The sequence below is a fragment of the Pecten maximus genome, chromosome 9 (assembly GCF_902652985.1).
Source record: "Pecten maximus chromosome 9, xPecMax1.1, whole genome shotgun sequence".
Taxonomy (NCBI): Eukaryota; Metazoa; Mollusca; class Bivalvia; order Pectinida; family Pectinidae; genus Pecten; species Pecten maximus.
The window spans coordinates 800,926-869,853 of NC_047023.1; the positions used below are offsets into that span (position 1 = coordinate 800,926).

At 38.2% G+C, this 68,928-nt stretch overlaps 2 protein-coding genes across 3 annotated transcripts; both read right to left on the reverse strand.

Moving 5' to 3' along the window:
* Positions 1 to 15,608: 15,608 nt before the first annotated feature.
* On the reverse strand, positions 15,609 to 30,896 carry LOC117334600 (coatomer subunit epsilon-like). Its single transcript, XM_033894296.1, has 11 exons — positions 30,726 to 30,896; positions 29,546 to 29,709; positions 29,214 to 29,316; positions 29,033 to 29,082; positions 28,463 to 28,516; positions 28,226 to 28,307; positions 25,751 to 25,906; positions 19,150 to 19,218; positions 18,165 to 18,239; positions 17,845 to 17,929; positions 15,609 to 16,037 (listed from the first exon to the last, which is right to left on the reverse strand). Exons 1-10 carry the CDS (start codon positions 30,819 to 30,821, stop codon positions 17,876 to 17,878), a joined length of 903 nt encoding a protein of 300 aa, XP_033750187.1. The 5' UTR covers positions 30,822 to 30,896; the 3' UTR covers positions 15,609 to 16,037; positions 17,845 to 17,875.
* An 8,680-nt stretch (positions 30,897 to 39,576) lies between these two features.
* On the reverse strand, positions 39,577 to 59,919 carry LOC117333840 (basigin-like). 2 transcript variants are annotated; one of them, XM_033893254.1, is made up of 8 exons: positions 59,759 to 59,919; positions 58,533 to 58,892; positions 57,612 to 57,809; positions 55,058 to 55,063; positions 45,895 to 45,978; positions 45,198 to 45,497; positions 44,891 to 45,020; positions 39,577 to 42,848 (listed from the first exon to the last, which is right to left on the reverse strand). In XM_033893254.1, exons 1-8 carry the CDS (start codon positions 59,817 to 59,819, stop codon positions 42,791 to 42,793), a joined length of 1,197 nt encoding a protein of 398 aa, XP_033749145.1. In that variant the 5' UTR covers positions 59,820 to 59,919; the 3' UTR covers positions 39,577 to 42,790. The 2 variants fall into 2 exon arrangements, with proteins under 2 accessions (XP_033749145.1, XP_033749146.1); XM_033893255.1 differs by lacking the exon at positions 55,058 to 55,063.
* Between the last annotated feature and the right edge of the window lie 9,009 nt (positions 59,920 to 68,928).

Consider the following 68,928-nt stretch of genomic DNA (forward strand, 5'->3'; position numbering starts at 1 on the left):
CAGAACATCTGGTCCTGGCCACATTTAATGATGCTAAGTTTCAATGAACTAAGAATAATTATTTTAATAAATTATTTTACATAGATAATATATAGTTCCAAACTCGGTGAAAGGTGAGTGTACTAGCCAATCTGACTTTCATATGTCAGTGAAATATAATATAAAGATCAAGGGATGTGTTAAATTAACAAGGAAGTTATTTTTGGTAATTAGTTGAAGCAAATAAAACTCAAATCCAGTAATTAGAAAATAACAGTCATATACCGAGACACATAATATCTAGTTAAAATTGCCAGCTTTATTTATTTAATATTTACCAGACGATTCTGTTAGTTTTTTTTTTATCTTGGATAAATAATCTTTACCCTAACTCTAACCTTAGCCCTGAAACAGGTTTCTACCATTTCACGTTGTAAGGGAGGTAACTCGTACAACTATAGTATTGCACTGAACATGGATTCCATCAACTTATGTTTGTTTTAGTTATATAACTGTATCTGCAATACCCATGGGGTTAATACAAATATACCTACACCTCTTTAATGTGTCTCGTTTGCGTTGATTCCATCTGTAGTAATTTATCCATCATATCACAAATTAGTAATTGTAATGAACTGTCACGAGATAGTGTTAGTCTGACGGGCCTGTGGACGCCACTACCAATGACCCCCTAAAAGTGGGTTTAGTGTGAGAACGGTTGTTGATGTATTCCAGCTATATCTATTGACATTATGAGATGTATTCCAGCTATATCTATTGACATTATGAGATGTATTCCAGCTATATATATTGACATTATGAGATGTATTCCAGCTATATCTATTGACATTATGAGATGTATTCCAGCTATATCTATTGACATTATGAGATGTATTCCAGCTATATCTATTGACATTATGAGATGTATTCCAGCTATATCTATTGACATTATGAGATGTATTCCAGCTATATCTATTGACATTATGAGATGTATTCCAGCTATATCTATTGACATTATGAGAGCCATTGCCGCAATAGAATGAGATTGAAGTGTATTGTCCGTACATCGTTAATTTACAGTCACGTGCGGACATTAAAAACTAGTCCAATAACATCGACCTTAGAATTACTGAAAAATATGGCTTCCTGTCGTCCTAGTTACGTAACCTTCCAATAAAACACAATTAATGGTCATGAAACAAACATTAATTGGCAGCTCAGAATATTAGCTAGCTAATACGGACAGGTCTATATATAGAGAGCGTCCGCTACCTCATGTTCACGTGTGGAACAGACAGCTCGGGATCGGTACCTTGTCAATCGAGAATTCTAAGTCATTGACTTTCAACACACCGTCCTTGACCGTCCTAGATATACAGCTGTGTCACCAACGTATCTTATATATAGTTACTTCTCCGTGTAGTCTAATGCTTTTTCATGGTAAACGTTTATGTTAAATTTTAACATTGGTGTGATCAAATATTTCATAGAAGATGATACTTCCAAACCATGTTGATATTGCACGTTTTAACATAGCAAGAAAGACTAAAGCAATATATCGACCCAATACAGCTTTGTCAATGTATCGGGTCAATACAGCTCTGTCAATGTATCGACCCAATACAGCTTTGTCAATGTATCGGGTCAATACAGCCCTGTCAATGTATCGGGTCAATACAGCTCTGTCAATGTATCGGGTCAATACAGCTCTGACAATGTATCGGGTCAATACAGCTCTGTCAATGTATCGGGTCAATACAGCTCTGACAATGTATCGGGTCAATACAGCCCTGTCAATATATCAGGTCAATACAGCTCTGTCAATGTATCGGGTCAATACAGCTCTGACAATGTATCGGGTCAATACAGCTCTGACAATGTATCGGGTCAATACATATCTGACAATGTATCGGGTCAATACAGCTCTGTCAATGTATCGGGTCAATACAGCTCTGTCAATGTATCGGGTCAATACAGCTCTGACAATGTATCGGGTCAATACAGCTCTGACAATGTATCGGGTCAATACAGCTCTGTCAATATATCGGGTCAATACAGCTCTGACAATGTATCGGGTCAATACAGCTCTGTCAATGTATCATGTCAATACAGCTCTGACAATGTATCGGGTCAATACAACTCTGACAATGTATCGGGTCAATACAGCTCTGACAATATATCATGTCAATACAGCTCTGACAATATATCATGTCAATACAGCTCTGTCAATATATCATGTCAATACAGCTCTGACAATGTATCGGGTCAATACAGCTCTGTCAATATATCATGTCAATACAGCTCTGACAATGTATCATGTCAATACAGCTCTGTCAATATATCATGTCAATACAGCTCTGACAATGTATCATGTCAATACAGCTCTGTCAATATATCATGTCAATACAGCTTTGTCAATATATCGGGTCAATACAGCTCTGACAATGTATCGGGTCAATACAGCTCTGACAATGTATCGGGTCAATACAGATCTGACAATGTATCGGGTCAATACAGCTCTGTCAATGTATCATGTCAATACAGCTCTGTCAATGTATCGGGTCAATACAGCTCTGTCAATGTATCGGGTCAATACAGCTCTGTCAATATATCGGGTCAATACAGCTCTGTCAATGTATTGGGTCAATACAGCTCTGTCAATACATCGGGTCAATACAGCTCTGACAATGTATCATGTCAATACAGCTCTGTCAATGTATCATGTCAATACAGATCTGACAATGTATCGGGTCAATACAACCCTGTCAATACATCGGGTCAATACAGCTCTGACAATGTATCGACCCAATACAGCTCTGTCAATGTATCGGGTCAATACAGCTCTGTCAATACATCGGGTCAATACAGCTCTGACAATGTATCGACCCAATACAGCTCTGTCAATGTATCGGGTCAATACAGCTCTGTCAATGTATCATGTCAATACAGCTCTGACAATGTATCATGTCAATACAGCTCTGTCAATGTATCATGTCAATACAGATCTGACAATGTATCGGGTCAATACAACCCTGTCAATACATCGGGTCAATACAGCTCCGACAATGTATCGACCCAATACAGCTCTGTCAATGTATCGGGTCAATACAGCTCTGTCAATGTATCATGTCAATACAGCTCTGACAATGTATCGGGTCAATACAGCTCTGACAATGTATCGGGTCAATACAGCTCTGACAATGTATCGGGTCAATACAGATCTGACAATGTATCGGGTCAATACAGCTCTGACAATGTATCGGGTCAATACAGCTCTGACAATGTATCGGGTCAATACAGATCTGACAATGTATCGGGTCAATACAGCTCTGTCAATGTATCGGGTCAATACAGATCTGACAATGTATCGGGTCAATACAGCTCTGTCAATGTATCGGGTCAATACAGCTCTGACAATGTATCGGGTCAATACAGCTTTGACAATGTATCGGGTCAATACAGCTCTGACAATGTATCGGGTCAATACAGCTTTGACAATGTATCGGGTCAATACAGCTCTGACAATGTATCGGGTCAATACAGATCTGACAATGTATCATGTCAATACAGCTCTGTCAATGTATCGGGTCAATACAGCTCTGTCAATGTATCATGTCAATACAGCTTTGACAATGTATCGGGTCAATACAGCTCTGTCAATGTATCGGGTCAATACAGCTCTGACAATGTATCATGTCAATACAGCTCTGTCAATGTATCATGTCAATACAGCTCTGTCAATGTATCATGTCAATACAGCTCTGTCAATGTATCATGTCAATACAGCTTTGACAATGTATCATGTCAATACAGCTCTGTCAATGTATCATGTCAATACAGCTCTGTCAATATATCGGGTCAATACAGCTCTGTCAATGTATCGGGTCAATACAGCTCTGTCAATGTATCATGTCAATACAGCTCTGTCAATGTATCGGGTCAATACAGCTCTGTCAATGTATCGGGTCAATACAGCTCTGTCAATGTATCATGTCAATACAGCTCTGTCAATGTATCGGGTCAATACAGATCTGACAATGTATCGGGTCAATACAGATCTGTCAATGTATCGGGGTCAATACAGCTCTGTCAATGTATCGGGTCAATACAGCTCTGTCAATATATCGGGTCAATACAGCCCTGTCAATGTATCATGTCAATACAGCTCTGACAATGTATCATGTCAATACAGCTCTGTCAATGTATCATGTCAATACAGCTCTGTCAATGTATCGGGTCAATACAGATCTGACAATGTATCGGGTCAATACAGCTCTGACAATGTATCGGGTCAATACAGCTATGACAATGTATCGGGTCAATACAGATCTGACAATGTATCGGGTCAATACAGCTCTGTCAATGTATCATGTCAATACAGCCCTGTCAATGTATCGGGTCAATACAGCTCTGTCAATGTATCGGGTCAATACAGCTCTGTCAATGTATCGGGTCAATACAGCTCTGTCAATGTATCGGGTCAATACAGCTCTGTCAATGTATCATGTCAATACAGCTCTGTCAATGTATCGGGTCAATACAGCTCTGTCAATGTATCATGTCAATACAGCTCTGTCAATATATCATGTCAATACAGCTCTGTCAATACATCGGGTCAATACAGCTCTGACAATGTATCGGGTCAATACAGCTCTGTCAATGTATCATGTCAATACAGCTCTGACAATGTATCATGTCAATACAGCCCTGTCAATGTATCATGTCAATACAGCTCTGTCAATATATCGGGTCAATACAGATCTGACAATATATCGGGTCAATACAGCTTTGTCAATATATCGGGTCAATACAGATCTGACAATGTATCGGGTCAATACAGCTTTGTCAATATATCGGGTCAATACAGATCTGACAATGTATCGGGTCAATACAGCTCTGTCAATATATCGGGTCAATACAGCCCTGTCAATGTATCATGTCAATACAGATCTGACAATGTATCGGGTCAATACAGATCTGACAATGTATCGGGTCAATACAGCTCTGACAATGTATCGGGTCAATACAGCTCTGTCAATGTATCGGGTCAATACAGCTCTGTCAATATATCGGGTCAATACAGCTCTGTCAATATATCGAGTCAATACAGCCCTGTCAATGTATCGACCCAATACAGCTTTGTCAATGTATCGGGTCAATACAGATCTGACAATGTATCGGGTCAATACAGCTTTGTCAATGTATCGGGTCAATACAGCTCTGTCAATGTATCGGGTCAATACAGCTCTGTCAATATATCGGGTCAATACAGCTCTGTCAATGTATTGGGTCAATACAACTCTGTCAATACATCGGGTCAATACAGCTCTGACAATGTATCATGTCAATACAGCTCTGTCAATGTATCATGTCAATACAGATCTGACAATGTATCGGGTCAATACAACCCTGTCAATACATCGGGTCAATACAGCTCTGACAATGCATCGACCCAATACAGCTCTGTCAATGTATCGGGTCAATACAGCTCTGTCAATACATCGGGTCAATACAGCTCTGACAATGTATCGACCCAATACAGCTCTGTCAATGTATCGGGTCAATACAGCTCTGTCAATGTATCATGTCAATACAGCTCTGACAATGTATCATGTCAATACAGCTCTGTCAATGTATCATGTCAATACAGATCTGACAATGTATCGGGTCAATACAACCCTGTCAATACATCGGGTCAATACAGCTCTGACAATGTATCGACCCAATACAGCTCTGTCAATGTATCGGGTCAATACAGCTCTGTCAATGAATCATGTCAATACAGCTCTGACAATGTATCGGGTCAATACAGCTCTGACAATGTATCGGGTCAATACAGCTCTGACAATGTATCGGGTCAATACAGATCTGACAATGTATCGGGTCAATACAACTCTGTCAATGTATCGGGTCAATACAGATCTGACAATGTATCGGGTCAATACAGCTCTGTCAATGTATCGGGTCAATACAGCTCTGACAATGTATCGGGTCAATACAGCTTTCACAATGTATCGGGTCAATACAGCTCTGACAATGTATCGGGTCAATACAGCTCTGACAATGTATCGGGTCAATACAGCTCTGACAATGTATCGGGTCAATACAGCTCTGACAATGTATCGGGTCAATACAGATCTGACAATGTATCGGGTCAATACAACTCTGTCAATGTATCGGGTCAATACAGATCTGACAATGTATCGGGTCAATACAGCTCTGTCAATGTATCGGGTCAATACAGCTCTGACAATGTATCGGGTCAATACAGCTTTCACAATGTATCGGGTCAATACAGCTCTGACAATGTATCGGGTCAATACAGCTCTGACAATGTATCGGGTCAATACAGCTTTCACAATGTATCGGGTCAATACAGCTCTGACAATGTATCGGGTCAATACAGCTTTGACAATGTATCGGGTCAATACAGCTCTGACAATGTATCGGGTCAATACAGCTCTGACAATGTATCATGTCAATACAGCTCTGTCAATGTATCGGGTCAATACAGCTCTGTCAATGTATCATGTCAATACAGCTTTGACAATGTATCGGGTCAATACAGCTCTGTCAATGTATCGGGTCAATACAGCTCTGACAATGTATCATGTCAATACAGCTCTGTCAATGTATCATGTCAATACAGCTCTGTCAATGTATCATGTCAATACAGCTCTGTCAATGTATCATGTCAATACAGCTTTGACAATGTATCATGTCAATACAGCTCTGTCAATGTATCATGTCAATACAGCTCTGTCAATATATCGGGTCAATACAGCTCTGTCAATGTATCGGGTCAATACAGCTCTGACAATGTATCGGGTCAATACAGATCTGACAATGTATCGGGTCAATACAGCTCTGACAATGTATCGGGTCAATACAGCTCTGACAATGTATCGGGTCAATACAGCTCTGACAATGTATCATGTCAATACAGCTCTGTCAATGTATCATGTCAATACAGCTCTGTCAATGTATCGGGTCAATACAGATCTGACAATGTATCGGGTCAATACAGATCTGTCAATGTATCGGGGTCAATACAGCTCTGTCAATGTATCGGGTCAATACAGCTCTGTCAATATATCGGGTCAATACAGCCCTGTCAATGTATCGGGTCAATACAGATCTGTCAATGTATCATGTCAATACAGCTCTGTCAATGTATCATGTCAATACAGCTCTGTCAATGTATCATGTCAATACAGCTCTGTCAATGTATCGGGTCAATACAGATCTGACAATGTATCGGGTCAATACAGATCTGTCAATGTATCGGGGTCAATACAGCTCTGTCAATGTATCGGGTCAATACAGCTCTGTCAATATATCGGGTCAATACAGCCCTGTCAATGTATCGGGTCAATACAGATCTGTCAATGTATCATGTCAATACAGCTCTGTCAATGTATCATGTCAATACAGCTCTGTCAATGTATCATGTCAATACAGCTCTGTCAATGTATCGGGTCAATACAGATCTGTCAATGTATCGGGGTCAATACAGCTCTGTCAATGTATCGGGTCAATACAGCTCTGTCAATATATCGGGTCAATACAGCCCTGTCAATGTATCATGTCAATACAGCTCTGACAATGTATCATGTCAATACAGCTCTGTCAATGTATCATGTCAATACAGCTCTGTCAATGTATCGGGTCAATACAGCTCTGTCAATGTATCATGTCAATACAGCTCTGTCAATGTATCGGGTCAATACAGCTCTGTCAATGTATCGGGTCAATACAGCTCTGACAATGTATCGGGTCAATACAGCTCTGACAATGTATCGGGTCAATACAGCTCTGACAATGTATCGGGTCAATACAGCTCTGACAATGTATCGGGTCAATACAGATCTGACAATGTATCGGGTCAATACAGCTCTGTCAATGTATCGGGTCAATACAGCTCTGTCAATGTATCGGGTCAATACAGCTCTGTCAATGTATCGGGTCAATACAGCTCTGTCAATGTATCATGTCAATACAGCTCTGTCAATGTATCGGGTCAATACAGCTCTGTCAATGTATCATGTCAATACAGCTCTGTCAATATATCATGTCAATACAGCTCTGTCAATACATCGGGTCAATACAGCTCTGTCAATGTATCATGTCAATACAGCTCTGACAATGTATCATGTCAATACAGCCCTGTCAATGTATCATGTCAATACAGCTCTGTCAATATATCGGGTCAATACAGATCTGACAATATATCGGGTCAATACAGCTTTGTCAATATATCGGGTCAATACAGATCTGACAATGTATCGGGTCAATACAGCTTTGTCAATATATCGGGTCAATACAGATCTGACAATGTATCGGGTCAATACAGCTCTGTCAATATATCGGGTCAATACAGCCCTGTCAATGTATCATGTCAATACAGATCTGACAATGTATCGGGTCAATACAGATCTGACAATGTATCGGGTTAATACAGCTCTGACAATGTATCGGGTCAATACAGCTCTGTCAATGTATCGGGTCAATACAGCTCTGTCAATATATCGGGTCAATACAGCTCTGTCAATATATCGAGTCAATACAGCCCTGTCAATGTATCGACCCAATACAGCTTTGTCAATGTATCGGGTCAATACAGATCTGACAATGTATCGGGTCAATACAGCTCTGTCAATGTATCGAGTCAATACAGCTCTGTCAATATATCGAGTCAATACAGCCCTGTCAATGTATCGACCCAATACAGCTTTGTCAATGTATCGGGTCAATACAGATCTGACAATACATCGGGTCAATACAGCTCTGACAATACATCGGGTCAATACAGCTCTGTCAATGTATCGGGTCAATACAGCTCTGTCAATATATCGAGTCAATACAGCCCTGTCAATGTATCGACCCAATACAGCTTTGTCAATGTATCGGGTCAATACAGATCTGACAATGTATCGGGTCAATACAGCTCTGTCAATGTATCGGGTCAATACAGCTCTGTCAATGTATCGGGTCAATACAGCCCTGTCAATGTATCGGGTCAATACAGCTCTGACAATGTATAGACCCAATACAGCTCTGTCAATACATCGGGTCAATACAGCTCTGACAATGTATCGGGTCAATACAGCTCTGTCAATACATCGGGTCAATACAGCTCTGTCAATGTATCGGGTCAATACAGCTCTGTCAATATATCGAGTCAATACAGCCCTGTCAATGTATCGACCCAATACAGCTTTGTCAATGTATCGGGTCAATACAGATCTGACAATGTATCGGGTCAATACAGCTCTGTCAATGTATCGGGTCAATACAGCTCTGTCAATATATCGGGTCAATACAGCTCTGTCAATATATCGAGTCAATACAGCCCTGTCAATGTATCGACCCAATACAGCTTTGTCAATGTATCGGGTCAATACAGATCTGACAATGTATCGGGTCAATACAGCTCTGTCAATGTATCGAGTCAATACAGCTCTGTCAATATATCGAGTCAATACAGCCCTGTCAATGTATCGACCCAATACAGCTTTGTCAATGTATCGGGTCAATACAGCTCTGTCAATGTATCGGGTCAATACAGCTCTGACAATGTATCGGGTCAATACAGCCCTGTCAATGTATCGGGTCAATACAGCTCTGTCAATGTATCGGGTCAATACAGCTCTGACAATGTATCGGGTCAATACAGCTCTGACAATGTATCGGGTCAATACAGCTCTGTCAATGTATCGGGTCAATACAGCTCTGACAATGTATCGGGTCAATACAGCTCTGTCAATGTATCGGGTCAATACAGCTCTGACAATGTATCGGGTCAATACAGATCTGACAATGTATCGGGTCAATACAGCCCTGTCAATGTATCATGTCAATACAGCTCTGTCAATGTATCATGTCAATACAGCTCTGACAATGTATCATGTCAATACAGCTCTGTCAATGTATCATGTTAATACAGCTCTGTCAATGTATCGGGTCAATACAGCTCTGTCAATGTATCATGTCAATACAGATCTGACAATGTATCGGGTCAATACAGCTCTGTCAATGTATCGGGTCAATACAGCTCTGTCAATATATCGGGTCAATACAGCCCTGTCAATGTATCGGGTCAATACAGATCTGTCAATGTATCATGTCAATACAGCTCTGTCAATGTATCATGTCAATACAGCTCTGTCAATGTATCATGTCAATACAGCTCTGTCAATGTATCGGGTCAATACAGATCTGTCAATGTATCGGGGTCAATACAGCTCTGTCAATGTATCGGGTCAATACAGCTCTGTCAATATATCGGGTCAATACAGCCCTGTCAATGTATCATGTCAATACAGCTCTGACAATGTATCATGTCAATACAGCTCTGTCAATGTATCATGTCAATACAGCTCTGTCAATGTATCGGGTCAATACAGCTCTGTCAATGTATCATGTCAATACAGCTCTGTCAATATATCGGGTCAATACAGCTCTGTCAATGTATCGGGTCAATACAGCTCTGACAATGTATCGGGTCAATACAGATCTGACAATGTATCGGGTCAATACAGCTCTGACAATGTATCGGGTCAATACAGCTCTGACAATGTATCGGGTCAATACAGATCTGACAATGTATCGGGTCAATACAGCTCTGTCAATGTATCGGGTCAATACAGCTCTGTCAATGTATCGGGTCAATACAGCTCTGTCAATGTATCGGGTCAATACAGCTCTGTCAATGTATCATGTCAATACAGCTCTGTCAATGTATCGGGTCAATACAGCTCTGTCAATGTATCATGTCAATACAGCTCTGTCAATATATCATGTCAATACAGCTCTGTCAATACATCGGGTCAATACAGCTCTGTCAATGTATCATGTCAATACAGCTCTGACAATGTATCATGTCAATACAGCCCTGTCAATGTATCATGTCAATACAGCTCTGTCAATATATCGGGTCAATACTGATCTGACAATATATCGGGTCAATACAGCTTTGTCAATATATCGGGTCAATACAGATCTGACAATGTATCGGGTCAATACAGCTTTGTCAATATATCGGGTCAATACAGATCTGACAATGTATCGGGTCAATACAGCTCTGTCAATATATCGGGTCAATACAGCTCTGTCAATATATCGGGTCAATACAGCCCTGTCAATGTATCATGTCAATACAGCTCTGACAATGTATCATGTCAATACAGCTCTGTCAATGTATCATGTCAATACAGCTCTGTCAATGTATCGGGTCAATACAGCTCTGTCAATGTATCATGTCAATACAGCTCTGTCAATATATCGGGTCAATACAGCTCTGTCAATGTATCGGGTCAATACAGCTCTGACAATGTATCGGGTCAATACAGATCTGACAATGTATCGGGTCAATACAGCTCTGACAATGTATCGGGTCAATACAGCTCTGACAATGTATCGGGTCAATACAGATCTGACAATGTATCGGGTCAATACAGCTCTGTCAATGTATCGGGTCAATACAGCTCTGTCAATGTATCGGGTCAATACAGCTCTGTCAATGTATCGGGTCAATACAGCTCTGTCAATGTATCATGTCAATACAGCTCTGTCAATGTATCGGGTCAATACAGCTCTGTCAATGTATCATGTCAATACAGCTCTGTCAATATATCATGTCAATACAGCTCTGTCAATACATCGGGTCAATACAGCTCTGTCAATGTATCATGTCAATACAGCTCTGACAATGTATCATGTCAATACAGCCCTGTCAATGTATCATGTCAATACAGCTCTGTCAATATATCGGGTCAATACAGATCTGACAATATATCGGGTCAATACAGCTTTGTCAATATATCGGGTCAATACAGATCTGACAATGTATCGGGTCAATGCAGCTTTGTCAATATATCGGGTCAATACAGATCTGACAATGTATCGGGTCAATACAGCTCTGTCAATATATCGGGTCAATACAGCCCTGTCAATGTATCATGTCAATACAGATCTGACAATGTATCGGGTCAATACAGATCTGACAATGTATCGGGTTAATACAGCTCTGACAATGTATCGGGTCAATACAGCTCTGTCAATGTATCGGGTCAATACAGCTCTGTCAATATATCGGGTCAATACAGCTCTGTCAATATATCGAGTCAATACAGCCCTGTCAATGTATCGACCCAATACAGCTTTGTCAATGTATCGGGTCAATACAGATCTGACAATGTATCGGGTCAATACAGCTCTGTCAATGTATCGGGTCAATACAGCTCTGTCAATATATCGAGTCAATACAGCCCTGTCAATGTATCGACCCAATACAGCTTTGTCAATGTATCGGGTCAATACAGATCTGACAATACATCGGGTCAATACAGCTCTGACAATACATCGGGTCAATACAGCTCTGTCAATGTATCGGGTCAATACAGCTCTGTCAATATATCGAGTCAATACAGCCCTGTCAATGTATCGACCCAATACAGCTTTGTCAATGTATCGGGTCAATACAGATCTGACAATGTATCGGGTCAATACAGCTCTGTCAATGTATCGGGTCAATACAGCTCTGTCAATGTATCGGGTCAATACAGCCCTGTCAATGTATCGGGTCAATACAGCTCTGACAATGTATAGACCCAATACAGCTCTGTCAATACATCGGGTCAATACAGCTCTGACAATGTATCGGGTCAATACAGCTCTGTCAATGTATCGGGTCAATACAGCTCTGACAATGTATCGGGTCAATACAGCCCTGTCAATGTATCGGGTCAATACAGCTCTGTCAATGTATCGGGTCAATACAGCTCTGACAATGTATCGGGTCAATACAGCTCTGACAATGTATCGGGTCAATACAGCTCTGTCAATGTATCGGGTCAATACAGCTCTGACAATGTATCGGGTCAATACAGCTCTGTCAATGTATCGGGTCAATACAGCTCTGACAATGTATCGGGTCAATACAGATCTGACAATGTATCGGGTCAATACAGCCCTGTCAATGTATCATGTCAATACAGCTCTGTCAATGTATCATGTCAATACAGCTCTGACAATGTATCATGTCAATACAGCTCTGTCAATGTATCATGTCAATACAGCTCTGTCAATGTATCGGGTCAATACAGCTCTGTCAATATATCGGGTCAATACAGCTCTGACAATGTATCATGTCAATACAGATCTGTCAATGTATCGGGTCAATACAGCTCTGTCAATGTATCATGTCAATACAGCTGTCAATGTATCATGTCAATACAGCTCTGTCAATGTATCGGGTCAATACAGATCTGTCAATGTATCATGTCAATACAGCTCTGACAATGTATCGGGTCAATACAGACCTGACAATGTATCATGTCAATACAGCTCTGACAATGTATCATGTCAATACAGATCTGACAATGTATCGGGTCAATACAGATCTGACAATGTATCATGTCAATACAGCTCTGACAATGTATCATGTCAATACAGCTCTGTCAATGTATCATGTCAATACAGCTCTGACAATGTATCATGTCAATACAGATCTGACAATGTATCATGTCAATACAGATCTGACAATGTATCATGTCAATACAGCTCTGTCAATGTATCATGTCAATACAGATCTGACAATGTATCATGTCAATACAGCTCTGTCAATGTATCGGGTCAATACAGCTCTGACAATGTATCATGTCAATACAGCTCTGACAATGTATCGGGTCAATACAGCTTTGTCAATGTATCGGGTCAATATAGCTCTGTCAATGTATCGGGTCAATACAGCTCTGTCAATGTATCGGGTCAATACAGCTCTGTCAATGTATCATGTCAATACAGCTCTGACAATGTATCGGGTCAATACAGCTCTGACAATGTATCGGGTCAATACAGATCTGTCAATGTATCGGGTCAATACAGATCTGACAATGTATCGGGTCAATACAGATCTGACAATGTATCGGGTCAATACAGCTCTGTCAATATATCGGGTCAATACAGCTCTGACAATGTATCATGTCAATACAGCTCTGTCAATGTATCGGGTCAATACAGCTCTGACAATGTATCGACCCAATACAGCTCTGACAATGTATCGGGTCAATACAACCCTGTCAATACATCGGGTCAATACAGCTCTGACAGTGTATCGGGTCAATACAGCTCTGTCAATGTATCGGGTTAATACAGCTCTGACAATGTATCGACCCAATACAGCTCTGACAATGTATCATGTCAATACAGCTCTGTCAATGTATCGGGTCAATACAGCTCTGACAATGTATCGACCCAATACAGCTCTGACAATGTATCGGGTCAATACAACCCTGTCAATACATCGGGTCAATACAGCTCTGACAGTGTATCGGGTCAATACAGCTCTGACAATGTATCGGGTCAATACAGCTCTGACAATGTATCGGGTCAATACAGCTCTGACAATGTATCGACCCAATACAGCTCTGACAATGTATCGGGTCAATACAACCCTGTCAATACATCGGGTCAATACAGCTCTGACAGTGTATCGGGTCAATACAGCTCTGTCAATGTATCGGGTTAATACAGCTCTGACAATGTATCGACCCAATACAGCTCTGACAATGTATCATGTCAATACAGCTCTGTCAATGTATCGGGTCAATACAGCTCTGACAATGTATCGACCCAATACAGCTCTGACAATGTATCGGGTCAATACAACCCTGTCAATACATCGGGTCAATACAGCTCTGACAGTGTATCGGGTCAATACAGCTCTGACAATGTATCGGGTCAATACAGCTCTGACAATGTATCGGGTCAATACAGCTCTGACAATGTATCGACCCAATACAGCTCTGACAATGTATCGGGTCAATACAACCCTGTCAATACATCGGGTCAATACAGCTCTGACAATGTATCATGTCAATACAGCTTTGACAATGTATCGGGTCAATACAGCTCTGTCAATGTATCGGGTCAATACAGCTCTGACAATATATCGGGGTCAATACAGCTCTGACAATGTATCATGTCAATACAGCTCTGACAATGTATCATGTCAATACAGCTCTGACAATGTATCATGTCAATACAGCTTTGACAATGTATCATGTCAATACAGCTCTGTCAATGTATCATGTCAATACAGCTCTGTCAATATATCGGGTCAATACAGCTCTGTCAATGTATCGGGTCAATACAGCTCTGTCAATATATCGGGTCAATACAGCTCTGACAATATATCGGGGTCAATACAGCTCTGACAATGTATCATGTCAATACAGCTTTGACAATGTATCGGGTCAATACAGATCTGACAATGTATCATGTCAATACAGATCTGACAATATATCGGCCCAATACAGCTCTGTCAATATATCGGGGTCAATACAGCTCTGACAATATATCATGTCAATACAGCTCTGACAATGTATCGGGTCAATACAGATCTGACAATATATCATGTCAATACAGCTCTGTCAATGTATCGGGTCAATACAGATCTGACAATGTATCGGGTCAATACAACTCTGTCAATGTATCATGTCAATACAGCTTTGACAATGTATCGGGTCAATACAGCTCTGTCAATGTATCGGGTCAATACAGCCCTGTCAAGGTATCTAAATCAATATTACACTTCGTGCTTCAAACAAACAACACACCCATTATAATTATGGTCATCACATATTTAATGAATACAACATTATAATATTATACACAATGACAGTGTTCTAATGAAATATCTGTTGTCCAACAACATGACTATTATAATCCGTCCTCATTATCCACCACTTCACAAACCCATTCTCCTCAGTCTAAATGATACAGGGAAGTCGTTTATTTTGCCTGTTTAGAACTTTATGCCAAAGTCTGACATTACTGAGAGAATTTAACAGTCGACCAACATGCTTTAAAATTGATATAAAAGGCCCAGTTCATCAACTCCTCATCTCACAGAAACAGACATATCTAAACTGGAAACTAAGTATCTCCAAATAGATCAATTTCTTTTTAGTCGTTCATTTGAGAATCTTCAATGTGCTGCACTTTGGATTTGGATATTTGCTCCTCAATATTTGTTAAGTTGCTCCCATGTATTCCTAAAATATAGGAAGAAAAACAAGTCTTTACTTACAAAAGTAGCCTTTGGACATTTATTGAGAAAATTTGGATAATTCCATATTTAAGAACTGTAAATTCTATTTTCAGTTAAATTAAAGAATCGAAGTTGTTATGATAAGTGAAGATGGTTCACATGTGTACTGTATTTGAAGGTGGTCCACATGTGTATTGAAGGTGGTCCACAAGTGTACTGTATTTGAAGGTGGTCCACACGTGTACTGTATTTGAAGTATTTGAAGGTGGTCCACACGTGTACTGTATTTGAAGTATTTGAAGGTGGTCCACACGTGTACTGTATTTGAAGGTGGTCCACATGTGTACTGTATTTGAAGTATTTGAAGGTGGTCCACACGTGTACTGTATTTGAAGGTGGTCCACATATGTACTGTATTTGAAGGTGGTCCACATGTGTACTGTATTTGAAGGTGGTCCACACGTTTACTGTATTTGAAGGTGGTCCACACGTGTACTGTATTTGAAGGTGGTCCACACGTTTACTGTATTTGAAGGTGGTCCACACGTGTAATGTATTTGAAGGTGGTCCACATGTGTACTGTATTTAAAGATGGTCCACATGTGTACTGTATTTGAAGGTGGTCCACAAGTGTACTGTATTTGAAGGTGGTCCACATGTGTACTGTATTTGAAGGTGGTCCACACGTGTACTGTATTTGAAGGTGGTCCACATGTGTACTGTATTTGAAGGTGGTCCACATGTGTACTGTATTTGAAGGTGGTCCACACGTGTAATGTATTTGAAGGTGGTCCACACGTGTACTGTATTTGAAGGTGATCCACATGTGTACTGTATTTGAAGGTGATCCACATGTGTACTGTATTTGAAGGTGATCCACATGTGTACTGTATTTGAAGGTGGTCCACAGGTGTACTGTATTTGAAGGTGGTCCACATGTGTACTGTATTTGAAGGTGATCCACATGTGTACTGTATTTGAAGGTGATCCACACGTGTAATGTATTTGAAGGTGGTCCACATGTGTACTGTATTTGAAGGTGATCCACATGTGTACTGTATTTGAAGGTGGTCCACACGTTTACTGTATTTGAAGGCGGTCCACACGTGTACTGTATTTGAAGGTGGTCCACATGTGTACTGTATTTGAAGGTGGTCCACATGTGTACTGTATTTGAAGGTGATCCACATGTGTACTGTATTTGAAGGTGGTCCACAAGTGTACTGTATTTGAAGGTGGTCCACACGTGTACTGTATTTGAAGGTGATCCACATGTGTACTGTATTTGAAGGTGGTCCACACGTGTACTGTATTTGAAGGTGGTCCACATGTGTACTGTATTTGAAGGTGGTCCACATGTGTACTGTATTTGAAGGTGGTCCACACGTTTACTGCATTTGAAGGTGGTCCACATGTGTAATGTATTTGAAGATGGTCCACAAGTGTACTGTATTTGAAGGTGATCCACAAGTGTAATGTATTTGAAGGTGATCCACATGTGTACTGTATTTGAAAGTGGTCCACATGTGTAATGTATTTGAAGTATTTGAAGGTGGTCCACACGTGTAATGTATTTGAAGTATTTGAAGGTGGTCCACATGTGTAATGTATTTGAAGTATTTGAAGGTGGTCCACATGTGTAATGTATTTGAAGTATTTGAAGGTGGTCCACATGTGTAATGTATTTGAAGGTGGTCCACATGTGTAATGTATTTGAAGGTGGTCCACATGTGTAATGTATTTGAAGGTGGTCCACACGTTTACTGTATTTTACTATCTCGGAATGTGTCGGTATGTTATAAGGCTCTTACCTTTCTCTAATTAACAAGTCACCAAAAGTGGCTAGGACGCAACAGTTGCTGAGTAATTCCTTGATATTCTTTCAAATTCACTTTCCTGCATAACAAGAAATAAAATGTCTAAACTATCTTTCAGCCAATTATAATGTACACAGCAAGATTATGGTACAGATATTCAAATTCTCTATTTTACTGGAATAAATTACTCAATGATAAAAAATGTACTGCTGCAATATCTGTAAAGGAGAAAAAAGTTGGTAAAATCTGTTCCAAATTTTCATTTGAAGACACTCATTTTAACCTTTACACCTCAACTTAGAAAACATTCTCACCTTGTGTAGATAATCTTTAACAAAGGGATGACTTCGATTGGAATCCTTCAGCTGGGAAATGTATCTGTTGCTTACCTGAAAAATCATTTAAAAATTTGTAAAATAGCAAAATATTGTTTAGGACAGCAATAATACACCATTAAAATACATCAGTAATAGAAACGATCGACTTGTCTTCTATATAAACATATAGATATACATCTACCTGTGTGTGTTAATTAAACATATAGATATATCTACCTGTATGTGTTAATTAAACATATAGATATATATCTACCTATATGTGTTAATTAAACATAGATTTATCTACCTGTATGTGTTAATTAAACACATAGATTTATCTACCTGTATGTGTTAATTATGTAGATATATATACCTGTGTGTGTTAATTAAACATATACAATGTAGATATATCTACCTGTATGTGTCAATTAAACATAGATATATCTACCTGTGTGTGTTAATTATGTAGATATATCTACCTGTGTGTGTTAATTATGTAGATATATCTACCTGTGTGTGTTATTAATTAAACATATAGATATATCTACCTGTGTGTTAATTAAACATATAGATATATCTACCTGTATGTGTTAATAATGTAGATATATCTACCTGTGTGTGTTAATTATGTAGATATATCTACCTGTGTGTGTTTATTATGTAGATATATCTACCTGTGTGTGTTTATTATGTAGATATATCTACCTGTATAAAGTCTTTGTTAGATTATCGACAAACAAACACTGTAGTAGTTTTGCTATACCTGTAACACTTCTGTAACAGACGTCACTACTTCCAATTGACAACAGATAGAAAGTGGAAAGTAATTTGAAGTGTGATTTAAACATTTTCTGGAAGATGTTGCAGCTGGTTCTTTGATAACACAAAAATCTGGTTATAAGATAGACTGACAGAGGGATAGACAGACAGATTGACAGATGAGAACTTTCACTCGTATTTTATATTTCAGCCAAAAACTTACCTCCGGAGCTTTGCCCAGGTGTTGTGACAATATAATCATGTTCACAAGCGTCTCAGCATTATTGGAATCCTGAAATAAAATCTTTCTTTTATCAAAACATTCGAACTAACAAAAATATACCGTTCTTTCATGAGTTGAACATCAATAGTCAGAGTACTGTGAGTTAAAGGTAATGTTTGTACAATCTTTTGAAAACTGAAGATTGTATTCATTCTAATCTAGATAAATGGTTTATGCTTATTTAACAAAACAGGAAATTAAAGTGTTTAAAACATTTGAACAAATGATGAAGTGATAGGAACTGTAAGTTTTGTTCACAATCAAGTATTCAAGCCTCCTGGAGTACTGACTCTGTACCATCAAACTTACCCTATCTATAGCCTCCTGGAGTACTGACTCTGTACCATCAAACTTACCCTATCTATAGCCTCCTGGAGTACTGACTCTGTACCATCAAACTTACCCTATCTATAGCCTCCTGGAGTACTGACTCTGTACCATCAAACTTACCCTATCTATAGCCTCCTGGAGTACTGACTCTGTACCATCAAACTTACCCTATCTATAGCCTCCTGGAGTACTGACTCTGTACCATCAAACTTACCCTATCTATAACCTCCTGGAGTACTGACTCTGTACCATCAAACTTACCCTATCTATAGCCTCCTGGAGTACTGACTCTGTACCATCAAACTTACCCTATCTATAGCCTCCTGGAGTACTGACTCTATCATCAAACTTACCCTATCTATAGCCTCCTGGAGTACTGACTCTGTACCATCAAACTTACTCTATCTATAACCTCCTGGAGTACTGACTCTGTACCATCAAACTTACCCTATCTATAGCCTCCTGGAGTACTGACTCTGTACCATCAAACTTACCCTATCTATAGCCTCCTGGAGTACTGACTCTGTACCATCAAACTTACCCTATCTATAGCCTCCTGGAGTACTGACTCTGTACCATCAAACTTACCCTATATATAGCCTCCTGGAGTACTGACTCTGTACCATCAAACTTACCCTATCTATAGCCTCCTGGAGTACTGACTCTGTACCATCAAACTTACCCTATCTATAGCCTCCTGGAGTACTGACTCTACCATCAAACTTACCCTATCTATAGCCTCCTGGAGTACTGACTCTGTACCATCAAACTTACCCTATCTATAGCCTCCTGGAGTACCGACTCTGTACCATCAAACTTACCCTATCTATAGCCTCCTGGAGTACTGACTCTGTACCATCAAACTTACCCTATCTATAGCCTCCTGGAGTACCGACTCTGTACCATCAAACTTACCCTATCTATAGCCTCCTGGAGTACTGACTCTGTACCATCAAACTTACCCTATCTATAGCCTCCTGGAGTACTGACTCTGTACCATCAAACTTACCCTATCTATAGCCTCCTGGAGTACTGACTCTGTACCATCAAACTTACCCTATCTATAGCCTCCTGGAGTACTGACTCTGTACCATCAAACTTACCCTATCTATAGCCTCCTGGAGTACTGACTCTGTACCATCAAACTTACTCTATCTATAACCTCCTGGAGTACTGACTCTGTACCATCAAACTTACCCTATCTATAGCCTCCTGGAGTACTGACTCTGTACCATCAAACTTACTCTATCTATAACCTCCTGGAGTACTGACTCTGTACCATCAAACTTACCCTATCTATAGCCTCCTGGAGTACCGACTCTGTACCATCAAACTTACCCTATCTATAGCCTCCTGGAGTACTGACTCTATCATCAAACTTACCCTATCTATAGCCTCCTGGAGTACTGACTCTGTACCATCAAACTTACCCTATATATAGCCTCCTGGAGTACTGACTCTGTACCATCAAACTTACCCTATCTATAACCTCCTGGAGTACTGACTCTGTACCATCAAACTTACCCTATCTATAGCCTCCTGGAGTACTGACTCTGTACCATCAAACTTACCCTATCTATAGCCTCCTGGAGTACTGACTCTGTACCATCAAACTTACCCTATCTATAGCCTCCTGGAGTACTGACTCTGTACCATCAAACTTACCCTATCTATAGCCTCCTGGAGTACTGACTCTGTACCATCAAACTTACCCTATCTATAGCCTCCTGGAGTACTGACTCTGTACCATCAAACTTACCCTATCTATAGCCTCCTGGAGTACTGACTCTGTACCATCAAACTTACCCTATCTATAGCCTCCTGGAGTACTGACTCTGTACCATCAAACTTACTCTATCTATAACCTCCTGGAGTACTGACTCTGTACCATCAAACTTACCCTATCTATAGCCTCCTGGAGTACTGACTCTGTACATCAAACTTACTCTATCTATAACCTCCTGGAGTACTGACTCTGTACCATCAAACTTACTCTATCTATAACCTCCTGGAGTACTGACTCTGTACCATCAAACTGACCCTATCTATAGCCTCCTGGAGTACTGACTCTGTACCATCAAACTTACCCTATCTATAGCCTCCTGGAGTACTGACTCTGTACCATCAAACTTACCCTATCTATAGCCTCCTGGAGTACTGACTCTGTACCATCAAACTTACCCTATCTATAGCCTCCTGGAGTACTGACTCTGTACCATCAAACTTACCCTATCTATAGCCTCCTGGAGTACTGACTCTGTACCATCAAACTTACCCTATCTATAGCCTCCTGGAGTACCGACTCTGTACCATCAAACTTACCCTATCTATAGCCTCCTGGAGTACCGACTCTGTACCATCAAACTTACCCTATCTATAGCCTCCTGGAGTACTGACTCTGTACCATCAAACTTACCCTATCTATAGCCTCCTGGAGTACTGACTCTGTACCATCAAACTTACCCTATCTATAGCCTCCTGGAGTACTGACTCTGTACCATCAAACTTACCCTATCTATAGCCTCCTGGAGTACTGACTCTGTACCATCAAACTTACCCTATCTATAGCCTCCTGGAGTACTGACTCTGTACCATCAAACTTACTCTATCTATAACCTCCTGGAGTACTGACTCTGTACCATCAAACTTACCCTATCTATAGCCTCCTGGAGTACTGACTCTGTACCATCAAACTTACCCTATCTATAGCCTCCTGGAGTACCGACTCTGTACCATCAAACTTACCCTATCTATAGCCTCCTGGAGTACTGACTCTATCATCAAACTTACCCTATCTATAGCCTCCTGGAGTACTGACTCTGTACCATCAAACTTACCCTATCTATAGCCTCCTGGAGTACTGACTCTGTACCATCAAACTTACCCTATCTATAACCTCCTGGAGTACTGACTCTGTACCATCAAACTTACCCTATCTATAGCCTCCTGGAGTACTGACTCTGTACCATCAAACTTACCCTATCTATAGCCTCCTGGAGTACTGACTCTATCATCAAACTTACCCTATCTATAGCCTCCTGGAGTACTGACTCTGTACCATCAAACTTACCCTATATATAGCCTCCTGGAGTACTGACTCTATCATCAAACTTACCCTATCTATAGCCTCCTGGAGTACTGACTCTGTACCATCAAACTTACCCTATCTATAGCCTCCTGGAGTACCGACTCTGTACCATCAAACTTACCCTATCTATAGCCTCCTGGAGTACTGACTCTGTACCATCAAACTTACCCTATCTATAGCCTCCTGGAGTACTGACTCTGTACCATCAAACTTACCCTATCTATAGCCTCCTGGAGTACTGACTCTGTACCATCAAACTTACCCTATCTATAGCCTCCTGGAGTACTGACTCTGTACCATCAAACTTACCCTATCTATAGCCTCCTGGAGTACTGACTCTGTACCATCAAACTTACTCTATCTATAACCTCCTGGAGTACTGACTCTGTACCATCAAACTTACCCTATCTATAGCCTCCTGGAGTACTGACTCTGTACCATCAAACTTACTCTATCTATAACCTCCTGGAGTACTGACTCTGTACCATCAAACTTACCCTATCTATAGCCTCCTGGAGTACCGACTCTGTACCATCAAACTTACCCTATCTATAGCCTCCTGGAGTACTGACTCTATCATCAAACTTACCCTATCTATAGCCTCCTGGAGTACTGACTCTGTACCATCAAACTTACCCTATCTATAGCCTCCTGGAGTACTGACTCTGTACCATCAAACTTACCCTATCTATAACCTCCTGGAGTACTGACTCTGTACCATCAAACTTACCCTATCTATAGCCTCCTGGAGTACTGACTCTGTACCATCAAACTTACCCTATCTATAGCCTCCTGGAGTACTGACTCTGTACCATCAAACTTACCCTATCTATAGCCTCCTGGAGTACTGACTCTGTACCATCAAACTTACCCTATCTATAGCCTCCTGGAGTACTGACTCTGTACCATCAAACTTACCCTATCTATAGCCTCCTGGAGTACTGACTCTGTACCATCAAACTTACCCTATCTATAGCCTCCTGGAGTACTGACTCTGTACCATCAAACTTACCCTATCTATAGCCTCCTGGAGTACTGACTCTGTACCATCAAACTTACTCTATCTATAACCTCCTGGAGTACTGACTCTGTACCATCAAACTTACCCTATCTATAGCCTCCTGGAGTACTGACTCTGTACATCAAACTTACTCTATCTATAACCTCCTGGAGTACTGACTCTGTACCATCAAACTTACTCTATCTATAACCTCCTGGAGTACTGACTCTGTACCATCAAACTGACCCTATCTATAGCCTCCTGGAGTACTGACTCTGTACCATCAAACTTACCCTATCTATAGCCTCCTGGAGTACTGACTCTGTACCATCAAACTTACCCTATCTATAGCCTCCTGGAGTACTGACTCTGTACCATCAAACTTACCCTATCTATAGCCTCCTGGAGTACTGACTCTGTACCATCAAACTTACCCTATCTATAGCCTCCTGGAGTACTGACTCTGTACCATCAAACTTACCCTATCTATAGCCTCCTGGAGTACCGACTCTGTACCATCAAACTTACCCTATCTATAGCCTCCTGGAGTACCGACTCTGTACCATCAAACTTACCCTATCTATAGCCTCCTGGAGTACTGACTCTGTACCATCAAACTTACCCTATCTATAGCCTCCTGGAGTACTGACTCTGTACCATCAAACTTACCCTATCTATAGCCTCCTGGAGTACTGACTCTGTACCATCAAACTTACCCTATCTATAGCCTCCTGGAGTACTGACTCTGTACCATCAAACTTACCCTATCTATAGCCTCCTGGAGTACTGACTCTGTACCATCAAACTTACTCTATCTATAACCTCCTGGAGTACTGACTCTGTACCATCAAACTTACCCTATCTATAGCCTCCTGGAGTACTGACTCTGTACCATCAAACTTACCCTATCTATAGCCTCCTGGAGTACCGACTCTGTACCATCAAACTTACCCTATCTATAGCCTCCTGGAGTACTGACTCTATCATCAAACTTACCCTATCTATAGCCTCCTGGAGTACTGACTCTGTACCATCAAACTTACCCTATCTATAGCCTCCTGGAGTACTGACTCTGTACCATCAAACTTACCCTATCTATAACCTCCTGGAGTACTGACTCTGTACCATCAAACTTACCCTATCTATAGCCTCCTGGAGTACTGACTCTGTACCATCAAACTTACCCTATCTATAGCCTCCTGGAGTACTGACTCTGTACCATCAAACTTACCCTATCTATAGCCTCCTGGAGTACTGACTCTGTACCATCAAACTTACCCTATCTATAGCCTCCTGGAGTACTGACTCTGTACCATCAAACTTACCCTATCTATAGCCTCCTGGAGTACTGACTCTGTACCATCAAACTTACCCTATCTATAGCCTCCTGGAGTACTGACTCTGTACCATCAAACTTACCCTATCTATAGCCTCCTGGAGTACTGACTCTGTACCATCAAACTTACTCTATCTATAACCTCCTGGAGTACTGACTCTGTACCATCAAACTTACCCTATCTATAGCCTCCTGGAGTACTGACTCTGTACATCAAACTTACTCTATCTATAACCTCCTGGAGTACTGACTCTGTACCATCAAACTTACTCTATCTATAACCTCCTGGAGTACTGACTCTGTACCATCAAACTGACCCTATCTATAGCCTCCTGGAGTACTGACTCTGTACCATCAAACTTACCCTATCTATAGCCTCCTGGAGTACTGACTCTGTACCATCAAACTTACCCTATCTATAGCCTCCTGGAGTACTGACTCTGTACCATCAAACTTACCCTATCTATAGCCTCCTGGAGTACTGACTCTGTACCATCAAACTTACCCTATCTATAGCCTCCTGGAGTACCGACTCTGTACCATCAAACTTACCCTATCTATAGCCTCCTGGAGTACTGACTCTGTACCATCAAACTTACCCTATCTATAGCCTCCTGGAGTACTGACTCTGTACCATCAAACTTACCCTATCTATAGCCTCCTGGAGTACTGACTCTGTACCATCAAACTTACCCTATCTATAGCCTCCTGGAGTACTGACTCTGTACCATCAAACTTACCCTATCTATAGCCTCCTGGAGTACTGACTCTGTACCATCAAACTTACCCTATCTATAGCCTCCTGGAGTACTGACTCTGCATCATCAAACTTGCTCTGCCCCATGTAGGACGCTGCCTGACCGTTGAGTAAGAGTGGGGTAGGAGAGTGCTTGTCAGCTAGCTCTTGGAATATGTAGTATGCGTCCTGGAATTTCTCACCTCCCTGCATCAGAAATATAGATTGGTTTGTGTAAATATGAAATCTTCATTAGCCGTTTTACTGACAATAAGAGGTATCTCCCTTTATCATCAGATGGGATCTCTATATGTAACGAAAGCATTCCTGAAATTGTTTTCATAACAAAGAAAGGACATTTGAACATAAACTAAAATTCAGCCTCATTAATAATCAACATGAGATATATTCCCATAAATCAACTTCTAGATTAAATGATTTAAAGATAATTTTCAAAAGCCTATCACAAAAAGCCTTTCAAAATATTTAACATCTTTGATACCTGTAGAATGGGTCAATGTTACTCATTTGAGCATTAATGGATCAAGGTTACTGATTTGAGCATTAAAGGGTCAAGGTTACTGATTTGAGCATTAATGGGTCAAGGTTACTCATTTGACGATTAATGGGTCAAGGTTACTCATTTGACCATTAATGGGTCAAAGTTACTCATTTAAGTATGCTCAATAACCATCATGGGAACTTCATGTTAATTGAGTAAAATAACAGCTTTATTAACTTTGGTTTTTTGATAGAAAACGAGTTCAGCTTAGCCCAGGACAAAATTTAAAATTACGACTGTAAAAACATCAATAATGTTCAATACTTACAACAGCTAACATCAATAATGTTCAGTACTTACAACAGCTAACATCGATAATATTCAGTACTTACAACAGCTAACATCGATAATATTCAGTACTTACAACAGCTAACATCGATAATATTCAGTACTTACAACAGCTAACATCGATAATATTCAATACTTACAACAGCTAACATCAAAAATGTTCAGTACTTACAACAGCTAACATCGATAATATTCAGTACTTACAACAGCTAACATCGATAATATTCAGTACTTACAACAGCTAACATCAATAATATTCAGTACTTACAACAGCTAACATCGATAATATTCAGTACTTACAACAGCTAACATCGATAATATTCAGTACTTACAACAGCTAACATCGATAATATTCAGTACTTACAACAGCTAACATCGATAATATTCAGTACTTACAACAGCTAACATCGATAATATTCAGTACTTACAACAGCTAACATCAATAATATTCAGTACTTACAACAGCTAACATCGATAATATTCAGTACTTACAACAGCTAACATCAATAATATTCAGTACTTACAACAGCTAACATCGATAATATTCAGTACTTACAACAGCTAACATCGATAATATTCAGTACTTACAACAGCTAACATCGATAATATTCAGTACTTACAACAGCTAACATCGATAATATTCAGTACTTACAACAGCTAACATCGATAATATTCAGTACTTACAACAGCTAACATCAATAATATTCAGTACTTACAACAGCTAACATCAATAATATTCAGTACTTACAACAGCTAACATCGATAATATTCAGTACTTACAACAGCTAACATCAATAATATTCAGTACTTACAACAGCTAACATCAATAATATTCAGTACTTACAACAGCTAACATCGATAATATTCAGTACTTACAACAGCTAACATCGATAATATTCAGTACTTACAACAGCTAACATCAATAATATTCAGTACTTACAACAGCTAACATCGATAATATTCAGTACTTACAACAGCTAACATCGATAATATTCAGTACTTACAACAGCTAACATCGATAATATTCAGTACTTACAACAGCTAACATCAATAATATTCAGTACTTACAACAGCTAACATCGATAATATTCAGTACTTACAACAGCTAACATCGATAATATTCAGTACTTACAACAGCTAACATCGATAATATTCAGTACTTACAACAGCTAACATCGATAATATTCAGTACTTACAACAGCTAACATCGATAATATTCAGTACTTACAACAGCTAACATCAATAATATTCAGTACTTACAACAGCTAACATCGATAATATTCAGTACTTACAACAGCTAACATCAATAATATTCAGTACTTACAACAGCTAACATCAATAATATTCAGTACTTACAACAGCTAACATCAATAATATTCAGTACTTACAACAGCTAACATCAATAATATTCAGTACTTACAACAGCTAACATCAATAATATTCAGTACTTACAACAGCTAACATCGATAATATTCAGTACTTACAACAGCTAACATCGATAATATTCAGTACTTACAACAGCTAACATCGATAATATTCAGTACTTACAACAGCTAACATCGATAATATTCAGTACTTACAACAGCTAACATCAATAATATTCAGTACTTACAACAGCTAACATCAATAATATTCAGTACTTACAACAGCTAACATCAATAATATTCAGTACTTACAACAGCTAAATTGAACCAAGCTTGTGCTAGCTGGAACAACACACTATCTTCATCAACTTCCTGCATTCTTTTGAGTTCTTTTCTAAAAGTAAATGAAATCACAAATAAAATCAAAATCACTGGTATCCAAAGTAAAATCAATTATCAACATTACCAAGTGTAATGGAGAGTTAGTAATTATAAGACTACTGTAAAATGTATGTAGAAAGTATTCAAACAAACTAATATAAGACTTACCTTGCTAGATCTACCCGGTCCAGCTTCAGAAGAATTTGTATTGTTAGTGCCAGGCTGTACAACAGACAAAAGGAAGGCATCAGAAAGATACAAAATCAAGTATCAGAATTTTTTATTACAGTTAAACTCGTCTCTGTTGGATTAGAATGGGATACCCAGGGGTCTTGTTAGTCAGGATTCCAAGTAAATAATTTTTTTTTTTAATTTTATTTTTTTCACAGCAATGAAATATTATCTACATATTTAGTATGTACTTTGATGTTTTCACTAATTTCCAAAAGTCAAATTCATTATAAGGTTAAAAATTCTTTTCATCTTATGGTAAATGATCAATTGATATGAAAACTGTTCTCTAGTACAAAACATACAGCAAATTTCCCCCCCAAAAATACACTTTTTATTGAATCCAAGATGATGGTGCTAGATGGAGTTCATTGCAGGAAGATTTAGTTTTTTATTCATTAATAAGCATATCTTCCTCATTTTTGGCACTAGCCCACTGTCTTATTGAGAATATAAACATCAGCAGAAAAAATAACATCAAAATTTCTAAATTATCAGATTCCTTACCATTCCAAGTTGTCTGACTGGTGAAGTGTACGAAGGGCAGAATCATAATTCTGTCAACAGAAAAAGAAACATTTTAACACCTATCTGTATATATGTACATCAGTAATAACTTAATATTTCAAATGATATCCAATATTGATAAGCTACAAGATGTGTTGTGGGATAGTAATCATTGTCTGACCTGTTCATGGTAGTATATAGAGGCAGCCATCACCAGAAAGGTACTGTTGCTGACATCAAAGCTTCCGCTCATCTTTGAATCAAGATCACGCACCAGTGAATCTCTAAAAATAGAAACAGTCGTAGTTCAGTTAATTGATGGTGGACATGTGTCGTTAATGTACCTGTTTTAGCTGTTAACCTAAACGTCCTAGCTCTAAAAGACATGCTGCACAAGTTGTATTTTGATTAGATATAAATATGTCTCCAATTCACACAAAAGAGATATATATATAAATCACAGAAACATCTTTAATGGTAATTTGTACAACAACGTGAAAATAACAAGTTTACCGTTTTGATTCATTTGAAAGGTAGTCAGCATACATCCTGACTGCCTGAAGCTCATCTGGACTAGCAGAGCTGATTTCATCCAAACATACTCCATATTTCTTCTGCGACAAGTAGGCACGGTACATCAGCACATCTCGCTGGATCTTTGTCTCCTGGTTTGAAGACTGAAATTATATCAAGAATGAAGTACATACGCAAATGTATACTACAAACTGTATTACCCGGTATTAACATCCAAAGCTTTCTATGAATGTTTTATCCCTTACATATATATAAATCAGCCTTTTAAATATTTGATTTGGGCCGACTATAACTTCAGAACTCCTGAGTGAAAAGTAGGAAAAGCCTGCCCTCGAGTCTACACTTTAACGTATGCTTTCAACTATTCAATACTGGCCTGTCAATGTGTAAGAAAACATACATATAATCAAAATATGGATCATTTTTCGACACATCTGACCTTACACGCATACATGTTAACGTACATAAACAGCTCAATCCACTCATTTTATAATTCAATTCCAAGTTTTTAAACATTTCTATGTTTTTAATGTGAATTATGTAATTAAAGTCTCATGAAAAACTATTTTCAGCATTACCCGTGACCCGTGACCTGTGTCATGTGAGATCTTGTCAGGTCACTTCATTACAATGGCTGCTAAATGATCAGAAACGCACTGTTTTAGGGACAAATTTGATACCTTTTACCCACATTGTCGCAGATGTCAATGATTTTTTTTAAAATTACTGCATAAGGAATCATGTCCGTCTTCGAAAACCATGAATCTTTCAGATAATAATATAAACATTCATGAACATTTCCCCCTTTCTTTCTCCTTATGTATAGCATACCCCTCACCAGTGAGTACATGGAGTGAGAAAATAGAAAGCTCAAGGAAATTTCAGAGTACAGCTGTAGCCTCATCTGGGAAAACGGGGTAATTTCTAATTACGTTTCTTTTGATAGTATATCTTATAGAGAGTACATTACTTTCCCACATTACTGATAATGGACAGTCGTTTGGTTCAACCTTCCAAAATAGAGGCCGTTGGTTTTATTATCTGGTGTTATCGTGCCGATTGTTACACGCAAAGTTTCTGGAGTAGAATGGGGAGAACATGGGACCAGTACTTGGATCCCGTACGTCGTTTCATAACTAGTATTCCAAAAGGATTTTACCTTTAATTTGTGTGACTCATTGATACAGTGCTGATAATCTCCAGTAAAGAAAGCTGTCCTGATCTCAAAAAGTTCGTCTACGTTGTCGTGAGCCATTTTCGGTCTTCCAAACTGTCAGCGACGTGTAAAGGCGGTCGAGGTCTTCAAAATGCTTGAGCCGCAAGAAAGAATAATCAAGCACTTGCAAGATACTGATCAAGGTTTTATCCGATGCGTTCGATTAGGCAAATCATAGGATGTATTAAGGAAACATGTAATGCGATATCGCTGCACCATATATCAGGTATCAGTTGGTGTTTCGATAATTAAACGAAGGGATTTGTGATGCATAGTATATGGCCATTCATTTTCCTATCTCATGAAAAATTCCTTAAGATATTACAAACGGGATCAGTTTCATCAATATTCGTTAACCTAATACGATTTAATACGATTTAATACGATAAATAATGGACGCAGGCTGTAAGCCTCTATGTCCATATCAATTGATATTACAATGTTTACAATGTGATATACATCTGGTGTGCAATGAGTTAATTTGTCCTTTTTCATATATATACACAAGTTATTTGTTGGTATTATCCCAGTGATTGTCCAGTGCAATTTCAAACTGTTTAACCTCCTCGGCATCTATAACATGTTGTGGCAAATTGTTCCAAACATCTACTACCCTGAAGCTGAAAAAGTTTTTTCTTATGTCTACGTTACATCGTTTTTTGAATATTTTGTGCGAGTGTCCCCTTGTCCTGCTGGTGGTGTCCATTTGGAACATATTTGTTGTGACTCGCTCGTCATAAATATTCTTCACGATTTTAAAGACGTTGATTAGGTCACCTCTATTCCTTCGGTGTTCTAAGGTTGGCAGTTTCAGTCTCTGCAAGCGTTCCGGGTACGACAAGTTTTTAAAACCAGGTATGAGTTTTGTGGCCCTCCTCTGGACGTTCTCTATCAAATCGATGTCCCTCGTCTTATAGGGACTCCATACGCTTGAGGCGTATTCAAGATGGGGTCTTACTAGTGCCTTAAATAATAGTTTGAACATCTTTTCGTCTAAATATGTGAACGTTCTTCTAATTAGTCCTAGAATACTATTTGCTTTATTCACTCCCAACTGGATATGGGTTCTAAAATTTAAATTTTCATCTACTGTCACTCCAATGTCCTTTTCAGATGTTATACTTCCTAGTTCTAATTTTTCACCCGTTGTTCCTGACATGTAATATAATCTTTTCTCTTTGGAGTTAATTGAGAGCACTTTGCATTTGTTTGGGTGGAATTTTAGTAGCCATTTTGCAGACCATTGTTCAAGTTTGCTGAGATCATTTTGCAGAATGTCTTTATCGTTATTATTTCTGATTTCTCGGTATAGTTTTGTATCATCCGCAAAAAGTGGGGAATTTGATTTGGGAATTTCAGGTAAATCATTAATATATATTACAAACAAGATTGGTCCAAGCACGCTTCCTTGGGGTATACCGCTTACTACGGGGTACGTTTTTGAGGATTCTCCATTTACTAGTACTCTTTGACATCTGTTGCTGAGGAAGTCTTTTATCCAGTTAGTGACCTGATCACTAATTCCGTATCCTTTAATTTTCTCGAGTAATCGACGATGTGGGACTTTGTCGAAGGCTTTCATGAAGTCCATGTATACAACATCCAGCTGACCGCCATTATCAATTATTTCTGTCCATTCTTCCAAAACCATTAGTAGTTGAAGTTGTGTAGATCTCCCGGAGACAAAGCCAAATTGTTTATTGCTGAGTAGATTATTTATGTTCATATGATTGACTATGCTATCCCTTACTAATTTTTCCAATGTTTTTCCTACTATACTGGTTAAACTGACTGGTCTGTAGTTCCCTGCCTCTGATTTTGAGCCCTTTTTGAAAATAGCAGTAATGTTTGCCTCTTTCCAAGCTTCTGGTAATTTACCGTCCTGTAGTGATTTGTTAAATATTTCTGACAGAGGTTTACTGATATGTTTTCGTAGTTCTTTCAGTATTTTAGGGTGCATCATGTCTGGTCCTTGAGATTTATTTTCATTTAGATCCGACAGCAGTTTTTCAACCTTTTGCTGAGTGCATATGATATCCTCAAACGGGTGAACTATGTTGCTTTTGTTGAATTCTGGTAGGTCTCCTAGGGGTTCTTGGGTAAAAACACTGCTGAAGAACTTGGCGAGAACTTCGGCTTTGTCCTTATCTCTCACTGCAATTTTTGTATCATCTCCGTTCAGACCCTTAAGGTCCGAAATTCCAGTTTTGACCTTTCTTTTGGAGTTGACATATTTCCAAAATTTCTTAGGTTGTTCCTTAATATCCTCGGCAATTTTTTTCTCAAGTTCTCTTTTGGATTTTCTGACTTCCCATTTCAGCTGGTTTCTGATTTTCGCATATTCCTTATATTTTTCTTCAGATTTGGTTTCCATGTAGCGCTGCCATGCTCTGTGTTTTTTGTTAATCTTTTTCAGAATAGACTCTTTTAGTGGCATGTGATCCTTTTTGTTTCCCTGGTGGCTGTTAAATTTGTGTTTTGGGATATATTGATTTGAAAGTTTTGTTATAAAATCGGTAAATTTACTGTACAATTCTGCTATATTTCCGTGCATGATTCCTGTCCAGTCATCTGGCATTTCTCCTCTCATACCATTGTAATCCCCCTTACTGTACTTCAAGCGTGGTGTTTCATTTACTGATTGTAGTGTTTTGCAGAAAAAATCGAATATAAGTACCAGATGATCGCTACTTCCAATAGGACTTTCATAAGAGATATCTTTTATCATTTCATCCTCATTTGTTATAATAAGATCCAGGATGCTGGGTTCGTTTCCTTTTCTGTCCCTTGTGTGTTCTCTTACATGTTGGTACAAGTAGTTGTCTCTTAGGCATTCAATAAAGTTTTCTCCTTCCCTATCATTGTTGGATGACCAAGTATTCCAGTTAATTTTTGGCATGTTAATATCTCCTATTAGTAACAAATGACTATATGCTGGGTTAGATGACACTGTTGCGATTATATTGTTTAGCTCCTCCACGTTTTCTGCACTTGAATTAGGGCTTTTATATAGGCATCCTATAAGTAAGCAATTCTTATCTGACAAATTGATTTTTACCCATACGCTTTCCTTGAATACATTTCCTATATTTACTTCTACACCTTTAAATCCTTCCTTTACGTATATACCAACTCCCCTATGACAATTTTTGTTGTTATCATTCATAAATAGATCGTAACCATTGATGAGAAATTCAGACTTCTGAGGTAGATATCTGGCATTTTTCGGGTATATTTCTGTAATTCCAATTATATCAGCTTCTTTGCCTGTTAATCTAAATTTTAATTCATGTAATTTGTTTGGTAAACTGTCGGCATTTGTGTAAAAACATTGCAGACGATCCTGAGAGTTTCGGTGGTTTTTTGTCCTGTCTGGATCTAATTTTCTTTCTTTGTTTGCCGTACGATTTTTCTGTTCCAGGGTGGGCCCCTTACACGGAAGACATATTTCCCCGACTGCGATTGTTCCTGACTCATTCGCTTTGCCTCCTCTCTAAGTGATGCCTCTTTTTCCCTTTCATTTTTCGTGAGGTCGTTGCTTATCTTAGTTGATTTATACTTGTCATGCTTTTGCAGTTCACTTATGTTTCTGAAGAAACATTTTTTGTGATCTGTTGTTCCGAATGAGACTAGTATCGGCCTTATACCTGCTGGTTCTGTTGACTCTGTAGACTCCTCCTTTGGCTTCTTAAATTTTCCCAATCGTGCCACTTTTGTAATACCATCAAGTAATTCCTTGGTTAGCTTGCATGCGGACAACATGTCCTGTATAATTTTCTCATCTTCTTTTTTCCTCTCACTTCCATCATTGTTAGTTTGTTCTTTTACTCCAAAGACTAGAATGTTATTTTCCCTCTTCTTTCTGTCCTCTAGTTCCGTGAGAACTTCCTGCGTGTTGGATGTTGCCTTTTGCTGTGTTGTTGTTGATTCCTGTGGTGTATCTCCTTTTGTTCCTGAAGCCAGCTCCTCTTTTATAATGTCCCTGACTTTTCGCTCGTCACATTTATTTTTCAGAGCTTCCTCGATTGTTGTGATCCTCTCTTCAAACTCGTTCATTATTTCCTTGCATTTCTGCTCTATCATCTTATCGTTGTTGATATTTTTCTCAATGTGTACGCGGCATGGAGCGCAGAACCACATTGCATTCGACTTTGACAACACGGTGTACTCATTATCTCCCTTATCCAGGCATTTAGTACAGAAGCGGCCTTCGCAGCGCTGGCATTCCAGCAGTTTTGAGTCCTGATCCTCATATAGGTTATTGCAAATGTTGCATGTCCATGGCTCATCTGTCCATGGAGTGGTAAATGATCCTCCCGTTGATTTAGACTTGTCTTTGGCTCCCTTGGATGTTGACACCCGGTTACTCTTTCGCACGCCGTTGTCAGCGTCTGGTTTGTTTACTACCTGTCCTGTGGGCATAATTGCAAATTTAGAGGTTGGCCTCGGATCGCGAATATATTTCGTATGGAGGTGAAAAAGGTTTATATTAACCTAATCCACCACAATTATATATTCACTGGTGCCCTCGGATAACTTTAAACATGAAAAAATATCCATGTGTGTCCATAACCTATAAGGAAATTCAACATAAATTGTTCGATAGGAAAGTATAACAGTATTCCTTAGCTATGGTTCACTCCTTAAATTCTGTAAATGTTTCATGTGGGAAAAATAAGTTAGGGAATTTTCATACGAATATCTGATGAAACCGGGGCCAGGGAATTTGTATACAACTACATGTATTTGAAGTATTTCTGTCTAAACAGACTACATCATGGGATGTTAGCATTTTCATATGTAATATTGAAAAAAACATTAAGCTCCCAAAAAAATCATTCAATCAAATATCACTTTCCAGGCACATGCATGCAGCGTTTGTTTCTTCTTCACCAAACGGTTGACCATATTCGCCCTAAAGTAAATGTTGACATGAAATGATTTTAACAAGTATCGATCTGCTTCCATCCCTTTTTTATGATTATCTTGATAATGAGTATGCACGTGCACGCAGCAACTAGTTACTATGCTAAAATATATGTCTTTAGCTGAATTACCTTCCCGTAATGGTTAATACGATGTAAATATATTTGGTTTGGTTTATTTTGTTTAACGTCCTATTAACAGCCATATATTTATATATATATCTGTCTACTCAGTAATGAAATGCTAGTCTGTACCGTTTCCTTGTAATCAGAGCATACCATTTTGCTGTGCATTAGTCCAGTGTAAACTTTTCTACAAAATATGTGTCCAGCCTTGAGGCAAACAAGTGAAAGGAAGGAAATATTTATACAAATGAATCACGGAAAGTTGATAAATGAGTTTCCCTCCTTTCTATTGATGATCATATGATTGTGTGAATTAAAGGATTTGTGCATACACACGTTCTGGAGTGGAATAAATCCAGGAAACAAGTAAACTCGTACCTATTTAAAGTTTCTATCAAAAATATGCAGGTGTTTCACTCCATAATTTCTGTATGGTTTGAGGAACATATATTTAAGGATCTATACATGAATGTGTGTATGTTAGGATTATATATATATATGTAGATTAACATAAAATGTCTACAAATTTTGTGCTTTCAGTTATATGTCACAACAACACACATTGTGTAGGTCGATTTGAACAGATCACAGGCGTTTGAAGTTCTGACTGTAAATTGAGATATAATACCATATAAAAAATAAGGGTAATATACTTTAAACAAGAGATCCCAGAGGGATCTTGGCGCCCACCATTGAATGATCTTCATAGGTTCCATGTCAGATTGATCTTTTCTCTACTTTTCCCTTCCTCTAACTCTTACTAATCTGTGTAAATCCAGAAACAGCCCTCTATAGCTAGTACTTTTCAAACAAGGGGAACCTATATATAAAATTTAAGATTTACCGATAATGGCTGTCTGTCGACCATGTTGTTTTTGGATTGGTCCCAATATGCAAAATAAGGCACTGCGGGGAACCTACATATGAAATTTGAGAAAGATCCCTTCAGTACTTTCTGAGAAAAAGCGATAACAAACTTCAATTGTCAAAATCCAAGATGGCTGCCTGTCGGCCATGTTGTTTTCTGATTGGTCTCAAAATGCAATATGCATAACTAGGCACCAAGGGGAACCTACAGATGAAATTTGAGAAAGATCCATTCAGTACTTTCTGACAAATAGGGATAACAAACTTCAATTGTCAAAATCCAAGATGGCTGCCTGTCGGCCATGTTGTTTTCCGATTGGTCTCAAAATGCAATATGCATAACTAGGCACCAAGGGGAGCCTACATATGAAATTTGAGAAAGATCTCTTTAGTACTTTCTGAGAAATAGCGATAACAAACTTCAATTGTCAAAATCCAAGATGGCTGCCTGTCGGCCATGTTGTTTTCCGATTGGTCTCAAAATGCAATATGCATAACTATGCACCAAGAGGAACCTGTGTATGAAATTTGAGAAAGATCCCTTCAGTACTTTCTGAGAAAAAGCGATAACAAACTTCAATTGTCAAAATCCAAGATGGCTGCCTGTCGGCCATGTTGTTTTCTGATTGGTCTCAAAATGCAATATGCATAACTAGGCACCAAGGGAAACCTACATATGAAATTTGAGAAAGATCCCTTAAGCACTTTCTGAGAAATAGCGATAACAAACTTCAATTGTCAAAATCCAAGATGGCTGCCTGTCGGCCATGTTGTTTTCCAATTGGTCTCAAAATGCAATATGCATAACTAGGCACCAAGGGGAATCTACAGATGAAATTTGAGAAAGATCCATTCAGTACTTTCTTAGAAATAGCGATAACAAACTTCAATTGTCAAAATCCTAGATGGCTGCCTGTCGGCCATGTTGTTTTCCGATTGGTCTCAAAATGCAATATGCATAACTAGGCACCAAGAGGAACCTACATATGAAATTTGAGTAAGATCCCTTCAGTGCTTTCTGAGAAATAGCGATAACAAACTTCAATTGTCAAAATCCAAGATGGCTGCCTGTCGGCCATGTTGTTTTCCGATTGGTCTCAAAATGCAATATGCATAACTAGGCACCAAGGGGAACCTACATATGAAATTTGAGAAAGATCCATTCAGTACTTTCTGAGAAATAGCGATAACAAACTTCAATTGTCAAAATCCAAGATGGCTGCCTGTCGGCCATGTTGTTTTCCAATTGGTCTCAAAATGCAATATGCATAACTACAGACCAAGAGGAACCTACATATGAAATTTGAGTAAGATCCCTTCAGTGCTTTCTGAGAAATAGCGATAACAAACTTCAATTGTCAAAATCCAAGATGGCTGCCTGTCGGCCATGTTGTTTTCCGATTGGTCTCAAAATGCAATATGCATAACTACGCACCAAGGGGAACCTACATATGAAATTTGAGAAAGATCCCTTCAGTACTTTCTGAGGATTAGCGATAACAAGAATTGTTTACGGACGGACGGACGGACCACGGACCACGGACGCAGGGCGATTTGAATAACCCACCATCTGATGATGGTGGGCTAAAAATATACCTTTATTTTTTATATGGTATTATATCTCAATTTACAGTCAGAACTTCAAACGCCTGTGGACAAATCGTCGACAAGATAAACGGTGGCATTACTAAATTATTTAATATTCCTAAAACTTGTTTTTTGGAGACATAAATGATTGAGACTGTCGTAATTACCACAGCGGAGTAATTTTATGATAAAGATTTCTGTAATCCAAGATGCAGCAGTATTTAGTCTTTTTGAAGACCAGCTATAAATCTGAAACGCATAAGGATGGTCGGACAGAAACAACTTTAGCCGATAGTCCGACACACAATTACAGTTCCAATATATATCATGATGAATCACACTTTTCAACACTATTTCGTTGTTGTTAGGGTTATCAATGTCCACCGTGTCCAGTTTGTCAGGGACCCTATCATTCATAATTTGGGTTGACCTTTTGCCATGGAAGGTTTCTGCAAAATTTCATTGATACTACTTCAAGGGTTTTTGCATAAGTCGAAAATATAAATTGTTTATGAACGAACGAAACGCGATTGCAACAGGTCACTCAAGGCCTTGATTCCAATGTCTTAAAAACATCAGAAACAACTACACAATGTGTCAGGAGCATGACTTCGAATCGGAGTGGTACGATTAGTTACATGTATGTTACAGAATTCAAAATGTTGTGTATAAACCAATTAAGTGATCTTGACCTTTGAGACTGAAAAGCCAAAATCTCATTCCAAGAAAGTGTTTTCTTCGAGGCACTGGATTAAGTCGGAGTGCGATTGTGTCTACAAAACTAGAGATATCGGGCATAACTGATGTTCTATTAATAGTATAAAAGTGACCTTGATCCAAGTATGGAAAGCTATCATAAGCAATTCCTCTTGGTATCTTACTGGATTAAGGGGATACATACGGAGCCTCTGAAGGGACATGGTAATAGTTTTACCAATTTGTGCGCTCGTTTAAGTAATGTAGTGGGTGCGGATGCTCCCCCCCCCCCCCCCCCCAATTGTCAAAGTAACTTACTTTTTACAGGATTTTGCATCTACCTGCTAAAATTTAGCACGGGTACTCCGGCTTTCCTCCACCTCCAAAATTTAGCACGTCCTTAAATGAACCTGGCTGTTAATAGGAAGTTAAACAAGATGAACTTAAACCTAAACTAGAACTCAATATATTACGTAGAAACATTGCTCGCCAAGTGGGCTGAAATTAGGAATTAGTTTTTTGAAAGTAGGTCAAATGTCACAGTTAAGGTCAAGCATCAATTGCTTTATCTGCAAAGAATAACAAAATTCTCATTACATTTTCATTTTTTTTTTATTGAATCACTAATATATTACATTTCAACATGTTAAGGAACTTCTGCCTAGAACTCTCTCAAGCAGGTTTAGATGATCAAACACCAGCATTTTACTTCCACTACAAAACTTTCCTTGAGTAAAAACACGAAATACTGAACCTAAATCCTCATGTATGTACTGTTTTATAAAACTGCCGAATTACCTCACCAACGTTTATATGCATTTACCAAGAATGGACAGCATGTTACGCGGAACTGCGAACGAGGAGCATTGCCTTGGTTTTATGTTTCTAATGAAGTGGGCAAGGAAATTTTTTAAATGTTACGAGGATTTATGGATTGAAGTGTTGATCGTCGGCTATCAACTCTATACTGTACACTCACTACTGACTGCCAATCAAATGATACGATATCAAAGTTAGTAGGGAACACATCACTTACGTTCTATTTTATTTCACTGTGACAAAACTGATCATCTAATCACAAAATATAAAGATGGGAAAGTCGACTAAAGATGAGGAAAAAATAACAAATGAAAAAAAAAGTTTTATCTTATTTCATGATTTTTCTACTCGAGAAAGTCAATTTCTACTTCTTTTTTAAATTAAAAACATTCAATTGAATGTCTTGTCTTTAAACTTGCATAAACCTTTAGATATACTAAGCTACTTTGGTGAGGGAACACGGGAGGATTCACTCGAGATGGAATGGAACAATATGGTGAAATATCAGCATCATGGGAGTATATCAGTGTAACACACGTTTTTATAAGGGTAAAAATTTATCAGCCGACACAATATGTAACTCAAAATAAAATCATGCATATTGAAAACATACCCAAGGAGGCGCAAAGAGGATAAGAGAAAAGTTTGTGTACATCATATACAACTTATGAGAACCTACCAATCCATCGATTATTTTTTGGTATACAACATTCCACCATCCATGCTACTGACAGCAAACACCAACAATATTCTGGATGATATGTTTTATTATCCTATTTAACATTTGATCAAGATTTGGTGGATTAATTAGGTTCATCTTGTACCTCTAATAAACAATACTTCCTAGATCTAGTCCACAATATCTGTTCCTCTACTTAAAAAATATACCTAAATCTATATAGAGTTGAACATGATCACGACAAAACATACATGAATGCGAGTCCTCTAAATGATGATAATAGGATTTACTGCAGTGATATTGGATCAGAAAATACATTCAGAAATAGCATTTATATACTGTATAAATATTTTGAATAAAAGAAATCTAACAATGAAATAAAATGATTCAGTAGAGAGTTGATATATCTAACAGAATTGCAAATGTCTACTTAATATTTATGTAATTATGTATATCAGGCAAGTTAATATAAAGTTTGGACAGATCCAGAATATTGCGTCTATTTAACATTTAACACAAAGTGACAACCAAGCCAAGCTTTTTACTGTTTATAAACATCAGTCAAAAACACATCTAGGTAGGTTACTCGATTCGCCTACTGCTAAGATACACGTTAATCACGAAACATACCAAGTAGGTTACTCGATTCGCCTACTGCTAAGATACACGTTAATCACGAAACATACCCAAGTAGGTTACTCGATTCGCCTACAGATTAGATACACGATAATCACAAAACTTCACTCCACATAATTTTATGTTAACAACGAGCACTGTAGAATTTTCAGAAAGAGTTTGAATTTTTGAAAACAAAAAAAGAAAGAAAGAAAAGCTAAAAAAAAAAGAAAAAAAAAAGGGATCAGTGCAGTTATTCTTGATTTTGATGGCAGATTAAATGTCCTTTTGTTTGTAAAGAAACTTTAGGGTGTCTGGACAGAATGTGAACATAACCATCACATTGGTGGCTTAGTTCTTAAATATGCATGGAATCCTAGGCTTATCTTAAACTTTCTTGCAAAGCTGTCATATTTACTATTGAGAGAATTAATATATATTAATTAGATTTCATTGAATGGCTTACTTATTTCCAAATCTAGAATATTGTTGGAGATGTATCAGACAGCAAAATATATCGAACTTAGTTGCAAGGCCTGCCTAGCGTCAAATTCACATAGATTTATTATCAGAGAATTTTACAAATATTAAAAACGTATAAATGTTTCATATTAATTATTATTAATTTTGTCTAAATACTAAAAGAAATAACATGTGATAAAATCAGCTACCACACATTGTAGTATTATTATATACATTATAAATTATTGAACATCACTGAGTAACAATCAACACACAATATCATGTCAAAATTGGAATCGGCACGATAGCGTCCATCTGAATACCACATATACCAGTTAATATAAAGTATAAAATTACAAGGGAAATGTCACACATACACGAGGTAAGAGCAACACAAATTGTGTATCTTCCAGTGAATTTTCATACAAGCCTTAGCATGACAATGTTATTTGTCATACTACAGTTTCTTTCTTAAATTATTAAATATTTTTTAGAACATAAGATTTTTTATTAAAAACAATTTTACTCTGTAATCACCTATATATATTAAATTATGTATTTGCAGTTGATAATTGTAGATGTTTTAAAACATTCTAGCTACTGCGTTGGGTAGCACTTTCAAAGCACACACAGGGACCCTATCATTGTGTACATTCATTATTTCTTATGCAATCTAGATTAAGTCTCTAAAGTTCGTGAATCTGACAAAATACTTATCCACACAGGATTTTGTGGAAATAACACATAAAATTAGGTACATGTATAAGTAAAATCATCATAATTATAACAAATGAACCCTGATTATTTCAGATTAAGATATAACATAAACACTCTTAAATCACATACATTCTTTTAAAAAACTTTCGCACGATCACATTTATCTTTTTTACTTTCTTACTGAACACGCACAAGAAATGCATGTGACAGACGGACACAAGCCAGTGTAAACATCTGCAGCATATATATCGGAGACCCAGGCCGGTTAACCCTGTCACACTCCTCTCTCACGGCCATTCAAAGCTATTTTACCTTTTATCTGAAACCATTTTTACCACACATGAATTATTTTTTTTGAGCTGCAGGCTTATTCTTTAAATGATAATCTGATGAAGTAAGATTTCACAAACTGCTTTGGACATGTTTAAAAAGACTTGTTGAAACTGAAGCCTGGGTCTGTAATGCCCTGTGGGACTCGGCCGAATCCTCATCTGGAGTTGTTTCCATGGACATGTTTAGGTTCTCACGTTTCTCTGTCTCACCTCATCAGTCCGGTGGTCCTGAGTGTTAGCTCTGTAACATACAAAACATTCCATACATTCATCTATATACCGATTGAAGTTTCTCCATTCCAGGAAACAAATGATGAACATTTGTATTTAAATTAGGACCACAACCCTGGCTGAATTATGAATTCATCCAGATTTATTTGGTTACTAAATATAAATACTTAAGATTTAGGATCAATGAGATACAAGAAGCTCTAGAAACATGTGGAACAAAGCTCAGTAGCCGTTGCTTAATTAAGGAAGCTCACTAGCTGTCCGGGAATTAAGAAAGCTCACTAGATGTCTCCAATTAAGGAAGCTCACTAGATGTCTCCAATTAAGGAAGCTCACTAACTGTCCTTGAATTAGGGAAGCTCACTAGATGTCTCCAATTAAGGAAGCTCACTAGCTGGCCAGGAATTAAGGAAGCTCACTAGATGTCTCCAATTAAGGAAGTTCACTAGCTGTCCGGGAATTAAGAAAGCTCACTAGATGTCTCCAATTAAGGAAGCTCACTAACTGTCCTTGAATTAGGGAAGCTCACTAGATGTCTCCAATTAAGAAAGCTCACTAGATGTCTCCAATTAAGGAAGCTCACTAGCTGTCCAGGAATTAAGGAAGCTCACTAACTGTCCTTGAATTAGGGAAGCTCACTAACCATCCCCAAATTAAGGAAGCTCACTAGCCGTCGCTAAATTAGCCCTTAGGCTGCTACATTGTATTGTATAGTAATGGCCCTCACTGCTGCATTAATTATACAAGATTTAACAAAAGTGATGCTGCTGTTATAAATGGTTGTATCTTGAAAACTATTAACATTATGTGAATAAAAGTTACATGAAAGTTGTTTGCTATTATCTGTACTTTGTTATTTTGTCATCAATTCCAAAGTCGTACCTGTAGTTAAGCATACAGGTGAGAATACAGGTGAGTAAAAGTGAAAATTTTAATCAGCATGATAAAAGCACAAGAAAGCTCATTGAAAATCATTGAATATAGCTTATTTAATTCAGAAATCTTAATAGGAACAAAAACACATTGCATTTGTATCATATTACAGTATACATTGTCCTCGAGAATCGCAGGTAAATCTCGTTAACTTTATGTGAAATTGATGTAGAATTATCAAGTGATACAGGCTGCCATTTTTTCATTCGGCTGTTGTCTTTCAGTTCGCCGTTTAGTTTGGTCTCGGCATATAAATTTGTTTGAACAACGATTTCATTGATAATGTTATCGTCTATAAAAAGCTTTAAAAAATCAACTGGATCAAAATTATCCATGTCGATCGTAAGCTTGGGCTCACCCGAGAACAGAGTGTTGACAAGGTCAAACTCGTCAACAGTCCACCCGGCCTCGGTGTCTGCCTCCTTTACCCTATCGGTATCGGGCACAAAATCGTTCATAGGAACGTTACCTATTATGTTTTCCCTCAAGAACTCCCCATCTGCTGCCTCAAAACCTTCAAAATCATTCTCGTCTGATTCTGGGTCACTAGCTCCAATTGACAGCGGCCATTTTGATGAGTCAGTGTTTTCATTTCGAGTACCTTGCACACCTGTTCTAGTGTATAATCTCGAGAATATCGAAAGTAATGACTTCAGAACCCATCGGAAGAATTCTACTTTCGTTTTCATACACAAATATAGCCATAGGCGGGATATTTGTCTACCGGACTACCGAGTGAAAACTCGGAGTCAAAAAACAATTATTTACGCGTGTCGCAGTGAGTACCAATTTTATCAACGCGTCTTTTGACGTGTGTAGCAGTCTAAGGGTTAAGGAAGCTCACTAGCTGTCCTTGAATTAGGGAAGCTCACTAGCCATCCCTAAATTAAGGAAGCTCACTAGCTGTACCTAAATTAAGGAAGCTCACTAGCTGTCTAGGAATTAAAGAAGCTCACTAGCTGTCCCTAAATTAAGGAAGCTCACTAACTGTCCTTGAATTAAGGAAGATCACTAGCTGTCCTTGAATTAAGGAAGCTCACTAACTGTCCTTGAATTAAGGAAGATCACTAGCCGTCCCTAACTTAAGGAGCATAACAAAACCATTGGATTACAACTTACGGGTAGTCAGGAGAATCAGCTTCATCCTCCATCTGCTTTCCTCGCCTCTTCTCGTAGATGAAGATGATGATACAGAGAATGATAACCTCTGCTACAATTCCTAAGAATGGCCACAAAGCGGCAAGGCGGTCTGAAATAACAATTTAAAATATTCACTAATTCACAAATTCTTCAAAAACGTGTTTTATTTCTTTAAAACAGGCCTGGTCCAGCAATCTCATGGTTTAAACTGTTAAGTTAGTGTTAACTGTTAATGGTGGTAAATTGATAAAAATACACAGAGAATTATAGAAGTAGGCCAGCTTACCCTTCACTCTGACAATTGTTGTAGCATGGGCGGACTGGAATCCCTCGTAGGTCGAGTTGGCCATACATTTGTAGGTGCCCTTATCAGAAAACTCCAGGCTGTAGATGGTCAGTTTGCCGTTGAGCACTGAACCTTCATCATTGATAACGACACGATCGCCTGCGTTCAGCATGACACCGTCACGGAGCCAGGACACCGTGGGGAAGGGGTATCCAGTGACTGGACACTTCAGGATCAGGTTGTCTCCCTGTACATAGTTCTTGGATGGGTCAAAGCTCTTTTCATTGACCTTGGGTGGTCCTTGAGGGCAAAACATTTTAAACATGTTAGCCTGACAATTACTGAGAGGACTACACTTACTGAATTCTAGTTCATTATGCAAAATATATACAGAGTCTGCATTGAAGTTGCTCCCATAGCCTTTTGAAGTGTAGAAAATGAAAAGGACACCATTTTTCAAATAGTCCATTCAAATTTTACGAAGTGACCCCATTTTTATCGGAAAAGAACCCCATTTATAAAATATCCGATACTGATATTATGATGTCATTATGTTGTTTGAGACTCGGGTCCAAGTTGTTGTTTTAATCTGATGAACAATTTATAGAATAATCTTTGTTCTCCCTCCGTGATACACAAACATCAAACAGATAATTAAGAGAGTCATCACACGATAAAACTTTGTTAAAACACTCACCGATGAGATCAACGTAGTTGGTTACAGTCTGTTGAGAGGGTGTAAATGTAAACACACACTGGTAGCGACCAAGATCTCCCCATTCTGAAATAACCAGAGACAACAATAATTAACATATCTATACAAGATCTCCCCATTCTGAAATAACCAGACAACAATAATTAACATATCTATACAAGATCTCCCCATTTTTTTCATATCTAACCAACTAAAATTTGCTAGAATGCATGAGGTTTAAAGCCCTTGCAAGAGTCATGAACTGGGCATTATCTAATGTATGACATATCTAGACACACAGTTAAGTGTATGTACAATATATTTGTACACAGAATGACCCATTGTACATGTGTTTCCCAGATTTAAATTGAAACAAAGATGGAGGATTTCCTCTGTACTTTTATCTGATGCTCTACAAAAACATGAGATCTAGGTTAACAGGAAATCTTTGTTTCTGTTGTATTAATTACCATAACAAAAACTCCTCAAAAACAATTTACTTGTATCCAATAAATGTCATATTGTATACACTGTGCTGCATAGTATAATTACGGTATTGGTATTGTTTATAGAAAACTAGAATGATGTCACACCGACAAAACTAAAGGACTATCACATGCATGTACAGTATAGAATGATGTCATACCGACAAAACTAGAGGGGTATCACATGACTATGATGTTCCACTCTACTTAATCATGTATTGTAATAATATGGGCTCTCAAATCAATATTAACCAGTACATATGTGTTGCTGTTTGGGAACAGTGTGGGTGAATTAATCAATGATCCTGGAGCTCCGGTAAATGTGCCTGATCCAGGCTTGATTGGAACACCACACATTAGTCTTCTGACTAATGATTTAAATATAAAACTGTTAATGGGAACTTGGTATAATATACTGAGTTGCTGAAAAAAAACACCTGCCCGAATCTGTTCTTCCTGAACCTAGTGACACCCAGCTGTTTAGTACAACTGTCTACAACAAATTCTCAGTTTCAAAACATAAATTGTAAATATCCATGTCTTAGATCTATATTAAGTAGAAAGTTTCAGTTGATAAACATCGAGACAATAACAACACCTACCGTATTTAATATTTAATGTTCGTATAACTTCATCCCTGAATGACCCCATATATACTTAAGCTTTTTTTAATGTCACCCATGACTAAGCATACATAAAGATATATAGAGGATTATTGTAACTGGGAAACTCTGGTACCATCACTGCATTATTGATACGCGTTTCATTTTGTAGATCTAAATATAGATTTGTATATCGAGAAAGAAAGCAAGCTTCAAAATTCTCAAACTCAGATCTAAGCTTTTGTAGTAATTAAGCATTAATTCCAAAATAAATATATATCAACACAGTAAACAAATATACTTATATACAGCCAGCCCAGTATGTATAACTAAATATAATCACGGTATTAATTAACAAAAGAAATATCAATATAATAGCCAATAGCTCTCGGTAACTCTACAGTCAATCCCATTTCTACTAAAGGAGTGGGCTTAAACTGCAGTCAAATAATCACATAATATTACTGTAAAAATGAAGTCTACCATTCTTCTGATGCATCAGAACCCAAACATCATCATGCGTAATATATATCTGTAGAATTGGTCGAAAGAAGACACAAGTTGTCAGTATATATATACAAATCATATCAATGTTTATGCCAGTACATGAGAATTTTTTCCATTCAGTTTTGGAAACAACTTTTTTCCATATTGTGAGAAGATTTACATAAATTAAATATATACAAGAGTTATATATATACCGTATACATATAGAAAAACTCTTGAGTCTGAATAATCTGATGAGATAAGATGTGAGGAACGTACCAGTTATACATGTATAGAGTTTTCTTGTGTAACGTTCTGTGATCTGTAATACTAAATCTTTATAACTGTTTCACGTTCTGTGTCTGTGATACTAAATCTATATAACTGTTTCACGTTCTGTGATCTGTAATACTAAATCTATATAACTGTTTCACGTTCTGTGTCTGTGATACTAAATCTATATAACTGTTTCACGTTCTGTGATCTGTAATACTAAATCTATATAACTGTTTCACGTTCTGTGTCTGTGATACTAAATCTATATAACTGTTTCACATTCTGTGTCTGTGATCTGTAATACTAAATCTATATAACTGTTTCACGTTCTGTGATCTGTAATACTAAATCTATATAACTGTTTCACGTTCTGTGATCTGTTATACTAAATCTATATAACTGTTTCACGTTCTGTGATCTGTAATACTAAATCTATATAACTGTTTCACGTTCTGTGTCTGTGATCTGTAATATTAAATCTATATAACTGTTTCACGTTCTGTGTCTGTGATCTGTGATACTAAATCTATATAAGTGTTTCACGTTCTGTGTCTGTGATACTAAATCTATATAACTGTTTCACGTTCTGTGTCTGTGATACTAAATCTATATAACTGTTTCACGTTCTGTGTCTGTGATCTGTTATACTAAATCTATATAACTGTTTCACGTTCTGTGATCTGTAATATTAAATCTATATAACTGTTTCATGTTCTGTGTCTGTGATCTGTAATTAAATCTATGTATATAATATGCATTCAACATGTTATTAGACCCCAGTTCTCGTAATTAAATGTATTTGTAAAATAGCTAAAGCTATAAAGACTAATTTAACTTCTTACAAACTGACACAGAGTTTGTTGAACTACTACTGTTAGTGTGTACTGATTATGAGTATTCACAAGTGTTGTGAGTAAAAATATTATCTGGATATTGTGAAAAGCTAAAGTTCAAAAGTCAACAATGTACAATAACAGGACAATGTACGCCTTTAAAAATTTAGCATGTGTAGAGAGTTAATCTGTGCACTGGGGAATGAATGACTGACAATTTATATGGGCCTGCATATCATTGAAATTTGACCCAAACAATATATAATATAATAATATACAATGGAATATTTCACAGCTTTCTATTGTAAAACATGTAACAATGACCCTCACTCAGGTTGATCACTACATGTATATATGATGTTAATGCTTGTCACTGGTGCATGTGTACGGAGCTAGTACAGGATCCAACTGGTGGATTAATTACCTGGTACATATAAACGGTCTGACAGGACATGACCTTTTGGGATGTGATCCTACACAAAACTTCCTACTTAGATAGGACAACGGACAACTGTGTACGTGTACAGTTGATGAGGAATGCAGATATGGAGATGCCCAATGTTGCTCTAGGGATACGGTCAACCATAAGATATGGAGGTGCCCCATGTGGCTCCAGGGATGGGGTCAACCATAAGATATGGAGGTGCCCCATGTGGCTCAAGGGATATGGTCAACCATAAGATGTGGAGGTGCCCCATGTGGCTCCAGGGATGGAGACAACCATAAGATATGGAGGTGCCCCATGTGGCTCCAGGGATGGAAGATATGGAGGTGCCCCCATGTGGCTCCAGGGATGGAGTCAACCATAAGATATGGAGGTGCCCCATGTGGCTCCAGGGATGGGGTCAACCATAAGATATGGAGGTGCCCCATGTGGCTTTAGGGATGGGGTCAACCATAAGATATGGAGGTGCCCCATGTGGCTCCAGGGATGGAGTCAACCATAAGATATGGAGGTGCCCCATGTGGATCTAGGGATATGGTCAACCATAAGATGTGGAGGTGCCCCATGTGGCTCCAGGGCTTAGGTCAACCATAAGATATGGAGGTGCCCCATGTAGATCCAGGGATATGGTCAACAATCAGATATGGATCCCGGAGGTGTCATATGTGGCTTCAGGGATGGGGTCAACCATAAGATATGGAGGTGCCCCATGTGGCTCCGGGGATGGGATCAACCATTAGATATGGAGGTGCCCCATATGGCTCTAGAGAGATAGGATCAACAATAAGATATGGAGGTGCCCCATGTGGCTCCAGGGCTTAGGTCAACCATAAGATATGGAGGTGCCCCATGTGGCTTTAGGGATGGAGTCAACCATAAGATATGGAGGTGCCCCATGTGGCTCCAGGGATGGAGTCAACCATAAGATATGGAGGTGCCCCATGTGGCTCCAGGGATGGGGTCAACCATAGGATATGGCGGTGCCCCATGTGGCTCTAGGAATGGGGTCTACCCTAATATTAAACCTAAAAATAACTCTCTGCATTCAAACTTACTTTATACAATCAGTGAAAAAAAGTACATATAAACAGTCTGACAGGACATGACCTTTTGGGATGTGATCCTACACAAAACTTCCTACTTAGATAGGACAACAGACAACTGTGTACGTGTACAGTTGATGAGGAATGCAGATATGGAGATGCCCAATGTTGCTCTAGGGATACGGTCAACCATAAGATATGGAGGTGCCCCATGTGGCTCCAGGGATGGAGACAACCATAAGATATGGAGGTGCCCCATGTGGCTCCAGGGATGGGGTCAACCATAAGATATGGAGGTGCCCCATGTGGCTCCAGGGATGGAGACAACCATAAGATATGGAGGTGCCCCATGTGGCTCCAGGGATGGAGTCAACCATAAGATATGGAGGTGCCCCATGTGGCTCCAGGGATGGGGTCAACCATAAGATATGGAGGTGCCCCATGTGGCTCCAGGGATGGGGTCAACCATAAGATATGGAGGTGCCCCATGTGGCTCCAGGGATGGAGTCAACCATAAGATATGGAGGTGCCCCATGTGGATCTAGGGATGGAGTCAACCATAAGATATGGAGGTGCCCCATGTGGCTCCAGGGATGGAGTCAACCATAAGATGTGGAGGTGCCCCATGTGGCTCCAGGGCTTAGGTCAACCATAAGATATGGAGGTGCCCCATGTAGATCCAGGGATATGGTCAACAATCAGATATGGATCCTGGAGGTGTCATATGTGGCTTCAGGGATGGGGTCAACCATAAGATATGGAGGTGCCCCATGTGGCTCCGGGGATGGGATCAACCATTAGATATGGAGGTGCCCCATATGGCTCTAGAGAGATAGGATCAACAATAAGATATGGAGGTGCCCCATGTGGCTCCAGGGCTTAGGTCAACCATAAGATATGGAGGTGCCCCGTGTGGCTTTAGGGATGGAGTCAACCATAAGATATGGAGGTGCCCCATGTGGCTCCAGGGATGGGGTCAACCACAAGATATATGGCGGTGCCCCATGTGGCTCTAGGAATGGGGTCTACCCTAATATTAAACCTAAAAATAACTCTCTGCATTCAAACTTACTTTATACAATCAGTGAAAAAAAGTAAATTTCCAATACACACTGTATTCAATTATCAATTATCAACTAAAGGATCACAAACAGACAAAAAACCCAAAACTGTATCTAGTAGATAAACTATAAACAATGTTGTTATGTTCGTGTCAATGGTCCCTTCAACAATATTATTATGTAGTATAATGTTTTATTAGGATCCCTTCTTTCGGTAACTAGTTTTCAGTGCTGTAAAACTTAATTTTGCTTCAGTGCATGTATAAAACCATTAAGTAAGGAAACATGAAACTCTGTGTACTGTCATGATGATGTTGTAATTTTGTCAGATAATAAGCCATCACACATTATTAGCTGTAACTAAAAACTGACAGTTGATATATACTGCACAATTGGTGGGCTGACTGTGAACACTTTATATAGTAATTAAAACGTGAGATAACCCCACAGTATATATGGGTGTCAGGAACCGACCGGCTACTCCAGTAACTTAATAAACTTAACATCATTCATCTTTTTTTGACAAATTTTGCAGCCCATGTACAATCTACATCAATTAAACAAGATACCCCTGAAAAATACCTATACCTGTAATGGGACCATTAATTGTTGTCCAGGAACTGTTTTATAATTATCTGTGTCGACATTGACATGAACATCTGACCTTCAACCTTTTGAAAAATAATCAAGTCTAATTTCACTTCTGATAATTGATCTGCCCACCTAGACTTTTTTTTCATGAAGGAATCTGATCAGATCTAAATTATATATGGTAGCTATATATATATATGGAACACAAGTTATGGAGTGGAGACAAATTTTCTATTAATAGTAACTGTGACCATCATCCTTGTCCTTTCATCTCAAAATGCAATCCCAAACAAGTTGTGTCAGTACCAGTGAAACAATATATATAAAATTTAATTTTTGAGTTTCAGTCCAATTGCATGTGAACATATGATTTATCAGGCAAAAACCATTGTTTAATTTATTTTTCAGTAAATATAAGCGATCTTTGATCATGACCTTTTGACCTGATAAAATACTTCAAGGAAGCAGTATGTGAAGTTTGAGCTTGAACAGTTCACACAAACATGTGCTGGACAATGACATTACAAGCTTCAATTCAGAGGGGACAATAATGTAGATAATTTGACAATCCAAACACCGAGAGCATTTATAACTGGAATTAAGCTCTTTCTGTAGTCTTCTACAACCTTGCAATACAACATTGTACCATGAATAAATTATAATCCTAATTTATAGTCATGTATAATTGTTTTTTTTTTCTGCTAATTTGAATCTGATACAAGCTACGTGTATATATATATAGTCCGACCAGATTCACCTGTCGTGTTTATCTTTTAATTAGCACATATATAGACGTGTCAATGTATATTCATATAGGTAAAGTAGGTGCATTGCACACATGTATTTGCATCACTTCAAAATTATCTGCAAGATCACTTACATTACTGAATTGGTTGTGGGGGCTAATTAAGCTGCGACATGATCACTGATAACACAGGCAATGGTGTACATGTACATGTAACAGCTTTAAATCCCGATGGGTATATATGTACATATGTGTATGTTTGTCCTTATTTCAGTAGCAATTTGTTGGGTGTGTTGTACACATCATATGTTGTAATTATACATGTATATATATAATTTTGTATGTTTCTTTATTCTGTCACTCTCCCCTAATACAACAAACTCCCCAAATTGCTTGTAATTTGTGCTCCAACATACAATTTCACATTTAACATACAATTTTAGACTCATAGAAATGATTGTAATTTGTGCTCCAATACACAATTTCATATTTAACATACAATTTTAGACCTATAGAAATGATTGTGGCCAAGTTACTACACAAAGTGAACACGTCACGTAATTAATGCATTGAAATGTAAACATTCATGAACAGGTTGACATATATCTGCACGGATAAAGTTAATAAGAGAATGATGCCAGGTTCTCAAACAGAACAAACTATACCTGGTTCAGCATAAAGTACATGGTTCAAGATCAGCATATCAATGTTACAAGGATATCTAACTCCAAGTACAGTTGTAGTAGCATTAATATGATCAATGTAGATGTTAACTCCAGACCAACACATGCTTCATGCAAAACCATCAAGTAAATGTATCAACAAATACAGGCAAACTGCCAAAACTCCCTCATCAACACAATGTGGATCCTTGTAATGAGGGTGGGGGTGTCATGTCGTGATCCTGATATTGAGGGTGGGGGTGTCATGTCGTGATCCTAGTATTGAGGGTGGGGGTGTCATGTCGTGATCCTGGTATTGAGGTTGGGGGTGTCATGTCGTGATCCTGGTATTGAGGGTGGGGGTGTCATGTCGTGATCCTGGTATTGAGGGTGGGGGTGTCATGTGGTGATCCTGGTATTGAGGGTGGGGGTGTCATGTGGTGATCCTGGTATTGAGGGTGGGGGTGTCATGTCGTGATCCTGGTATTGAGGGTGGGGGTGTCATGTCGTGATCCTGGTATTGAGGGTGGGGGTGTCATGTCCTGATCCTGGCATTGAGGGTGGGGGTGTCATGTCGTGATCCTGGTATTGAGGGTGGGGGTGTCATGTCGTGATCCTAGTATTGAGGGTGGGGGCGTCATGTCGCGATCCTGGTATTGAGGGTGGGGGCGTCATGTCGCGATCCTGGTATTGAGGGTGGGGGTGTCATGTCGTGATCCTGGTATTGAGGGTGGGGGTGTCATGTCGTGATCCTGGTATTGAGGGGTGGGGTGCTCATGTCGTGATCCTGGTATTGAGGGTGGGAGTGTCATATCGTGATCCTGGTATTGAGGGTGGGGGTGTCATGTCGCGATCCTAGTATTGAGGGTGGGGGTGTCATGTCGCGATCCTATTATTGAGGGTGGGGTGTCATGTCGTGAATCCTGTATTGAGGGTGGGGGTGTCATAGTCGTGATCCTGGTATTGAGGGTGGGGGTGTCATGTCGTGATCCTGGTATTGAGGGTGGGGAGTGTCATGTCGCGATCCTGGTATTGAGGGTGGGGGTGTCATGTCGTGATCCTGGTATTGAGGGTGGGGGTGTCATGTCGCGATCCTGGTATTGAGGGTGGGGGTGTCATGTCGTGATCCTGGTATTGAGGGTGGGGGTGTCATGTCGCTGATCCTGGTATTGAGGGTGGGGGTGTCATGTCGTGATCCTGGTATTGAGGGTGGGGGTGTCATGTCGTGATCCCTGGTATTGAGGGTGGGGTGTCATGTCGTGATCCTGGTATTGAGGTTGGGGGTGTCATGTCGTGATCCTGGTATTGAGGGTGGGGGTGTCATGTCGTGATCCTGGTATTGAGGGTGGGGGTGTCATGTCGCGATCCTGGTATTGAGGGTGGGGGTGTCATGTCGTGATCCTGGTATTGAGGGTGGGGGTGTCATGTCGCGATCCTGGTATTGAGGGTGGGGGTGTCATGTCGTGATCCTGGTATTGAGGGTGGGGGTGTCATGTCGTGATCCTGGTATTGAGGGTGGGGGTGTCATGTCGTGATCCTGGTATTGAGGTTGGGGGTGTCATGTCGTGATCCTGGTATTGAGGGTGGGGGTGTCATGTCGTGATCCTAGTATTGAGGGTGGGGGTGTCATGTCGTGATCCTAGTATATATATCAATTACATCAGATCATGATTTGAGATGGGGTGGGGGCCATATCAGATCTTTGGGGGATTATCAAATTGATTTGGTGGGAGGGGTAGTTATATATATTAATAACGTCAGATCATGATTGGAGATGGGGTGGGGGCCATATTAGATCCAGATGCAGACAAGTTTATGTATCCTGGTGTGGAAAGATCACATTATGGATTCAGGATAAAAAAATAAAATCAGAAAGAAAGCTTTAAGGTGAAAGAATAATCAGAAAAACCAATCCAATACAGAAACAGGTTACCTACTGCGACCTGAAAAATTGACCAGTGAAATCCAAACTAATTAAAATAAACTTCTACTGTTCATTTATGAAATTTGAACAAATATATATTCGGACCTGTATGAATATACTGATACTAGTGATAATGAAGTATAGGGTTGTTATAAATATAAACCCTTTCTAAATACAATATTTAATCTTGCTTCCAATACACTTTATTTCAAAGTCACTTAATATTGCATATCTCAAAGTAGTTAATATAAACTATAATCTAGGAGTAGAGCTCTGTCTCAAGGTTTTCCTCAAGGTTTTTTATCCAAACTTCACATCTCTCTTGCTTGACAGTGACATATATGTAAGTCTCATTGATCACTGATCACTTTCCCTGTCTCCCAAATTAGAAATCAAATCTCTCCCTTTCTATTGAGGACCACTTAAAATATCACTTTATCTAGCTATAGACCTCTGGTCATCTGTACACTGACCAGTCATTACCCGTATAGCTATAGACCTCTGGTCATCTGTACACTGACCAGTCATTACCCGTATATCATCTGTACACTGATCATGACCAGTCATTACCCGTATAGCTATAGACCTCTGGTCATCTGTACACTGACCAGTCATTACCCGTATCTAGCTATAGACCTCTGGTCATCTGTACACTGACCAGTCATTACCCGTATCTAGCTATAGACCTCTGGTCATCTGTACACTGACCAGTCATTACCCGTATCTAGCTATAGACCTCTGGTCATCTGTACACTGACCAGTCATTACCCGTATCTAGCTATAGACATCTGGTCATCTGTACACTGACCAGTCATTACCCGTATAGCTATAGACCTCTGGTCATCTGTACACTGACCAGTCATTACCTCGTATCTAGCTATAGACATCTGGTCATCTGTACACTGACCAGTCATTACCCGTATCTAGCTATAGACCTCTGGTCATCTGTACACTGACCAGTCATTACCCGTATCTAGCTATAGACCTCTGGTCATCTGTACACTGACCAGTCATTACCCGTATCTAGCTATAGACCTCTGGTCATCTGTACACTGACCAGTCATTACCCGTATCTAGCTATAGACCTCTGGTCATCTGTACACTGACCAGTCATTACCCGTATCTAGCTATAGACCTCTGGTCATCTGTACACTGACCAGTCATTACCCTATCTAGCTATAGACCTCTGGTCATCTGTACACTGACCAGTCATTACCCGTATCTAGCTATAGACATCTGGTCATCTGTACACTGACCAGTCATTACCCGTATCTAGCTATAGACCTCTGGTCATCTGTACACTGACCAGTCATTACCCGTATCTAGCTATAGACCTCTGGTCATCTGTACACTGACCAATCATTACCCGTATCTAGCTATAGACCTCTGGTCATCTGTACACTGACCAGTCATTACCCGTATCTAGCTATAGACATCTGGTCATCTGTACACTGACCAGTCATTACCCGTATCTAGCTATAGACCTCTGGTCATCTGTACACTGACCAGTCATTACCCGTATCTAGCTATAGACCTCTGGTCATCTGTACACTGACCAGTCATTACCCGTATCTAGCTATAGACCTCTGGTCACCTGTACACTGACCAGTCATTACCCGTATCTAGCTATAGACCTCTGGTCACCTGTACACTGACCAGTCATTACCCGTATCTAGCTATAGACATCTGGTCATATGTACACTGACCAGTGACGTGATTACCCGTATCTAGCTATAGACCTCTGGTCATCTGTACACTGACCAGTCATTACCCGTATCTAGCTATAGACCTCTGGTCACCTGTACACTGACCAGTCATTACCCGTATCTAGCTATAGACCTCTGGTCATCTGTACACTGACCAGTGACGTGATTACCCGTATCTAGCTATAGACATCTGGTCATCTGTACACTGACCAGTCATTACCTGTATCTAGCTATAGACCTCTGGTCATCTGACCAGTCATTATCAGAAACATACCTCAAACTGACAACAGAACCAAAACCAAGTGAAGACAGTTGAATTATATATTTATATCCACTAGCCCACCAGCACCTTTTTAACTCAATCACTGAATGTATAAGATTTTATAACATCTATAGAATAATATTTTGCTGAGATGATTGAAACGTCCAAACCTTGTAATTACTACCCGGATTTTTGACAAGACATTTATGTTTCGGGGAAAATATCAATATCTGAAGAGTTTTGAATTTAAGAACATAAATTAATTTATGTTGAAACTGGATAACAAAAATGCAGTTTTCTAATATATCAACTATCTTTATAAATAATTCATCATTATTGAATCCAAGTGTTTGGAACATTTCATGCATAGATACATTAGCATACATTTTTAATGTCAATATCAAAAATCCTTTTCAAAACTAACTGCTATACATGTATTTTAGGGGTGCAGGGAATAAACCAAGAGAGACCATATTAGTTGGGCCCTTTATGGAAGTGGATACGACATGGAGAATTACTACAACTATATACATGTGAACACATCATGCTATTTCATCAGTAAGTTATGTGGATGTATTTCAGGACAAAGTGAGACTTACCAGGTTTGGAGATAACAAGGTTTTGGTCCATGTCCCCTTCCAGTGAGTATCTGTCTTTCAGACTGTCGCCCAGGGATTGCGAGCCATTCTTGCTCCAGGACAGAGTGTAGTCCTTGGCAGTTGTTTCTGTGCTGAACTCTGGCACACAGCTCAGCTTGCTACTGGTCTCATTGTACACAACCTCCGATGGGGACACAACTGTAGACAAAGTGATACATTACTAATGAGGCTCCAACTAACTTGGCTTAATAACACAAAAGTTAAATTTATAATCTCTTTGTATTGGCCTATGTGCCTTAAAAACTTAAAATGACACGCCCTACGCCTGTTTACATTTGTTTGTTAAATCTTACATTGACAATGTTTTATTTTAATAATCTTGCTAGTACAAAGACAAGGCTTTTTCTGAAGGCTTTTTGGGGTCGATAATGGGCCCCATTCTCAATTGAAATTATTTTCTATTTCGGCCAAATTCCCAAAATTAGCAGTTTACTTCTGAAAACTCTTCCAATTCACCAAATTTCTTTCCAAAATGAGGCAAAAGGGCCCATCCCAAAAGAAAAAGCCTTGAAAGGAGGCCAGAGTAAAATTTTTAAAGGTAACTTGTTTAACATTAAAGTGAAGGATGAATGACACACAATTACACACATCACGTAAGCTCATATATGATTTTAGCCTTTTTGGATAGAGTGTGCTAAAATGTCCGTAATGGAAAAACTTGAACGATCAGGATATAAATTAAAGTAGCTAACAAATTTGGCATGTACAAAGTTTGCATTGAAGCAGTCACCAACACAGCTACAGACTTAAATTTTGAAGCATAGAAAATCAGGAGGTCACTTATCATGTCTGCAGTGATGTATTGCATCAAGTAATTTTCAACATTGCAAAGAAAATTAAAATAAAATATGCATTAGTTACCTCTAAAGACATCCACATCTTTTTGAAAAAATTTGTAAACATCTTCATAAATACAGTAATAACGGCCTGTATCCTGAATGGTGAGTTTAGATCCTGATTTGGAGACTTTGAGAGTGATGATGGTCCAGTCAAACTGTGTTGCTCCTGGACTGGTTGATCGATGGGTGTCGAACCCTAGGTTGGTCAGTTTGACTGCATTTGCTATATCTCCCTGACGGTCTCCTAATCTCTTGATGATCAAAGAGTTGGGGTTGGGTTTTTCCGCCTTGGTGGAATATCTACAAGTTATCTCAAGCTTTCCACCTTCTAGAACCTTGAGAGGATCTGTATTTGGTAGAATTTCAATTTTGGGCTCATCAACTGTAAGATAAAAATTTTATTGAAACAAACACCATGTCAACTTATAAACACTGAACATGTATACATCTCGAGCTCCCTATTATACTACTAATTAACCAATGACAGTCATAGTGTCAGCTCAACACTGGACATCTCCTAGAACTTAACATCGATAATGATAACAATTGTGACGACTTAAATTGACTGTTAAGATGATTGCGAATTCAAACGTGAATGATAATTTAATTTCAAGTCATTCACAAACTGAATAAATTAAAGGTTGTGGATTATGGTTTAATTTCATTGTTATAATTATACCTGTATTCTTTCCTCTTTTTATATATATATATATTTCGGGAGTATTAAACAATTGAAAAATGTGAATTTTAAAACTTCGTTTTGGGAAAAATAATGAAATCCAACAAAACGGCTATGAATGCCAATTCTTGAGTATATATAACAGAAGAGTTGAGATATGTGTAAGTGTGAAGCCTAAAACTGCATCAAATGTTTTCCATATTTCTGTATCATTTGGAACAATGTTACCGTACTTGTAAGGTTTTAGTCAAATAAATTACCCAACTAATGTAGTTTTTTTAATGATCATAAAATCATATTAAACAAAAAACGCAATAAACAACAATATTTCAACACAATACCCAAAATATTCTCCGGCACAAAACAGAAGGTATATACGTGTCAAAGATGCCTTACGGCATCATATAGATATATTACTACATCAACACAATGGTAGCCGCTAGACTAGTTCGCATCGTTGTGTGTAAACCAACCGTCGAGATCAGCTGATCGACTGATGTCCCGTTTCTCTCGGGTCGAGTAAATTTACGTGTGAAAACAAGGACAATTTCGCAATTATAAATACTTACCAGCATTGGTCGGCAATGCGATGCAAGCTAAAACGCAACAGGAAAGTAAAGAAAACCACATATTCAACGTTGTTCCAGATTCTACTGGGATTTCACTCTGATGTAATGTATATTGTCTGTCTTCGTCCTTGACAAAATGGCTAAGACTCTACTGCAGAGTGAGGAATACGCATGCGTGTATTATCTATGCTAAAGGCGAGTTCGAGTAGGAAGTCACAATGATAACTTAAGGTAGATTGTGCCGCCATTATTCTACTGCGTTCGGGCATTTAATAACAATGTGTTTCCTGTTATTTTAGTAATAATTCTTGTTTTTGTTTACTGGTGTGTAAACTACATTTTATAGAGATATTGAAATATCTGTAAAGAAAATAATAAAGATAAATAAATCAAAAAAAAAATCAGATTACACACCAGAAACGATGAAAAACAAGAATTGTTACTTATACATGTACATCTTAACATGTATTTTTATTTCATGTTATTAAAAAATGAAATCAGCATTCATTTTTGCGGGCCTGGTTATACGAATAGACATGTAACACCCGGACAAACTGCTGATTTCAATTTGGCGGGTTAGGTTGTCAACTACCGGAATAAACAAAATATAGATTCACAGTAACATTGTTTTGTTTTTATTCCATTAATGTAAGACGTTTTTTTTATTAATTGTGATATCTTAATAGTTGCTTCTACCACATTCCATTCATATTTTATATAAAAAAGTCATTGCACATTTACACTAATTTCGCATGTGTGCAATGTATTATCAAATTTGATGTTTACACACTTAGGCTTGTAAACAATGTTTTCGTTTGTAAGGTTATATAATGAACTATTTGTAAATATTCAAATTTGCGTTATTTAATTGCTCTATATCAATACCAGGGACTTGTTATAATTGAGACAAATTATGCATAACAGAATAGGTGTCAGCTGAGCTTATATCGACGTCATAGAATTAAAAGGTCGTAAGTGTCACTTACGACCTTTTTTGGCTTTTTCGATTTTTCGATAAATTACTTAATTACGCGTCTTTGGGCAAAAAATCTAAGCGATCGGCTTATTTTTTGTTGAATAATTGAAAAAAATAAAAGTCGTAAGTGAATGATGTTCCATATTAAAAGGTTGTAAGTACCAGTTACGACCTTTTAATTCTTGTGCTGAATTAAAACACCGTAACGTAGAAGGTTGTAAGTGCCACTTACGACCTTTTAATTATAATAACTAGCGCGTCTTAACTGTCACTTACGACCTTTAAGTGACGATTAAAATACTTCCGGTTTAGCTTTTATGCAGAAGAAAAATCATGCAGATAAATTGAAGATTATTTTGGTAAGTATATGATGATCTTAATTGTCCATTTTCTTTATATAAATCTGAATACATAGCATTATTGTTAGGCATTCTGAATCATCAAAGTGAAATTTGAGGCATCCTATCGGCCTATAACGTAGTGTGCGAGTACAATTCAAAAGAAGAAAATCAGCGTGTATGTACAAGTAAATTACATACAACAATAAATGATTTAATTACGTAGTCAATGGTAATAATAATAATACCACAATATTTCTGTTTAAAAGTTATGTGACATAACTGCTCAAAATCATGTGGATAACTTCAAATATGTTAAATCCATTTGGTATATCAATTAAACAAAATTACTTTTTTTCCCACAGATATGGCATGTAGGAGATGTCTGGAACTGAAAAATGAGATGGAAAGAAAAGAAAAGCAGTTGAATGTTGTCGTAAATAAATACTACGTTGCATGTAATACTAAACGCGACGAAGTATTGCAGCCAAACGTCATTTTGAAAAGTGTAGAAAATACTGAATATGAATTCTTATATTAAAAATAGTTCAGACGATGAACTACCACTAAAACAACTTGCGACAAAACTTAATAATGAAAGTGACTCTGATGACAAGCTTCCCTTACAGAGTTAGCATTAAAAATTGTTTCCGTCACCAAAGATCATTCTTATCTGACAGAGGTTGCGCAGAACGAAGGCAAGGATCAAGCATCACCGGAAGTGGTCCTTGTCGGGTGCAATGATGCTGTCACAATATCGGAGGTTGCTCTTGTCGAGTGCAGCGATGACACCACAACCCCAGAAGTTTCCTTGACCGAGTGCAATAATGTTATCACAATACCGGAAGTTGCCCTGGCCGAGAACAATTATGTTGCTACACTACTGGGACTTGCCAAATCGGATGACGACACCGACAGTACTGCTATAGTAACAGAGTTTCCAGATGTGAGCACTGCCAATTTTCAGATTTGTAACGATAAATGGACTTGCATAGAATATACTAGCCCTGAAAACATATTCATTGATGACTTGTTAGACGTAAATTTTGATGCTGTCACAGAGGAAGTACCAGGTGGGTGTGTTGTAGATATTGATAACTTGTTAAAGTTAAATCAAGATGAGTCATTTGGTACAGATGATCTTAACATCAGCAGACTAGAGTCTGACTTAGATTTAAGCAATGTATCAGTTAGCAGTAAAGGTGCTGGAATCGTTAGTCCTGAAAAGGATTATGAAGTAGAGGTAAGAAATATGTCTGTATCTTTGCATTAACAAACAACAGTAGTATCAACATGTCATGATGATTTCATTGACAAAGAGAGTCCATCAGAAAGCAATTCTGATATTGAAAACCTCAGTTCTGAGTGTGATTTTGATCCTCAAAATTGTATCGAATCTAATGAAGTTTCAAAATTGTCATCATCGCGACTATCTCGAAGGCGAACCCGTGATGAAAAATCGTGGCAAGCAAATGTAAGAAAACGAAGACGCGCTGAAGGACTTGGATATGTCAATAAAATGGGAAAGCGCGTGCCTGAAAATTGTTGTAAAATGTCCAAATGTAAATGCAAATTTAAATGTAGTCAAAATGTTCCTGCAGATAGTAGAAAGCCACGTTCCGGTCATACTGGTCTAAATCATATGGCCAACAAAGGCAATTCATAAAAACCAATGCCATACTAATTTGCAAAAAAAAAAGATTAAAAAAAGCTGAAAATATTTCAAGACGAAAAAACACCATTGAGTACTTCCTGCCCTCTTATGGTAAGCGGAGGCAGGTCTGCAAAAAGGCATTTTTATGCACGCTAGCCATTGGTGAGAGAACTGTCTCTTATACATTAAAGAAAAAACGACAGTCTGAATGTTCAGATAAACGCGGATGCCCTCCAAACGCCAAAAAGATCGCTGAATCACACAAAGATTACATTCGTCTACACATAAAATCCTTCCTTGTTGTTGAGAGTCACTACTGTCGTAAGACAACACAGCGGCGCTATCTGAACAAAGATCTTTCGATAAGGAAGATGTATGATTTGTATTTGAGACAATGCGTTTCCGACCAAAGAATACCACAGAAAGTTTGGTTATACGATTTCATTTTTGCATCTGAATTTAATTTTGGATTCCATGTACCTAAGAAGGACATGTGCTCATTCTGTGATTCCTACAAAAAACTTTCTGAATCAGACAAGATATTAAAACGATCAGAATTTGAGATGCATGAAAACAGAAAAATTCAAGCACGTGATCAGAAATCAATTGACAAAGAAAGATCTACGCACAATAAAAGTATTAAGACTGTGAGTTTGGATTTACAAAAAGTCTTAATAACTCCAAAGTCACAGGTTGGAGAAATACTACTCACGAAAACTCGCTACATACAATTTTACAATATTTGATTTAGTTTCAAAGGAAACAAAATGTAACACTTGGTGGGAGACAGAAGCCAAAAGGGGAAGCAATGAGATCGCTTCGTGTTTGCTTAAGTTTAACACATCTGTAGGGTGAGTACAATTCAAAAGAAGAAAATCAGCGTGTATGTACAAGTAAATTACATACAACAATAAATGATTTAATTACGTAGTCAATGGTAATAATAATAATACCACAATATTTCTGTTTAAAAGTTATGTGACATAACTGCTCAAAATCATGTGGATAACTTCAAATATGTTAAATCCATTTGGTATATCAATTAAACAAAATTACTTTTTTTCCCACAGATATGGCATGTAGGAGATGTCTGGAACTGAAAAATGAGATGGAAAGAAAAGAAAAGCAGTTGAATGTTGTCGTAAATAAATACTACGTTGCATGTAATACTAAACGCGACGAAGTATTGCAGCCAAACGTCATTTTGAAAAGTGTAGAAAATACTGAATATGAATTCTTATATTAAAAATAGTTCAGACGATGAACTACCACTAAAACAACTTGCGACAAAACTTAATAATGAAAGTGACTCTGATGACAAGCTTCCCTTACAGAGTTAGCATTAAAAATTGTTTCCGTCACCAAAGATCATTCTTATCTGACAGAGGTTGCGCAGAACGAAGGCAAGGATCAAGCATCACCGGAAGTGGTCCTTGTCGGGTGCAATGATGCTGTCACAATATCGGAGGTTGCTCTTGTCGAGTGCAGCGATGACACCACAACCCCAGAAGTTTCCTTGACCGAGTGCAATAATGTTATCACAATACCGGAAGTTGCCCTGGCCGAGAACAATTATGTTGCTACACTACTGGGACTTGCCAAATCGGATGACGACACCGACAGTACTGCTATAGTAACAGAGTTTCCAGATGTGAGCACTGCCAATTTTCAGATTTGTAACGATAAATGGACTTGCATAGAATATACTAGCCCTGAAAACATATTCATTGATGACTTGTTAGACGTAAATTTTGATGCTGTCACAGAGGAAGTACCAGGTGGGTGTGTTGTAGATATTGATAACTTGTTAAAGTTAAATCAAGATGAGTCATTTGGTACAGATGATCTTAACATCAGCAGACTAGAGTCTGACTTAGATTTAAGCAATGTATCAGTTAGCAGTAAAGGTGCTGGAATCGTTAGTCCTGAAAAGGATTATGAAGTAGAGGTAAGAAATATGTCTGTATCTTTGCATTAACAAACAACAGTAGTATCAACATGTCATGATGATTTCATTGACAAAGAGAGTCCATCAGAAAGCAATTCTGATATTGAAAACCTCAGTTCTGAGTGTGATTTTGATCCTCAAAATTGTATCGAATCTAATGAAGTTTCAAAATTGTCATCATCGCGACTATCTCGAAGGCGAACCCGTGATGAAAAATCGTGGCAAGCAAATGTAAGAAAACGAAGACGCGCTGAAGGACTTGGATATGTCAATAAAATGGGAAAGCGCGTGCCTGAAAATTGTTGTAAAATGTCCAAATGTAAATGCAAATTTAAATGTAGTCAAAATGTTCCTGCAGATAGTAGAAAGCCACGTTCCGGTCATACTGGTCTAAATCATATGGCCAACAAAGGCAATTCATAAAAACCAATGCCATACTAATTTGCAAAAAAAAAAGATTAAAAAAAGCTGAAAATATTTCAAGACGAAAAAACACCATTGAGTACTTCCTGCCCTCTTATGGTAAGCGGAGGCAGGTCTGCAAAAAGGCATTTTTATGCACGCTAGCCATTGGTGAGAGAACTGTCTCTTATACATTAAAGAAAAAACGACAGTCTGAATGTTCAGATAAACGCGGATGCCCTCCAAACGCCAAAAAGATCGCTGAATCACACAAAGATTACATTCGTCTACACATAAAATCCTTCCTTGTTGTTGAGAGTCACTACTGTCGTAAGACAACACAGCGGCGCTATCTGAACAAAGATCTTTCGATAAGGAAGATGTATGATTTGTATTTGAGACAATGCGTTTCCGACCAAAGAATACCACAGAAAGTTTGGTTATACGATTTCATTTTTGCATCTGAATTTAATTTTGGATTCCATGTACCTAAGAAGGACATGTGCTCATTCTGTGATTCCTACAAAAAACTTTCTGAATCAGACAAGATATTAAAACGATCAGAATTTGAGATGCATGAAAACAGAAAAATTCAAGCACGTGATCAGAAATCAATTGACAAAGAAAGATCTACGCACAATAAAAGTATTAAGACTGTGAGTTTGGATTTACAAAAAGTCTTAATAACTCCAAAGTCACAGGTTGGAGAAATACTACTCACGAAAACTCGCTACATACAATTTTACAATATTTGATTTAGTTTCAAAGGAAACAAAATGTAACACTTGGTGGGAGACAGAAGCCAAAAGGGGAAGCAATGAGATCGCTTCGTGTTTGCTTAAGTTTAACACATCTGTAGGGTCTGTAGATGAAATTAATTACTATTCAGATAGCTGTACTGGCCAGCAGCACAACCTTCCTTTCAGTGCCATGTGCCTATATTCTGTGGTAAATTTACCAATCAAGCAGATAACACACTATTATTTTGAAAGAGGCCATTCTCAGATGGAGGGTGATTCAGTCCATGCAACTATAGAAAGAGCGACTAAACACTCCGAACTCTATGTACCCTCTGACTGGTTCACAGCGATTAAAAATGCGAAGCAAACACAGCCCAAATACGATGTTGTACCATTAAAAAACCAGGAAGTCTTAAATTTTAAGAGCTTTGCATCAAATGTAATATCCAACCGCAGTAGGACAGATGGCGGAGAATCGGTTATGTGGAACAAAATACACTGTTTCAGATATATGCAATGTGAGCCAACAAAAATATTTTTTTAAGTATGACATAGCTGCAAATGAATTTCAAGCAATAACGATACACCGTGGGGGAAACAAACGGAAAACCATCTCTGGATATGAATTAAAATCAGCATACCAGGCACCCCTTCCAACTTCCGCTGCTAAATTCCTAGATTTGCAAAATTTATGCAAGAAGGGTAATAAACCTGAAATCCATCACGATTTCTGTGCCCATCTGCCGTACACAGGTTCTACATCGAATAGGTTACCAGAACCGCATGAAAGCGACGATTCCGATATTGAGTAGGTCATTGCTATAAGTCATCAAACGAAATCGTCGCTTCATTTGGTCCTGATAACATTCTAGAGAGACTATATCACCTTTATAATGTAGCACTAGACGTTAATAAATGATGTTTAGGTCTTCATAAGCAAAGCGCTTGTACCGAACAAGGTCACTGTGAACTATAGCTTGACCTTAACCCTGAAGTCCTCGAGTTTCACAATCAGCGGAAGTCTGTAATTCAGTGTCGGTATCGGTATTTAATATAATTCCACCCACTTGTTTGCCATTGCCCTTGTAATGTTTGTAGATGCTTCTACTATATCATCTTTGGTTGATACACATGTTTGAGGTATGCGATATGCGTACAATTATGTATCAATAAATGAGTCATGAAGGGTTTGATATAAGTGAAAATATCAGAGTAAAACCATGTGATTGAGGTACATGTATAATCCAACAATTTAGTAAGGTAATTGCATATCTCAAGACAGTTTTTATTTTATATATGCACCAAAAGACTAATTTGCTTTTTATGTTGTTGGAGAATTTTGTAAATTAGCACGCATGAGTTGGAAGTCGTATCGTCATTTTGTTATATTTGTACCGAATGGAATTCTCATAATTATGTTTAACGATTGTACAGGGTTTGGCTGTTCTTATTGCTTTTCGCATTTTGCTGAATTGTAAAGTTTCATAAGCAGTGCACAGGTTCACACAATAATTATTGTAAAATGACTACTATATGCGACGAAGAAAGAACACTTGTGTGTTGGTATTATTGGGGATATCTTTTTAAAACAATTTGAATAGTTTTCGTTTGACATCATGTTTGAGTTTTGTAATAATGTTTGCATTGATTATGTTCATTTGTTGTAAATTCCAAAACATTATATCGATGAACATTATGTGTAACACGAATTTGGCTCACTCAGCACGATACGAAAATCTAAAGAATGTATCAACTTTAAAATAAGTTTACTCTTTACACATTTTGTGTATCGGTGATGATATTTGCTTTGATTAATGTTGCTACCAAATATAACTGGTATTTTCAAATACGGATATAGGTTTTCTTGTATACGATTTCCGTACAAGTGAAATATCATAATTGTGTTTACGATTAAACAGTGTTCTTACTGCCTTTCACATTTTGATAAGGAAATATTGAAGAAGTAGTGCAAATGTATATACGATTTGGAAAGTTGTGCATTATCACAGTAATTAAGATAATTTTAAAAAGATAATGACTATATACCTATGAAAGAGACTAATGCTTGTTGATTTAAGAGTCATGTGTATGGATTGATTATGTTAATTTATTGTTAATTCTGAATCTGATTTTAATGAACATACCGACAAATCGGCAAATCCGAGCAATCTAAAAGTTAGGTATATTTACACGTAATGCTACACGTAATGAGCACTTTCACAATTTCAAAATGACTGAAAAGCCGTGTGTGTTAGTTCGATGTGTATCACAAAGGTATATGGTTTGGATTCACCACCAATTTCGTAAGTGTTTGAATTCATAATATTCTTTTGTTGTTAATTCGAAATGCCATTTGATGTACATTATCTGTTAAAATAGTTTAACGCTATGAGGATGATGTTTTTTTTACTAAAACATGTATGCACCTTACGAACTACATTGTGTATACACTAATTTTAATCTTTAAACATATTTTGTATTAGTGATGCTATCTGCTGTAGTAAACATAATCAGATTCTCTTTAAATAATATCACAATGAAATGAGGAGAGATCATGAGTATGATGAGTTAAAATATGGCAAATGCTGTTGTTGTATAGCATTGTTCACACCATTGAATAAAGCAGATTGGTATTATTCTTGTATTTATATAAATGTAAATGAATTACATTAAAAAATGACTTGCATTTCTTTCGCTTTAACGTGTTGATATTGCTCATTACTATCGTATTTTGTTACTTAGATATTGTTATTAAATATTATATCAAAAATGAAATAAATTTTGTTTGAAATTTGGAGTATGTGTTAGAACTTTTATCATCATTTCCACAAGAATCATAATCAGTACGAAACACTTATTTTATTTACACAATAAGTCATAACAATAATATAGTAGGTTTATGCTTAATGGTCGTAAGTAACACATACGACCTTCCGTGAGCATAGATTTCCAATTTAATCAGTATTGAAAGGTCGTAAGTGCTACTTACGACTTTTCATTTCTGATCTTGCATAACTTTTGGTTAATATCAAAAGGTCGTAAGTGACACTTACGACTTTTCACTTCTGATATGACATAAAATGTCTTCAATATTAAAAGGTCTTGGGACAGT

What these genes read in the sequence shown, in the direction of transcription:
- LOC117334600 (XM_033894296.1), bottom strand. Translation starts at nt 30,821, where the DNA reads ATGGCTCACGACAACGTAGACGAACTTTTTGAGATCAGGACAGCTTTC. An exon ending in CTATATACTACCATGAACAG is followed by an intron (nt 29,083 to 29,213) that starts GTCAGACAATGA and finishes TTCTGTTGACAG; the next exon opens with AATTATGATTCTGCCCTTCG. An exon ending in TTAAAGATTATCTACACAAG is followed by an intron (nt 17,930 to 18,164) that starts GTGAGAATGTTT and finishes CTTGTTATGCAG; the next exon opens with GAAAGTGAATTTGAAAGAAT.
- LOC117333840 (XM_033893254.1), bottom strand. Translation starts at nt 59,819, where the DNA reads ATGTGGTTTTCTTTACTTTCCTGTTGCGTTTTAGCTTGCATCGCATTG. An exon ending in CGCATTGCCGACCAATGCTG is followed by an intron (nt 58,893 to 59,758) that starts GTAAGTATTTAT and finishes TTTATCTTACAG; the next exon opens with TTGATGAGCCCAAAATTGAA. An exon ending in AGATGTGGATGTCTTTAGAG is followed by an intron (nt 57,810 to 58,532) that starts GTAACTAATGCA and finishes CTTTGTCTACAG; the next exon opens with TTGTGTCCCCATCGGAGGTT.